Raw genomic sequence first — 72089 nt, forward strand, 5'->3', positions numbered from 1 at the left:
CACGGTTAATTTCCATGGTTTCAAATCCCCAATGTACCTGTTTTTCAAGTATTCGGCGTCCTAAGCAAGGCAAGACGCTCTCAATGTTCAACTTGCGATGGTTAGGATTCTGAAGGGACCACATTTTCGACAATCGATTAGAACCTTGGTTGTATTCTGATGTCCAATTTAGCATATGGAGAGAATTCCTCAAAGATGGCCACAGACCAGCATACCAACCAACCAACGGAATATAAGTCAGCAACTTGGTTAAGATCTCGCCATTTTCAAAGAAAAGGATCTTTTTTTGTCAGTCTCAAGGTGCTGAAGGCAATGTTAATATCTCGCACCCTAAGCTGATGGCTTCATGGATATATCAATAAAAGGGTACCACTCATCGGGCTTATGATGTCGGAGGTAATTTATTCTCTCGCACCGTAAGTCGATTGCTTTATGAATATATCAATCAAAGGATGCCGCATGTCAGTCTTAAGATGTCAAAGGTAATATTATTCTCCCGCAAATTAAGCTGATCTCTCATGAACATTTTGTGTTGGACCTACATAAAAAAAGAAGAAAAAAGAAAAAAGAAAAAAAAACAATGCAATAAAAGGAAACGCTGAAAAAAATATTACCTGTCAGACGATGCAATTGAAGCAGAATAAATGGAGACCATACCTCTATTTATAGAGGTCACAGAGGCGGCTACACGTTCCCTAATCCCATGCAAATTTGGTGAGAAAAATTCATAAGAATTTTAGTAGAATAAGGAGAGGCCACCGCCTCAAAGAATGTCGCGACACGGAACGGAGCAGTTGGCTCCTCCTTCAACTCAAAGTGTGACTTCAATTCACTTTGGGGATCATTATGTTAATCCATGTGGAAGATGAATCTGCCTATCACTAGGACTATATTTAAATCAAGAAAGGAGGAAGTTTGCTAGATATCCATATCATGACAAAAATATCAAGAGCAATAAATTAATGTTTCTCCTACTTGTTGCCATAAATACTTCAATCCTTGTTGAAGTTTTAACAATTACATCCTCACAAGTCTTGAAGTAGGAGGCTTTTGTGGATAAAGAAATTTGGATTATAGTAAATTCAAGATATTAGTCCAAATAAATATTGTGGATTAATATCATTTTGAATTAATTAATTAAGCCCAATAAATATGGATTTAATTAATGGCTTGATTTTAGGAAAAATTACGTGTTATAGCTACTTTTAGTACATAATTAGTGATATTAACTACATTTTGTTTTAATTACTAATAATAACTAAATACTTTTTGAATTTAACTAATATAGCTACACAAAGAACTTTCGCCATCGGTGCACAAATACACCTAAAATTTAGCACCCCCAATCCCATATCCCCTTTTAATGGTAACAATATTAATCACTTAATATACATTACCATTCTCTCTCCTTTTTCATAAATTTTTGACTTTCTCTATTCTCACTCACTACCCATTTCAGATTTTTCATTTCTCAAATCCCTAAAAAATTCTCTCTCCTTCTATCAACCACCACCACCACCGGTGGCGGCCACCCCTCTCTCAATTTTTTTTTGGTTTCCATGATTTCAAGCTTTGCGGACAAATTAAACATAAAAAGGCAATTAACCTTTACATTTTCTTTTTTATGTGAATGATGTTCCAACTAGAATGATCATTCATTATGGCTGTGTGCTTATCTCCCATTGTGGGTAAGTTGTAGCTGTAAATGCCAAGACTTTTTGGGCTATGGACCAATGCCCATAAATTTGGACCGAGTTGCATTTGATCTGTGGCTGGGATTTTTTTGGTGGTCTAGGGTTTTTTAGGGTTTTGAGAAGATGAAAAATATATGTATTTGTGTATGTTCTATGATATAGCTACCAATTGTTGTGGTTGGTGGTGTATTTATGTAACTTTTTCTATATTTTTGTGTATTCTGTTCAAATTAATTCCATCAGTTCATCTAGTTTCAAATACATGAGTGATGAAAATACATTGTAAGTTTTCTATATATTTGTGTATTTTTTTCAAATTAATCCATCAAATACATGTGTGATGCAAATTGTTACTCACACAAATACATGAGATTTAATATAAAAATACATGGGGTTTGATTGGTAACTTCAAATTCATTGGTTATGCTATCAAATACATGTGTAAATCAAAAGGAAATCAATATTGAAAACTTCAAATACATTACTGCTAAAACACATGGGTGATGCAAATTGTTACTCACACAAATACATGAGATTTAATATAAAATACACAGGGTTTGATTATAAACTTCAAATACATTGGTTATGCTATCAAATACATGGGTAAATCAAGAACGAAATCAATATTGAAAACTTCAAATATATTGGCTATTGAATGTTTTCAAATTTTGAATTTTTGATTTTTTATGTTTGAATGTTGAAGATTGGATGGAGGAATAGAAAATGGTTATGGAAAGGTAATCTAAAATCTGATTTTGTGGAAGGGTATGGTAAAAAATACCAATTAATAGCTAATTAATCGATCTCACCGTTATGGCCTTAAATCAAGGGATATATTTTATTTTTTACTGTGTTACTATGTATTTATAAGCATCAAATACATCCGAAAAATACCTTAATTTGGGAAAACATAGCTACAAATGGTAATTTTTAAAAGGTAGCTATAAATGATAGGAAACTACCAAAAGGTAGTCATTTTGTTAATTTTACCTTGATTTTATTGGGCTAGTCCATAAGTTTGAGCCACAAATGATGAGCCCACTTTGCTAAGCCCAAGGAGGCCCAAATTGGTGCCACGCGGCAAATGACGTGGCACACCAAGTCAAACGAAGGAGCCTATAGGGTCATGACACGTGTCAAAATGATGCAACATGCCTAATCAAATCAAAGGCCAATCAAATATCGCCATGTCAGCTTAAATCTGATTGACTGAAAGGAGTCTGTCCTTATCACAACTCCTCCATCCTACAATTATAAATAGGGGTCTCATAGTTCAAAAAAGGGGACAAAAATTCTAACAAGAAGCCAGAGAGAGCTCTTGGACAAAACGCCACAGATTTCTCTACAAGCTAAAAGCATTCAAGTATTTCTCTAGAAGTTCTAGAGATCCCGACAAAGATTGAAGATCAAGCTTCAAGCCCCTAAATCCAAGTAATGGTTCAAGATCAAGACCACCAGATTCAAGATTATGCTCAAAAGCTTTTGAATTCAAGTACAAGTCAAGATCAAATCCATCAAGTTCAAGATCAAGCTCAAACGCCCTTGAATTTATTATTGGAAAGGCAAATCAGAGGATTCATAGAGATTGTAACACTCATATTCTGAAATCAAATAATATGATTGTTGCGATATTTTCCTGTGTTGATTATTATTTTCTCGACGCGAATTTTATTGTCTACACCTCCGAAAAAAATCAGCTAAGCATCATTGCCTTGATCAGTCTTTTGGTTTCATTTTTTTTATTCGTCTTTTTAAAATAAAAATACATTTCAATTTATATTTTTTAAGTATATCATTAAGGACCGCATTTCAGATCTTTTAAAAGAAAGTATGTTTGGCATCATATTTCGTCAAATACGCCAATTGTTTATTAACTTTAATAATTTTATCCACACATTAAATTAGCTGCATCACTTAAAACTATTTTTGTGCACTACAGTCAAACCTCTCTATAATTGCCATTCGTTATAACAACATTTCGCTATAACGGCCTGATTTTCTCCGGAATTGATTTTTCATGTTATATTTTACTTCTCTATAACAGCATTCTGCCTATAACAAAGAATGACATCTATTATAGCGGTACACTCTTTGTAAAATTACCTCTCTATAACAACCATACTCAAATAGCGTGTAATAATATTTTGTAAGAAATATATTATGTGACAACAAAAGTGTCGATGAAGATCCTCAACCTACTGCAACTTGGAGATAGAAGAGTCAACCGTTAAAAGACTTAGATAGCCTTCAAGGGAAAGCTATTGAATTTCCTTTTCTTGTCTGTAAAGTTTGGACAAAATTCTTCGTCAGTTCAAGCGTTATATTATCACTAAGAGACTAGAATTTACGAAACAACCTACAATTATAGAGTTCTTACGTCAAAGTTGAATATTTAAATTCTCAATTAATTTATAATGCATATGTTCCATAGATTTTAATTCTTTATCTGTGTGGTACAACTAGTTATGGATTTAGTACTAATTTATTAGTCTTTTTAATTTTTGATTTATGAGATATGAAAATCAATTGAGATTTTAAAATTTACAAGTATATTGTTTTCGTTTATAAAATAAAAAGTATAAAAAGTTAATTGTTTGCGTATTTTGTTTATAACAATTTAAATGAGATCTAACTATCAATGCCGGTATATATATAATAGACCTCACTATTTGGCTGAAAATGAAATTTCCGGATAAACGGAAATACTATTTTATTCATATATTTATGTCGTACTTTTTTATCAACTAATCGAAACATACTCTACATACATATTAACGAGACCCCAATATCCCTTATCATGTTATTTAAGAGAATTCTAAAAAGAGATGATATTGTTGTTCCACCATTATGCTATTTAACATTGTTAGACCTATGTTGATTAAAATGGAATACATAATAATCAGAGGCGGAGCCAAAATTTGAGATTTGTGGGTACAGAATTTTAAGACAGGACAACGACCTCAAGCTAATACATAATAACAACCAAACTAATGAAAGAGTACCGATACCCAATATGTATTTAAAAAAGAAACGAACCACTTAAACACTCGAACGTGAGTTTTACATTTTCTAGTTTTCAATTCTCTGTTTTGTGTTTTAAAAATAAATTAGGAAAAAAAAATCTATATATGTATATCGCTGGGCCGAACGTACAGAAAGAAAAGAAACAAAACTGTTAAAATTTTAAAATAGAAATCTGCACTTATATGCAGCATTATTGTTTTCTTAGCAAGAATAAATGAGAAACTGTTGAAAGTGTGCTTCGAACCCATAACTCAGTGACACAAAGGCCTCATCTACCCAACTCGTCTGTGTATATGGGTTCGACTACTAATATCGGAAATGGCTTATTTATGTAACGTATCAATAGTTTGGCTTATTTATGCCATCGTCGTTACCAAAATGACTCATTCATGCCATGTTCATTAACGCCGATTTTATAATACCAGATATGACACGTGGCCTCCAATGAGAGGTCTACGTCGTTTAATTAAATCAGCCCAATTTTAAATCCCAAATTAATAAAAAAAATCCGACCCATCCACTACTGTCTAATTGGAGGTCACGTATCAAGTTTGGTATTGTAAAACCGGCGTTAATGAAAAATGGCATGGATGAGTCATTTTGGTAACAGCGATGGCATAAATGAGCCAAACTATTGATGAGTCAGATAGTTCGATGGCATAAATAAGCCAAACTATTGACGAGTGGCATAAATGAGTCATTTTCGATAATTCGATGGCATATTTGAGCCTTTTCCGTACTAATATTTATATATATTTACTGAAATTTCTAATGCAAATACCGAGTCTACGCCAAAGCTACTGGATTCGTCCGAACCCCCGTGTTACATTGTAGCTCTACCCTGATAATAATCCAAGAGTAATTAGTTGATCAGAATGCAAATCAAATAAGTTATATAGTCATAATCTAACGCCATTAGTTATAGCTGGAAATCCATTATGAATGTTCGATTTAGTTTCTTGGAAAAACTGATTAATTCAAGCCGTCCATATGCATGGACAATTTTTTTCCAAAATATGTGATATGGCGGTCTGTATACGTACGTTAGAAAAGATAGTACTCTTTCAGAGTCTTTATGAAAAATCTCCACAAAAATAAATATGGCAGATGCATTATTCAAATGGACAAGAAAGAGAGTATAAATTTCTTTCACATATATTCATTCTCTCTAGAAGGGAGTATTTGTCTATTGAAATTCAATGTATTGAAGACTTAAAATGTGTGTGAAAACAGTGGCAACTAAATAAAAAATACCCAAGTGAAGGGGAATGCATATGTTAGAATGCAAGAATTTGCATGCTTTGATTTTCTTTTTTAAAAGAAAATTCATTGCATGTCCTGTCCTAGCTACATGGTTCAAAGGGATTATATTAAATCCTTTTAATCAAAAATTGTATGAAGAATCTAGTAGGAGCAATTTCCCCTGTAGAAATAGGTGGTTATTGGTTATTTTTCGGCTATCTTTTTTAGAATTAATTATCGTCAGGATTTTCAAATTTCATAGGAGAAATTTCATGATAATGCCTTGGAATTATATTTCACTTCTAGAACTCTGTCAGATTGATTATTTTTCAAACTGTATAGTGGTTATTTGCGAATTTTAACCTTCCTCTAACCGAAAGGGTTTGAGCAATGTGAATGGAAAAATCTTCGTATGAAGCATTTCGTCTCAGTTGTGGCACTCCATGCCAATCCACAGTTCAATTGTTATAATTAGGTTCAAGTGAAATAGTTAAGCTGTATTTGAGAGATTCAAGTGGACTGAGTTGATAAATGGACGGGTCATGATGAACCTGCACATAGATTACTTGGGGCAATTTGCACGATTGCTCTTATTCGGGGGTGGTCTTTAATTTTCTCCCCTCAAATTGCTGGTCTTTAATTTTTGCCCTTCGCCGAAAAATTCATGGCTTCCAGGATCGAACTCCAGCAATCAAATTTTTTTTTTTAAAAAAAATTGCAAGGCAGAATTTGCCTGCAAAACTCTTCCTTACGCGTAGTTGCCACCTTATAACGCAGAGTTTGCCTTAAGGTAGCAAACTCTCCCTTAAGGCAGAGTTTGCATTCAGGCATAAGGCAGAGTTTGAATCTAAAACTCTGCCTTGCGATTTTTTTTGTTTTTGACTAAGCGGGCCAGGGTTCAAACCCGAAACCCATGAATTTTTAGGGGAAGGGCTTAAATTAAAGACCACCAATTTGAGGGGTAAAAATTAAAGACCAGTGCCTTTGAAGGCCAATCTGGACAAAAAAATGGGTTACTTGAGCTGAAATGGACTGAATCAAAATGGGCTAAAAATGAATTATAACTAAACCGGCCCAATTTTTAATTTGTTTGTTTGTTTCTTACAATTTGTTTAATTGCCTAACAAAACTATTTTTTTGTTATTGAAATTTATAAAATATCAAATACAAAAAGTATTTTTTAAAGAAGATTGACAAGATTACTCATGTATGAATTTGGGCTACATAGCTGCCCAACTCTTAGATAGGTTAAATTGATCGGATCAAAATGGATTGAGTTGACCCGTCCAAAATTTGAATGGATTGGACGTATCATATTTTAATGAGCTAATTTTACCGCCCCTAATTGTTATCCATCAAACTAAATATTCTCAATTTTTGTGTTGATTATAATTAAAAAATATAAAAAATAATTTTTAAAAATTAAAAAATTGATTAGAGTTGGACGGTTGGAGCTAGACCAATGATTATGTTGGGTCGAGTATCGCCGATATTAGTGAGAATATAATGCTCCGAAAACCTAAGGGTTCCTTTGCATGGTTGGCCCACCGAGAGTGGGTCAGGGCCAAAGATCAGTCCAAAAAATTGTAGTCGATGGACAATAGATATCCATATTGATTCATTTCATCTCAACCCAAGTAATCTTTGAACTGGTTAATGACCCATTCATTCATTGACTCATCTCATTTTGTCGTCCAAATTCAACTCAATTTATCTATATGACACCAATAGATCTTTTAATATTTGGTCATTTTTTAACCTCAATTTTGTAGGTCTAAAGTTAATTATGAAGCGATGAAACTTATAAAAAATTATAAAGTTTAGTTATGGCTTAAATAGTGATCCTTGAAGTAATTGCATGGTTTGTCCTTCAAATGGACTGGTTTTTAATTAATTTTTGTCCTTCAAAATGGAACTTATGCCGTGCGGGACATAAATTCTTTTAGGACGCGGGCATAACTTGTGAATATTATGATGCGTAACTTATGTCTCTCTCGGCATAAGTTCAATTTTAAAGGGAAAAAATTAAAAAACCATCCCTTTTGAAGGGCAAAAATTAAAGACCAGCAGAAAATAGGGACAAAAGGGGCAAATGACCCATAAATATACAGCCCTTTAACCATTCTGGTTTTTTCTTCTTCTTTTGTTTTGGTCTAATCTTATTATATTCTTCATGTCAAGTTAAACGGTATAGTTCTTCACCTATATATATTTCAGAGTATTTAGAGTTTAATAATAGATTGCACAAAAAAAAAAAAAAAAAAAAAAGAGTTTAATAATAGAGAGTTTTTGAAAGTCATACATTAATCTTTAAGGAGGTAAAGCGCTCAGCATCATGAAGATTTTTAGTCCATATTCAAATATGAGACCTCTAATATAAAGGGTGAAGGAATCACAACCATTTATAGAATACAATCCTTAGTACTCCAATTATTATACAGACACTTGGGGGTGTGTTTGATATGGAAAAAAAATACTTTCCAATTATTTCATGTTTGGATGGTCAAAATATCTTGAAAACTTTTTTATCTAGTAAATAATTTCCTTAAAATCAGGAAAAATAACTTTCCTAGTTGGAGTAGGGAACTCAAGTTCCATAAATGTCATTCCAATGTGTTTGTCTCTGATCCCTATACCACACCTCGCTACACCCTACCCCTCCTCACCGCCCCTCGACCCTAACACATCATAGTGTTTGCCTGAATTATATATAATATTTTTGAAATAAGTTTTTTGACTTATTTATCAAATATTTAAAATAAATAAAAAAATCACTTAGTTCAGGAAAACATTTTCATTCTAATATTTTACTTCGTACGAAATACAACCTTAGTGGAGAAGTTTGAAGTCCTGCCTACCAAGGATGGAGGTAGCCTTCAGGATACGGTTCGACATAACCTAGTAGCTTTGACAAAAAATATATATATGTTAAGAAATTTATTAAATACATACAAAATTAAATATAGAACCTAGTTACTAGCACTTGAGGTTGTCATCCCTAGAGTCGAAATCCCTAGGTTGTCACCTTTGTAGTGCATACACGCACATTCCAAGACTTTGAGGCGTGAAAAAAAATTGACTTTTCTTAAAACAATATTGCTCGTTTACAGATTGGGGAAAAACAAACAATTCTCTTCAGGATACAACAAAGTCTAATTTTGTAACTGCAGATTTTTTTTAACTGCTTCATGAATGAAGGCCTAAATTGGAGAGTTTTAGAGCGATGACTATTCTAAAGAGTCATCCTATTCCATGAACAAACATGTCCATTCAGAACTTTTTTTTATATATAAAGCCTTCAAACTAATTTTGTCTTCCCGTTATAGGACAATTTCACTTTATATATAACAAACTATGTAACAATTTGCTGATCAGTTCATCATCTAAAGAAGGAAAGCAAGTGAAATTTCGACATGTAAACCAAAATGCTGAAGCATGCATGACAAGTACAAAGAGTAGGGGATGGGAACCTAACTATTACGTGTGGTATTAAAACTTCAAAAGTATACGTATATTATATTACACTGAAAAAACAGTCGATTAGATATAATAGCGTGGAACACGTTGTAATTTTGAAAGATGTCAGCTAGTAGTTTGTTGATCGTTATGTAGGCTCGACCTAGCAATTATTGGTGTTTAGTTGGTCACACTATTAAAAAAAATATAGAAATTAGCGACGGATAAATTTTATAGCTACATAGAGAAATAATCTGTCGCTAATTCTGTTTAGCGACATCATCAAAAATTTATTTTACCCACGAAATGATTTAGCGATAGATTGGTGATGAAATTTGTGGCTTATTTCAGTTTTTTTTTTTTTTAATAGTGTCAAACTGGCTTATAAATACCTTTTGTCGCGCCAACAATAAACGCTAACAGTATTTTTTATATTAGAATTAGCCAAAAATCTTCTATTTATAGTATTTCAATTTATAAGTAATTTTGGTTTGACCAAATTTTTTTTTATTTTGTACCTACTATACTTTGTAGTTCCTAAAATACATTAACAAAATTCCTAGCTCTTTCCGCATTTCATTTTCATCATTCGTCTTTTTTAACATAAAATACTTTTATATTTATATTCTTTTAGAAATATCTCTAAGGAAATCCAAACATTTTAACAGAAAAATTGTTTATCATCATTTTTTTTTTACCAAATAGATTAATTGTTTATTGGTTTCAGCAATTCTAAATTTCTAACTTAACACAATTAAATCAGCTGCATCTCTTCTTAAACTGTTTTTCAGCACTTGATTCTTATACTTTTAATCCACTAATCTGAACATACCCTAAACTTTCCCATTAGTATGTTTTCTCCTTCAACTTTAAAGTATAGCTGCAAATCCATGATAAATTTTATTAACAATTAGTTTCTTGAAGAAATTGATTAATTCAAGCCTTCCAGATGGGCAAAAAAAAAAAAAAAAAAAAATATGTGATATGACGGTCTGTATACGTACGTTGGAAAGGCACTCTTTTAAAGTCTTTCAAACAAAAGATCTCCACAAAATAGGCTGATATATATTCAAATGGACAAGAAAGCTTCAATCTCTCTAGAAATGAATATTTGTCTATCGAAATTCAATGAGTTAAAGACTTAGAATGTGTCAAACTTGTGGTAATTAAATCAAAAATACGTAAGTCAAGGGGAAGGTATATGTCTGAATGCAATTGAACTTGCATGCTTTTTTGGTTTTAAAAGAAGTTCATTGAATAGTTTGAAAGGGATTTAATTAATCAATATTATTTTTCGAAAATTACACCGCATATTCTCATAAATATATTAAGGAAATCCTATGTATATACATAGATTGTTAAATCACCCAAGTACAAATGAAAAATTTCTAGTATTGTGGTAAATTAAATTGCTAAATAAGTTTTTCGGTTGTAGTGGCACAGACATGATCCCTTCACTCTTAGTGAAAGGTCTCAGTTTTGAACCTTGTGATAAAAAAATCTTAGGAGAGAGCGCTTCCCTCTTTAATGGATCTTACACACACGTGTCAAAATTAGTCAGGTAATACCGAATTGGAAATTAAAGAAAAATCTCAGTTGTTGCACTCAGATCACATTTTTGAATTGTCAAGTAAAATTTCTGATTTCGCCACTGCTTATACAGATCCCGTGCTAAGTTGCCATTGCATTTGACCATACATAGAACAACACGTACGTGAGAGTTTTTTGAGAACTCAAATGTGCTTCGTGCGAGATCATCCATTTTTTCTCTCAATGATAAGATGGGCACAATAAAAAGTTTGAGGTAATTAATTATGAACTTTCCTTAACAATTATTCAAACTACTCATTCAATGTTATTTAGTCTAAAAATGAAACAGACGGTGTTTATCATCTCAACAAAAGATAGAAACAAAGAAAAAAAATACAAACTTAGTTTGAAGGATGCGTCATTTTCCCACTTGTAAATAGTAATAAAGCAACTTTAACTTTTCTAAATTTCCTTCAAACTAAATATTCTCAAATTTCTGTGTTGAACTCATTTCTTATAGTTAAAACAAATTATTTAAGAAAACAAATAAAAAAAACAAAAAAGTCATTAAAGTTGGCGTGGACGGTTGAGCTAGACCACTGTTTAATGTCGGCCGCTTGAGTAACGCAAACCTGTGTGAGAATGTGATACCCCGAAAACTAAAGGGTTCCTCCGCATGGTTTGTCCATCGAAAGTGATCAGCTAGGGCCTAAAATCAGGTCGAAAAGCGTAGTCGATCGATGCACAATAGGTGTCCATCTTCATCTAAACACATGCAAGTACTCAAGCTCTTGAGGTTGGTTAACGACCTGTTAATTAGTTTATTGGCTCATCTCATTTTGACTCATCCAAATTCAGCTCCATTCATATATACGACACCAATAGGTTTGTTACTAATTGATCAATTTTGATGATCTCCTTCGACGATGGTATCTCTTATTGGAAGTCATAGAGGTTAGGTATCTACAAAGTTCAATTAATTCGGATCTATTTCACATTCTTTCTCATCATTACCAGGAATTTCTCCATTCCTCCAATTTCATCCTTTTACTTTGCTCATATAATTTGACTTTCGTCCCTACAAACTATTCAATCATATTTGACTTGAATCATATAGCCTCATTGGCCCATATATTAACGAGTAATGAAGTAAAAGATGAGGTGAACATAATTAAGTGGAATTTGGTAGGTATCTCTCCATGTCAACTTTCTTAGTTAACCATTTTAAAATGGACTAAGAAGATAATTTTGATCCATTAAAAATACTTGACTAATGTTCCATAGAAATAAGTAAATTATCCGTTACCTTTTACTTTCCCTTCATGAAACCAATTAACATAGTATCAATACACTTCACATTTCCTTTTTATCACTTCCCCAAACGTGTCATATCCTTATCTATACTAATCTTCTAATTATATAATTAATTATGTAAAAGAACATGGTATTTTCCGAAATTAAATAAGGAAAGGGATGCCTATTTCTTTTGTAATTTTAAATTTTTCTTCGTCATGTAATTATTGTGCTGTGCCGAAAGATATTGTTTAATAATTTGAATGGAACAAAATGGGTCTTCCGCAACTTGATCATTAAAGTCAAATAAAGTGTATAAGATAAATAGTGCTAACAACAATTTTTAAAAACAAAAGTTACACAAGAAAAAAAATCAGAGAATATAGTGCTACTAATATTAAAATATTATACATAAATGAGGTTAACGAATATACATCGATAAAAAGAAATTCTACATCATCAAAAATCACATTTTGCTATATTATACAGAATATGTAATTTGCTCTATTTTCAAAAACTATGAATTTCACTTTTTATAGTGACTGATCTGTAAGTATCTTTCAGTGACCTGATATTAGTACGTAAAAGAAGTAAATTCTACATAATATTATACATAGATGAGGTTAGCTTATATAGACTGATAGTGCAAGAATTTTTATAATATCTGATACTTTACATATTTTACAGAGTAGGTAATTTATTTTCTTTTCAAAATTACAAATTTCATTTTCTATAGAGAGTGATATATAGGTATTTTTAATGACCTGATATATTACGTATAGAAGTTAAATTTTGCATAAATATATAGAACTTTGTTTATATTTGATTTTTAAGAAGCCTATTAACAAACGAAACCTCTCATGAGGTTGCAATTAAACATGTTGTGAGACACATGGTACAATCCCCAATAGCCCAAAAAAGAATGTACAATCCTCAAAAGCACAAAAAACAATAGTAGTAAGTCTTTTAACTATTTCATGGAAGTTGGATTCAACCCCACCACCACGGCCTCCCAAAAATAAATTAAAAACAATAGGAGTAGGGAATGTATTACCTATTAATCTTGACGGTAAAGTGAACTCCTTTATTCTTAAATAAAAATTCTTAAATAAAAAATTTTTGGGGTAAAAGTCAAATCTACCATTAGTCGGTTAGTAATTAATTGTTTGATCATATCGCTAAGCTACAAAGGCCCCATTTGGACATGATTTGAAATCATGATATGAAATTAGTAATTTGAATAGTTGATTTGAACTTGAAATTTTGTTTGGACATGCAATTTGAATTTCTTAAGTTGTATTTTTTCTCATAAACCTAAAAGCCTCACAAGTTATAAAAACTATTCAAACTTCCGCAACTCTTATACAATCTTACCAAATTAATTAATACGCAACCAAAAGGTCTTTCTATAAAATACAACATATATTAATCGAACTTCAATTCAATAAAAATGAATATTGAATATGATTTGTAGTGTAACCACTCTTTAATATAATCTTCCTACATGGTATGGGCAATCATTTCACGTAGAGCATGCATGTCCAATCAAATTACTGAGAAAACGAACCAACATTGTTACTTTGAGTCAAGTTTTACATTTAAAAAATATATCTACCAACTTATGAATCTTTTTATTTTATTTACAAAATATAAATTTATGGGTTAAGTTTTACATTTAAAAAATTGAAATCATGATTTGGAATCAGAAAACCTACTTTTTGGAGAATTTGGGTTGAAATCATGATATGAAATTGAAGTTGAAGTTGAAGTTGGAATTTTGTGTAAATTTTATAAACGAACACTGATTTGAAATCACAATATGAAATCATGATTTCAAATCGCATGGCCAGACGACTACTAGGAATCAATAGAAATTAAATTTATAGAACTAATTTACATTCCTAACTTATGGCTAATATGAATTCTCAAAGCTTCCTTGGTAACTCTCAAACTGTCTGCAATAGCTCTTGTGCATGTGTCATTTGAGAGCTAACCTCAAAAGTAACAGTTTACTATATTTTGTTCATACCCCAATTTCATCCCTTTAATAAATCACCAATTGATGGTTTTGGAAACATGAGCCGTAAAGGGAACTCTAAATAAAGTTGCAATCAGAGAGATGTTCTAATCATCAATCACGGCTCTACAATTGACAATTGTTTCTTTTCTATCTTTTTTTATTTCTTTTTTATTAGATATATCAAAAGTTCAAAATCCGGCAATGACAAATTTTGATCCTAACCACAGTCCACAGGAATAGAAGGGATCAAAAATTCGTTCTTTCATATACCTTAGCTCAAAATTAGAAATAATTTATTTGTTTTTATACGCAATTCAAGATCTCATTTGTACTCATGTTATCGATTTTTTATGTGAATTCGGCGGATATTCTCCTACCTACGAATTTTACATCGATTCAGTGATATACCAAGTTACCAACCATGCCTCTATCATTAACATGAATCGTTTCTAGTCTAGTTTTTTTTAAATTTATTTTCTATATATGGAAAGTTCATAAAATATTGCCTATAAACAAATTAGGATTAATTTCTATCATCAGTACAATCTAACATGTTCTGAGATACTTTAAAAAAAAAAAAAAAAATTATTACATAGGGGTAGGGGAAGGGGAAATGCGGAAGGGGATTACAATGTGGGGATTCGAACCCTCACCAACAAAGTGAAAGTTTAGGTAGTCAACCAACTGAGCCACCAGTCATCCTTTCAACCCCACCAGGCCACCACCATATCTTCCAAGAACAAAACAATAAATTAAAAACAATTGTGTTGTGTTATAAATATACCGTATTGTGGATGTTCATTCAATATACATTCAACTGGATAAGCTTACAATTAAGCGATAAGAAGTAGCTCAAGCAGATAAATAGAAGAAAGTAGCTCAAGTAGGCGTACTGTCAAAGAATCTCAAAAGCCGAAAAGCTCAGTTATGCCTCGTTAAATCAACCAAGCAAATTAATAAAGTAGCTCATAGAAGGCTTGCAAGCAAATTTTCTCGAAAGCCTCATGAACCTTCCCCGAAAACCTCGCAGACTTCTTTTCCTCTATAAATAGAAAGTTAATTCAGTTCAGTTACATATCAGTTCAAAGTTGAATGGAAAAATGACAGTTTTAGTCCCTGTTCTTGTTTTGATCCTTGTGTTAATGGGCTAAGCACATTTAATCTCTAATTAAATAGAGTATGCTATTTTAATCCTTTAACCTAACTTGAAGTTAACACCGTTAACTTTTTAATTCTTTTCTTAACCACTTCAGTGGGAACATATTTTACAGTATTCTAATTAGAGTTTATCCCCCATTTGCAATCCCATCTCTCTCTTTCATTGAAGAAATAATATTATGGCGAACAAAACTGTTAAGCAGACTTAATTAAGAGTATCCTCAAAGCCAATCCAATTAGTAGCTGTGTTTCTCAATAGTAATAACCAGTAATTGATGATTGTAAGTTGTAACAGTTATATTTTAGATGATGCACCTAGTAGTACTAAATTAAAGAAAATCAACGTTGGATATTGTAAATAAAATCACATAAGATGCACTGCTAGTAAACTAGTCTAGTTTTAAGAGTGTTGTTATTAGTTAAGTTAATGTCCAGTGGAACTTGGCACAAAAAGTTATTCGGACATTACGATTCTTTCTTATTCTTTGACTTGACTGATTATATTGCCATAACCAAGTTAACAAGAAGGAATTTATGAAGCGTAAACTCTGAGATTTTTAAACTAGTACACTGCATCTTTTTCACAACTATGTAAGTTGTTTCCACTGAAGGGGATAACCACAGAATAAAAACTTAACAATGTTAACTTTAAATTAGGTTAAAGGACTAAAATTACACACTTTCTTTAATTAAAGGTTAAATGTGCTTAGTTCATTAACACAAGGATCAAAACTAGAATTAGGCAATAATTTAGGGACTAAAATTGTCATTTTTCCAAGTTGAATAATATATCAGTCTCTTTCTATATACTTGCTTCTGGTGTATTTACTTTATCGTCTTTATTTTATAACATGTTGTATATATTCTAGTTTTTGTCTTTTTTGTACCTTTTCTTCAACCAAAGTTAAGATGACAAAAAAGAAATCGTTTCCGTATTTCCACTTTCCACTTTCCATTGCAATTTATTTGGTGTTCTTTCATTTATCATGAATAATTTAATCAAAGTTTTAAAGTGTAATTAAAATATATCATTTTATCGTTTAGATAAGATTAGATTAGGTAGTACTTAATTCAGAAGAAGAGATGGAGATCCTATTAGTTCGGATTTTCGAAAAGGTTCACTTATTAGTTTAACTTTTCAAAAGCGAAAAGCGTTAAATATTTTGAAATAACATTTTTAGCTGAATTTGCCGAGGAAAGTGGACGAGTCAAAGGCTTACATATTTTAGACAAAAAATATTTTATATATGGGTTAGTGATGGATTAGAGAGTTACCTAACAGATAATTAAAGTAAATACAGGAAAAAAAGAGCTAAGCTAATATTTAGCTCATTAATTAAGAATTAAGATAAGATTTTTATTTGATTTTCGAATTCCTTTTAGTTATATTAATTTTCACAATAAAAAGAAGTTCAAGTGTTGATTGTTTAGGAATATTATATGTATTATACAAACACAATTTTTTTTAAAAAAAATTATCTTTATTCTCATCAATATGGTGAACTCAATTTAAAAACGTATTATAATATGAAGCATCTTAGTGGGCTATCAATGGCTTATGTGTTTGCATTAGCTAAATATTTTCAAAGCTGTATTCCTTTTCTTCTTCCTTTTTTTTTTTTTTTTTTTTTTTTGTGATGTGGATTTAAGCTATATATATATTTTTTGATAATATAAACATTGTAAACTAATATATAGTAGAAGATTATTTGTCCTTTTTTTCTATTATACTATCGTGGACGGTTGCTCTTTTGTTTTTGTTCTTTCAAAAACTGAGTTTTAAGTAATCTGATAGTACAAGGTATACTTATATTATTATTGTATTTCAAAAAAGCTTTTCGATTTGCACATTTGGTTGGCACATTAAGTATGTTTTATCAATCACTTAGGTTCGATAGTGACCAAATTTGACATATTTGTTGCTAGAAATTAGGATCAAGCATTTACCACGGTGTCAAAAGTTATAGTTATTATTAGCAAGAACATAAGTGCGCATGATAATTTATTTCTCTGCCAAGCTCATCAAACAAGTGACATGTTCGATGTCTCCGATTAGGGCCATCTCGGTTCCTAGGCCTTGGTATAGCATGATGTTGGCGTTACTACTCACACTTTCCCTCCCAACACCTACCTCACGTAGCATGTTCTTTCTGGAAATCGAACCATGATATTGGCTATGATACTATTTGTTAGGATCAAACTCTTTCTATCATGTCAAAAACTAGCAAAGATGCAAATTTATTTCTTTACCAAGTCCAAAAAGCAAGCCTCGTGTTCAACCTCCAACCTGAACTATTTGGCATTATCTAATAACCCCCTCCCTCCTAGCACCCGTCACGCATAGCATGTCGTTTCTAGAAATCGAATTATGACCTTTTGCTCTAACACCACTTGTTAGAATTAAGCGCTTCATCGTAGAAAACATTATACTCCTTCTGTCTCAATTTAAATGATACACTTTCCTTTTTAATCTTTTTTTTCAAAAAAATGATACATTTCTATATTTAGAAATAATTTAACTTGCAATTTCCCCTTTTATCCTTAATGAAATGTTTACAACTACACAAATATCTATGACTTATTTTAAACCAAAGTTTCAAAAGTCTTCATTTTTTTCTTAAACTCTGTGTCTAATCAAACTATATCATGTAAATTGGAACAAAGGGAGTAGCTAACAGCGAGGATTCAACTTTAATTCTTTACCAAATCCATCAAGCAAGCATCATGTTCGATCATGATTCTGACTCAGGCCATTAGCGCACATAGCCTCGTCATACGTAGGATGTTACTAAGTTTATGCAACAAAAAAAAAAAAAAAAAAAAAAAAAAAAGTGTTTCAAATTTTGAAGCAAAGGCAAACCCACCACAAAACGAGTTGAACTAAATCTAGTAATTTGAATCGTTCAACTAGCCACTAGCTAGTACTGCTCAACGAGTGTCCACCACTAGTAAAATAAAACAAATATAGCCATAAAATGATCTGTTAGGTAGTAAGTGGCAATATTCACACGTTAACTTACTGAAAAAGCAAGTTTTATGGTGTCTCTTCATGCGGCATTTTTCAAATTTCGAGAGTAAATTTTTTAATTAATTTGGATCATAAATTTGAACATGAAATTTTTAAGTTTTTTAAAATAAAATTTACATATTTAAAACTATAAAAAAGTATTATAAATCACCATAAATAACAATTAAAAATATATAAAAAGATCGCGATAAAAAAAAATTTATTTGACTCTCGAAATGCTTAGAATGGATGGAGTAATATAGAGATAAGAAGAACATGTCGTTGGGATGAATCAGGCTTGAAATTGAAATGACTTTCACATTCAAATCCATTAGAGAATTTTCATCTAATTAATCCACTAAATAACCGCCCAACATTTTTTATTCATCTAATAGATCCACTTTAATTTGGCCATTTACCGCAAGTAACGTTATCCATGCTTCAATAATGCAAAAATAGCTAGAAATCTAAAGTCTAAACGTCATTTATGCCTCGAGATAAATGATAAACTAATTAGTTAACATGCACTAGGAGATTTTAAAACAATAACACCCACTAGAATCTCAAGGGCAAACGTTCAGATTCTTCTCTTCTTGAATTGACGTTTTCTTCGGGTTTCAGTCAAGAGTGGATTTAGGATTTTAATTTGATCGGTTCGACCTTTAAAAATTTATAGTAAAATTTATTACACTTTTGAAATTATGAAATCGATATTTAGCAATTGGTGACAGTTTAGTAAATTTTACATAAATATACATACTCCGAGTAAAAAAATGCTAGGTTTGACTGAACATTTGAGCCCATAACAAATACCACTTTTCGATTTAAAAAGAGTGATCACTTAGCCATTTGTACACCCCTTAAGAAAAAAATCCTAATTTCTATGCAAAAATAGCTAATTTGATTAAAATATCTCTAATTAAATAGATATTGAGATTTGGTCACTTAACACTTAATAAGGACAAATCTGAAAAGATAAGACTAATTCTTTCGTGATTTGGTAAGTAAATACTCTTTTTGAACCAAAAAAATAAAAGATAAATAAACACTCTTTTTAAACCGGAGGAAATACGTTGTATCTGTGTCTTATTCGATTGAACCCGTAGCAAGCATGCTACATCTGCCTTTAATTCAACTGTGGGGCATTAATTGCATAAGTGTCGCTTAGGTAAACTCTATATAAGAGAACATAAGGATTGAATTCTACTCCGTTCGTTTATTTTTATTTGTCCACTATATTAAAAATAAATTTTTATTTTTACTTGTCCACTTTAGCATATCAAGTAAAGACAAACTTTTTTTTCTTGTTTTACCCTTAATATTAATTACTCATTTTCAAATCATTCTCCAAGTTCAATGAGACTATATACCAATAAATATGGGTATTATAGTAAAATACATATACTTCATTTATTAATTTTTAAGAGGCGTGCAAAATCAAAAGTGGACAAGTAAAAGTTAAAAAGCTAAGAGTGTCCACTTACCTTTTTTTTTCGGTTGAAAAAGAGTGTTCACTTACCAAATCAAGAAACAATTAACCTTATTCTTTCAAAATTGCCCTTATTATGTGTTAAGTGATCAAATCTCAATACTTATTTAATTAGGGATAGTTTAGTCAAATTACCTATTTTTGCCTGGAAGTTATTATTTTATTAAGGGGTATGTAAATGGCTAAGTGAACACTCTTTTTTATCCGGAGCGAGTAGAACAGCTAGCTAGCATAGTGATTAGTCCGTTGAATGTGGATAACTATACTGAAGATGAGGATCATATAGTTTGAAAGTTGGATAAAATATTCGACCGTAATTATATCAGAATGGATTGTGCCCTATCCCATCAAGGAGAAGAATATGTCAAGTAAGAAACTTAGGTCTAAACTAAGCCAGTTTAGTTAGAACAATAATTTCAAATTAACGGAAAACCCAACATGTATGATGTCATATACTCCAACGCCCTTTTGTATATTTCTAACGCTCGACGTTCTTAATCATATGTCTCGGTTTGAATTTTGGATATTGAGTCACCTTTAGTAGAGAATACTTTATCCCTTAAAGTAGAACTTTTCTGCTTTAATCCGAATCGATCGAACGCTAAACGAGTATCGGACACCTGGTAAAAGATTAAAAAAAAAAAAAAAAAAACTACTCATCATCTTTATCTTTCCAAAGTTTTGCTCTTTGTGCGAGTCATATTAATACTGGCCAAATAATGACCTATAGATGGTCGGTTATGAAAACGACATTTTATAGGGAAAGCACCAAAACAGAAAAACTTTTAAATTTCCAAGCTAGTATGTTGCAACCAGTCAACCATACACCATTAATACTTTTTCTTTTTAATTCTCAACCGTTATTTGATATTTACTTTGATTATAAAGAAATTATGTTTCGATTAATTTGAATTTATGCCGCATAACCATTAATGGAGAATGCGGTTTTACCATAATTTTTTTATTACTCTGCCTTCGAACCCAAGATTACCAAAGACAAAACTAGAATTTGATTATGATTTCTGAAACCTACAACGACTTCAAGTATTAATAACTGGATTTTAGATTTAAACTTTGTACATATTTAGTGAATTCAAAGCACAAATACAGAATTTAAGACAAACCTACTCAGAGGCGGATGCAGAGTATGGGTACCGAGTACGTCTAAACCTTGTACATTCGATGCAAATTAAGCATAAATTTATTTGTAAAAATTCATAAAAATGGAAGAAAAAAGAAATAGTAGATATAACCCATAACTTTAAAAATTCAACGGTTTGACGCTAAGAACCTTAAAATTGAGCCAATAAAAATGAAATTCTTGATCCGCCTCTTTCCCTAACTTGGTTTCTAGCTCCGCCTTGGAGACAACTGATTAAGGATGAAGGGATCTACATAACAAATCAAAAAACAAAAATCACTATATGACAAATAAAAAGAAAAGAAAAAAACAAAGAAGACCTATATAACAAACCAAAAAACAATAACTCTTGGTGGTCACTGTTAATATTTATTATCAAAAAAGAAGACCTATATAACAAACCAAAAAAAACAAAACTTCACTATATGACAAATAAAAAGAAAAGAAAAAAACAAAATTCACCAAATTTTTTCAATATTCCCCGCGCTTATAAAACCCATACCAAACGGTTACTCCTAAAACGCTCTCTCCTTCTCTTGCCCACAACTTTCTGTTACAACATTCTTATTTTCTTCAAACATTCATGACATACTAAAACACACAAAATTTCCTTAACCAAAATTCAAATACAGCAAACAAAAATCGAATATGTTGAATCCATTAGTATCTGAAATTCCAATATTAGAAACTCAAAATGAACAGAGCAAAACAGAGCAAAATCCCCTGTTTTTAGCCATTCAAGAAGCAAAATCTATAGCAAACATAGCATTTCCAATGATTTTTACTGGTCTACTTCTATACTCTCGATCCATGATATCGATGTTATTTCTTGGTCGTCTTGGTGAACTTTCTTTAGCTGGTGGCTCTTTGGCTATTGGTTTTGCAAATATAACCGGTTATTCGATTCTTTCTGGTTTATCTATGGGAATGGAACCAATTTGTGGACAAGCATTTGGTGCTAAAAGATTCAAGATTCTTGGACTTAGTTTACAAAGAACAATTCTTCTTCTTCTTATGGTATCGATTCCGATTTCATTTTTATGGTTAAATATGCAAAAAATCTTGATTTTTTGTGGACAAGATCATGATATAGCCAATGAGGCACAACGTTACATACTTTTTTCATTGCCTGACCTTTTCGCCCTCGCGTTTCTTCATCCGTTAAGGATTTATCTTCGTTCTCAATCGATAATTATGCCATTAACTTATTGTGCTGCCCTTGCTAGTCTGGTTCATATTCCTATTAATTATTTTCTTGTTATAGTCCTTAATCTTGGGATTAAAGGTGTTGCTTTAAGTGGGGTTTGGACAAATTTTAATCTTGTAGGGTCTTTAATTGCTTACATTATAGTCTCTAAGGTATACAAGAAAACTTGGAATCCAATTTCTTTAGATTGTTTCAAAGGTTGGAAATCACTATTGGATTTGGCAATTCCAAGTTGTGTTAGTGTTTGTTTGGAATGGTGGTGGTATGAGATCATGATTTTGTTATGTGGATTGTTGTTAAATCCTAGAGCAACCGTTGCATCGATGGGGATTTTGATCCAAACGACGTCTTTGATCTACATTTTCCCCTCTTCATTCAGCTTTGGCGTGTCAACACGAGTTGGAAATGAACTAGGTGCCAATAGGCCAAAAGTAGCAAGACTAGCAGCAATCGTCGGGCTATCATCTAGCTTCATGCTAGGGTTATGTGCACTAACATTCGCGACATTGGTAAGGAAGGTTTGGGCAACTATGTTCACTCAGGATGAAGAAATCATCGCGCTAACGTCCATTATTTTGCCCATAATCGGTCTCTGTGAGCTTGGGAATTGCCCACAGACGACCGGTTGTGGGGTACTAAGAGGAACAGCTAGGCCAAAATTGGGTGCCAACATCAACTTAGGATGTTTTTATCTTGTTGGAATGCCAGTGGCTGTATATTTAGGGTTTTTTCGGGGCTACGATTTTGTGGGACTATGGATTGGATTGTTAGCTGCACAAGCATCATGTGCAGTAACAATGTTGTTGGTGATTTTATCAAGAACAAATTGGGAAGATCAAGCTAAAAGAGCGAAAGAACTTACTGCAGCTGTTGAAAATGAAGATGAAGAGAAGTATATAATTATTGATGAAGAAATTCCTCAAAGTTCTTTTGATTATTCATCAGATTATTATTATCAAAAGATTGATGGAAGTTCAAATGTTTGATTTTGTATAATTTGATGATCAATTCTTGGATGATTCTTTCTTCTTCTTCTTTTTTTTTTTTTTTTTTTTTTTTTATAAATAAAATAAAAATTGGTTATTGTTCTTGAAACAGGCACACACACAGACACTGAGAGAGCTAGTAGAATTTTTTTTCCTTTTTTTTTTTTTTCTTTCATCATGTAATTACACTTTTTGTTTTTTTAATGTAAATCAAGATTTTTATTGATTCTGTTGTATTTTTGTGATATATTTAATTAATGGAGGCAGGCATGTTTTATGCAAAAATCTTGATGTTTATGTTTTTAATGACTTGATTAGCATGCTTACTAATGTTCCCTCCCTCTCAAACAGAAATGAAATGTTTGACTTCTGAAGTCAAACCTTTTTGATCTTTCAATTTATGGTCCCTTGACTTGTAATCCATATCCTAATTTTTAAAGTATAATACTAAATATTTAGAATCTTTTTTTTCTTGTTGGGGTAATGTTGGCTACTTGATTGTGTTGTCTTTTTCACTAAATGAGCTTAATTTTTCAGTTTATATATTTTTTTGGTTTAACCAGCGGGATGCCAAGCCGGGACGGGTAAAGCACTCTCTACATAAATGTTCTTCATTTCTAGTGTCCGAACTCAAGATCTCTAATTAAAAATGAAGTAATCACAACCATATATAGAGGGAGGCATATAGAAAGGTTCCATCTCATACAATCATACTCAAACTCGAGAACTTTAATTAAGAATGAAGTGATCGCAGCCATATCACCGCACCCTTCAGTGTTAGATCTATTCATTACTAACATAGTTTGTGAGCAATTTAGAGTACAACCTACGGGTTCATGAAACCTAGTAACATCTACGAATACCTTATAATAAAATTCACTAAATATGTATAAATATTTGATTGTGAACACAATTATTATTTTATATTAAATCTATTTCATTATAAAAACCCATAAATTTCAAATTCTAGATCCGCCTCTAATCATAAGAGTTTAGCTTTTTCATAAAATTTGTTTGACTTTTGAAAAGTCAATTGTCTAGTTTATGACTATACTAAAACAAAGGCGGAAACCACTTAATCACATTAGATTTAGTCATTACAATGACTTACTAAGCTGATGGTTTTTGAAGTTTATTTTATATGTGTATATATATTATAAAATTTATTAACCAATTAAGATCTTTCTTTTAGAAAAAAAAAATGAGACGTATGAGAATTGGAATTTAGGAAAAAGATTATTCAACCTTTGCAACTGCCGGCTACGTAACCAAGTAAACGACCATGTTGTTCTGTTCTTTTTAAATTGTCTATATTAAAAGTATTTAAAGTATTTCTTCTTTTTGAATAGTCAAAGTTATGGCTCCTTGCTCTAAGCTTAGTTGGATTTTTTGGCATCTTTATTTTACCTGAATTTGTCATTTTATACAACTCCCACAAATGGTCCCTCATCAAACCAACACCACCATATATATGAATTAATAAGTAAAAATAAACAAAAAAAAGAGAGATAAAACAAGTGCTTATAGAGGCGGATGTAACATGTTTGCTATAGGTTCAATATCGAACGTAACTCGGCATTCTCGACGATACGGAGTGTGTATATATATATATATAGTCAGACCGCACTCGCATATAACAACACCTCTCTATAACAGCCAAGTTTTTTCGAAACCGATTTTTTATGTTATATTTTACTTCTCTGTAACAACATTTCACCTATAAATGTAACAACCAATTTTATAACTGTACGCTTGCTCTTTGTAAAATTACCCCACATATAACAACTATCTTCTTTTTTTGGTAATATAATAATTAACCATCTTTATAAAAATAGAATATTTATGATTATCAATAATATGTGTAGAGATTTTGACCAAATATTTGATCATTTAATACACTATTTATGACAAAAAATATCATATGAATATATATATATTTTCATCATTAAATGATTTTTCTTTGTTATACAAAGTATGATTAAGCTTAGAATTTGACAATTAAAAATGAAAATTAGATTTTATGCTTCTTTTTTTGCCTATAATAAGTATTATTCAAATGTCAATACTGTTATAGGTGTATAACAACCATTCTTTATAATAGTTGAAAAATTCCGGACTCAACGATGTTGTTATAGAGAGGTTTGATTTTGTGTGTGTGTGTCTATATATATATATATACACAAAAACTTGGGACTATTCGACCAAAATTAAGCGAAAACAACGGTAGAAGAAAACTTAATTAAAAATAAGATTAGTGGAGCAATTGGGGGCACGAGAGCCGACAAATTTGTGCCCTTTTCGCAGAAAAAACTAAAAAGTGAAGCCCTAATTTTGAAGAAAATCAAATGAAAACGTAGTTGTTGTTGAGGAATTCTTCTAATTTAATATCATTTAGCATAATTTCTTGCTAATACTTCTTTGGGTTAAGTTCTGTATGATAATGGGTTTTGAGTTTTCCATTGGAATTCAGCGCCTCGTGAATGCATGTGAATTTTTTTTGTTCAGGGTGCTATAGTTTTGAAACTCCTGTTTTTCCATTTCATTTTTGTTGGATAAAGTTAGACGAGGCGGTGTAAAATTTCACCATACTCACCATCCTCCTCACTCTCACGAAAAAGCTCCGGCTTGAAGCCAGGGGCGGATCCACACCATTGTGTGTGGGTTCGCAGGAATCCACAATTTTTATTCGAATCTAGTATTTATAATGTGAAACCCTTCAAATATATAAGAAATTTGAGCTGAGAACCCAGTAACAACACACATTGCTAGCTGGACACTTATAAGCTTCAAATTCTGGATTTGCCTCTACTTGAAGCATTCATGGATGCCAAGAGAATTACAAAGGATATTCAAAGGTGTTGACAATTATCTAAATGAAACATCTCCTTGACATTGCAACGAAAAATTATTGGTTACTAGCCAGTTCAAATGAAAATATGGGCATGACTTTGAGCTTTGCTAATCAATTGGAGAAAGAGGAAAAAACAAAAAATTCAACGATGGCTAAGGTAACATCACACATGGCGGATGAAAAGTAAAAAAGATAGAAAAGAAAAAACTATTAATGAGTTCTCATTTTGTTATATATACATGCCACGTCACCTCTAAGGATGGCAATAATTTCACTTTAATAAAACTTAAGGGGTAATAGGACCGTCGTAAAGTATGAGTATGTTACTGCTAATTCGATCATAGTTTAGGTGTCATTTTAGCTATTTTCCCTAGATAGTTCATTGCACTTTTGATTCTTCGGTTATTGATAAATTTTAATTTTGGTTCTTGTAATATCTAACTTATAAGCACATTTAATCTTAAATTACTTGAAATGTGCACTTCTGATCCCGTTGCTTATGAATGTTTACAACTTTTCAGAAACATTAACCATTCCGCCATTTAATTTTTCATGTTTTATGATAAACTCATACTACTACTCTATATTTGAGGATAATTACTTCTAAAGATAGTTCAAATAACATCGTGCCTACATAAAGGATATAAAAGCACATAATCTAATTACTCGAAGGTTAAATGTGTTGACTCATATATCACAATGATCAAAATCAGAATTTATCAATAACTGAGGAACCAAAAGTGTTATTCTCCCAATAATATATTAGAATTATTAAAATTTTAAAAATATTTTGAACTCTTAATTTTAAAAATACAATAAATTTAACGATAAAAATTTAAAGATCAATTCATTGAACTTAAATTCTGAATATGCTTCGTACATCTTCTACAATGTGCTTTAGTCATCCAATCTTGAAATTGGTCACACACCACATGTGAATTTTTGTCCATTTGTCCTAGCAAATATTCCACACTTGTGTAGAGATTGTGAAAGCTTTTTGGACATCTAGAATTTTAAGTTAGTAGATCAGAGTATGACTTTATTATATGCTCTTTTGTAACTGTGGATGTTTAGTAAGTTATATAATTAATTATATTTCTATATTTGGCTTTATTACAATAAAAGTCGTAGATATAGCGCCTTAAATATGGAAATAGATTACTAGACATGGAATTGGAATATTTGGTAAAATTAATTACAATTAGTACTGTATCATTATAGTGAAAGACAAAATCAATCAATATTTAAGTACGATAGTTATAAAGATGTGACTTACGTAGAATGCACTAGTATAATGATGGTCGTTACTTTTATAAAGAGGTAAAATATAACATAAAAATCGATCTCAAAGAAAACTTGACTATTATAGTGAAATAATGTTATAAATATAATTGTTATAGAAAGATCTGACTTTCGTATGGTTTGTTACCTTTTGTATCAGTAGCAATCTACATTCTGACTTCTTTATAGCAGTCATCCTCTAATTGTAATAACATTTGACTATAACGACCAAGTTTCTATACTTTAGTATGGTTTGTTCCCTTTCATATCAGTAGTAATCTACATTCTGACTTCTTTATAGCAGTCATCCTCTAGTTGTAACAAACGCCCAAGTTTTTTTTAGAACCAATTTTTCATGTTATGTTATATGTTCTTGATATCAACATTTAGTTATAACAACCAACAAATACCGAATAAATAATACAATTATAAATAGGTTTCACCGTATAATATTATCCTTCACAGCAAAAACAAAAAGCCAAAAAAAAAAAAAAAAAAAAAAAAAAAACTTTTAGTGAAAACTTGGGTTGGTGTTCGTTCTCTTGAAGTAGCACATAAAAATTATACTTGGTATTTTTTCTTCTAAGAACAAAAAATAAAATATAATCGAATGACTGATGCTAACGAATCATAGCTAGCGTCAGTATCAAAATCGAATGAAATCTATTTAATTTTTTCTCAAAATAAAAGAAATGGTAAAAAGGAAAGACATGGACATGTTCATAAGTTCAACCAGAAATTAAGTGATATGCACATCGTTTAGAATTGGTAAACAAAAATTATTTGAAATTGGTTTTGAGAAAGCACATAAACATACAGTATGAGAATTAGTAAAAGTAAAAATGTATAACAAGGATAGCCAACTAATCAAGTTGTTTTAGTCAGCAATAATTTACCTGTAACTTTTATAACTATTTTATAAATGATTTGATTGTGTAAATATTTTTTTCATACCTTCACTTCATTGCATTTAAACTCTTTTCTATAAAGTTAAACATGTTCTTGATGTATATAAAATGATATATACACTTGGACAATATAAAGATTTTTTTATGCTATTTATATAGATTAACTTATAATAACATGTTAGTTATATTTTTTATTAAGTTATCAATTGACTCTTATCATAAAATTTTGCTTGAAGTTACCTTATACATGACCTAATTGTATTTATATTTTTTACGCAATCAACACATATATAACTTAAAATTTCTAGACGAAAAAATATAGCTTCATGTATAATTAAAACAAAGTCGATCATCGGATAATTAACACAATATACATGTTGTGCAATATGTAAAATTATGGCAGCCATGTTGCACGTTGTTCTTTTATTATATATTTTTTGCATGAAAAATTATCTAATTAATTAGTGAATGTGGATACCTTAACACGTATGGAAGGCATGGAAAAGGACAACACTTTTCAGAATCTATGTCATAAACACATAGGTGCATATGCATAAATTTCCTAATTATAATGGTGCGCATTAGTGTTAATGACTTGTAATCTTGATCTAATAAGGGATTAATAATAATTAACTGAGTTGACAAGAAGAATATATACTTAATTGTCAAATGTCAAAAGTCTTAACTTTGTGCTTCCACATATATCTTTGATGTCCTGGTATTTGACAACTTCAGAATAACTTTTTAAAATGTGGATATATAGTACTTACTTCTTTTAGACTAAAACTAAAGATGGCTTATGAGGAAATTCGAATGATGGAACATTGACCAAGTGATTGAATTCAATACTGTTTAATAAGAATTTAGATCTATACACTGAATTGAACGTGTATACAATATTTATATAATTAAGTTACTTATTAAATAATTGTATATAAATCTTTCGATATGCATTACTTCGTAATTTTGTAAGAATAGATAAGTAACCTGCTATTACATATATCACTACTAAAAATCAGTCTTCGTCGGAAATCTTGACCGATGGAAAGTTTGTCAGAATTTGTCGCGGTGAGTAAATTTCCGACTAATTTCTGACTAAAAATCCATCAAAAATCTTGATTTTTTTCTCAAAGCAGTGAATAAAAATTCGATGATATTGTTTTTTTTTTTTTTTTTTTTTTTTTTTACATTGTCCGTATAGATGTAAAAATCAGAAAATGGTGAGGACTAGGGAAAAAAAGCGTGTTGCATGCAGCCCTTCTGTTTTTGGTCAAATAAGATAAGCCTCCCTCAGTCAAGTAAAGTTCACTTACCTAAAACCTAAAGAAAACAAAAATTAATTAACCTTAGCAATTAGCATCATGAACTCTAGTGTACTGTTTAGTTATATATAATAAAATCTCCCCTTCAATTAAAAAAAAAAGGAATAAGTGATACTGTGAGAGATTGAAGCGGGATCACTAATATTAACCATGGTTAGAGATAAAAGTGATCATGAAAGCAATGGTAAAAATAGCGAATGTTAGTCACTTTTGAGGTCTGTAATTGAAAAATGATCAACATTTGCAAAGTAGTTGAAAATATGGAAATAAAACCTGGAAAAAAAAAATACTCTTAGTTAAACTACAAAAAACAAAAACAAAAAAAAATTAAAATACCACAATGTGTGTTGGAATTCGTAACTATTACTTGTAAAACATCAACACAATGTGTTTGATTTTGAAACTCGACGTCGTCGTATATGAAACTCTAGCACGATATTGGTGTTTAAACTCTTACAAGTGAAACCCTACTATGCTGGAGCTCCAACCCAATTTTTTTAAAAACTCCTAGCTATCATCATCAAAACAAATTCATATGAAAACTTAAGCGTTTAGGTAAAATAATTACACAAATGGTATCAAGGTAAAAATTTTGTGAGCTCGTTTGCACAACCTCCCTTTCTCTCTTCGTGTTCCATCACTTTAGGCTCCTATCTCTATTTCTCTAAATTCAGTTCATTGAGTGACATTACTCCAAGCCCACTCAGTAACCTATTGATCCTAATTTGTCTCTCTTCTCAAGATCCTTTCTCAACTTAGCCCAAGATACTACTCAATTTCTTTAAATTCAGTTCATCTAGCCACTGACATTACTCCAAGTTCACTCATTAATCTATTGAGCCTAATTTGTCTCTCTTCTCGAGATCCCCTCTCAATTTAGCCCATGAAACTACTCTATTTCTCTAAATTCAGTTCATCGAGCCATTAACATTACTCCAAGCCCACTCAATAACCTATTGAGCCTAATTTGTCTCTCTTCTCAATTTATCCCATGAAACTACTTTTGGTTTCTTTCTATTTCTTTAAATTCGACCCATCAAACCATTAACTTTACTTCAAGCTCATTCATAAGGTTGTTGAGCCTAATCTATCTCTACCTTCTCAAGGCTCATTCTGGTTGAGCCTTTTTTCTATACTTCCACAAAAGATAATCAGACAAAAAAAATAATTAAATCTACATATAAACTCTAAAATATGTGTCGGGGGGCATTAAAAAATGCTACATTATTTATCCTTTATCAATTGTGTAACGGTCCATACTGGCCGGGATCCACAAGTTCTTACATCTAGCCATAGTAGATAAAAAACTTTCAAAACCTAGCTAGCTAATACCTCGTAGTTTAGCTCCATTACCTAATTACGATAAATATATGACTAATTTTTGTTTTGTCCTTTTTTGTTTAGATAAGTTTAAAAACAGAATAATAATAATGTAGAGTATTCAGTGTGTGCAGTTTATAACATGTATATATTGATATAATAATGTGTGCAGTATTAAGAGTAACGCAGACAAGAATCATGCTTCTATTTTAGGCAGAAGGAATCTTACTAAATTATAAATTATAGTACCAGCTAGTAACTAAATATTGAATTTCCCAAAAAGATGAGGAACCAAATTGGGATAGATTCAGTGTTCTTTTATGATTAAACATTCAGAAAGATTCTTCTAGGTGAGAGTTGAATTAAAGAAAAGAAGTAGCCGAGTAGGTATATTTTACTTTTAAAATAATTATCCGATATTTAAAATTTACTGACTCAACTAATTCAAACGCGTAACGTGTAGGATTTTTTTTAAGGAAAAATCGCTCAAAACTCACTTAAAGTCTTAAGCTCTGGTTAAGAGTGAATAAATTTCATATAGTATCTGAAATACACCCTTGATAATGCAGTACAAGTCTAATTCTTTCAACTTAATTTTCGTTACACCAATGAACTTTGTTATAATAATTTCCCGTTTTATGTAGCCTCAGTATTGTTATCTTGTTTGCAGCCCAATTATTGAAGCCTCCCTAGATATATTAACTTTTTCAAATAGTATTTCCACGTGTGTTACCTGACATAAGAAATATATTAGACTTATTATGAATATTGACATTTCAAATTGTAGTTTTACCCCTATAATTTTATGCTATAAATGGTCTTAAACTTTTCTTTAAGTTAAATTATCAAGATAATTACCTAAAAAAAATCCCTTATATCTTATAGAAATAGAAGGGTGACAAGAAGCATTATAAGGGATCGTTTGGTTCTATTATTCGAGCAATTAATCACAATATAAATCTCACATAAGACGATACAGCGTTTGGCGCAAATGCGACATTTGGTTTGTTGAATAATACATGCAATAAGTTATACAAAATATAATGTGAAATATGTATATTAACATAGCATGAATTAAATATTTTAGAGAGAAAACTGTCATTTTACTTAAGTACTTCATTTATTACAATCCTGATTAATCACCCCATAAACAATGTTTGTATTATAATCACCGCATAAGTAGTAGGTGAATGAAAAGAACTTAACAATGTCTCATTTGAAGTACATTACTTACAGCCGATGCATATAATATGATAGCAAATAAATCCTTAAAACCAAGCAAATGGAAGCCAAAACTGAAGAGAAAGGTTGATTCATTCACTTGGAATCCTCAGAGCTGTAGGTGCTATACACACTTATTTAACTAAAAACTCAAGAAGAGAAAGGTTATTCATTTTTTTTATTTTCTATAATGGTGGTTTTAAGATCAGTTTACGTGCGCCTGAACCATCCATTAAATACCTGCTACCTCTACCTTCCACTGACATAGATATTGGAAAGCTATGTTCATCAAATCTTAAACAGGTGGGAAGAAATCACCTAACTTTTAAGGTTAATCATTTTTTTCATAACGATAGAGCAGGGATCAGCTCCCGTGTACCTCTACTATTCCACTGGATACGTGTTATCTTCCACTGACACTAATTCTATCCACCAAAACTTAGACATACAGAAAGAAATTACCTAAAGGTTTTTTTTTTTTTTAATCAGTAAACAACTTTGACTTAACTATTAACCCAAGCTAGATGTAAAAGCAAAACACTAAAAAAGAACTTTTTTCCAAGATGCAAGCAGAAATAATACTGTTGCCTACATGACTTTTGGCAGCCAGTTAATTGGGAATGAGACAATGCTAAAGGCCCTATTTGTGTGCTCAAAACAAATTTGCTTTGTTTTATGTCTCTAAAACACATTTTAATTTCTAGAGACAAAACAAAATAGAAGAAGCAAAGCTCTAGTTTTTTCACCCTCTCGAGAAGCACGGTATGACTCACTCTTCTTTCCTAGCTTTAGATCTTGCAGGACTTGCTGGCTTAAATCACTTTACCGAGCAGCATTAGTACAACCGGTATAATGGTTCCTATATAATACACACTTCCATAAGAAGTGAGCATTGTCCTCGAGCAAAGTGCGCACATATATATCACTACTAAAAAGACAGGAACAAGCGACATACAAATTCTGTAGCTAAACAGCAAAACCCTTCGCTAATTCTATTTAGCGATGGATTTTGTTTGCTACGAGCAATCTAACGATGGATTAGCGATGAAGTCCGTAGCTAATTCCAGTTTTTCTTTATAGTAAAGTATGTTTCGGCAAATAGACTACTAACCATGAAGCCAACGGTGGAGTAGTTTAGAACCATTTGTAGCTTGCTGCCATCCGTAAATGATTGTGGATAGAAAAGACATGATTAGACGAAAAGTAAATCAAAGCTAACCTATATGGCCAAACTTCTAAATCAGCTTAGTTTGAAAGGTATTTTTTTCAAAAGTGTTTTCAAAAAGGTACTTTTGACCTTAGAGAAGCTTGGCCAAACAAACTATATAAATTAGCCTGTTCTATCTGGAATTGCCAGACATGTACCTCTTGATCCCAGCAATCATCAAAGTGGAGTGAACAAAGAATATAATGTATCCCGGATATAGTCCCTGTGATGTTCAGAGAATGTGTAGTTACGATTAGTTCAACTAACATGTTACTGCAACTACAAGTAATGGATAATAAGCTAAGGTTGAACGGAAGATGGTAAACTTCAAGAAAGCATCAAGTATAAGAGAAATAGGAACCACAGCTTACTTTTCGGATTTCTAAGTGTAAAAGCAGGCCTTTTAGATCTATTTGATAAAGTACGTTGTGATTTGTTTAGACAGTAAAGAAGTTCAGACGAGGAGGATATACTGCACCTTTGAGATCAATGTTTTTCATGTAATACAAGCTGAAATGGTAGGTTCATAAATGAAAAGATAAAAAATGCGACACACAGATTTCTATAATTACACAATATCTATGGAAAAGGTCGAAAAGGTTTTTCATTTTTTTCCCTAACACATGCAAGTCATGGTTTTTGAAATGTAGCAACAAGGATACATTGTAAGTATCAAAGAGGGTGGACTTAATGACCCAAATTCTATATCGAATATATTTCTTATTGTAGTCACAACACTTGGAGGAGAAAATATAAGGAGAGAAGAATAGAATGTCCTCTCATACTTCGCAAAATATGAGCAAACAAAACATATTGTTAAGCAATTCATTGCAATGCCATTTCCCAGAAAGCTAAATATTAGATACTTTGAAAATTTCGATTAGGTTTTAAATAACGTAACCATCCTTCAAGACTTAAAACTCGAAACCCATGTTTATCAGTAGCAAATAAAACGTGAAAAAAGAAAATTCTACTAGGACACACACAAGTAACTCAGATGTGGCTGCCATTGACACGAATGATCTGTCCGTTCACCCATTCAGAAGCGTCGCTGGCCAAAAACCCAACCACCGGCACAACATCCTCCAACTGACCAAGTCTACCATGTGGCCACTCATCAATCACCTTCTTTACCATCTCCTCCGTTTTCCCATCGAAAAACATATCTGTCGCGATAGGTCCCCTAGCAGGGGCGAATTTAGAATGTGATGAGGGTGTTCACCTCGGAAAAAAATTACAGTATATCTATAGGATAGATTTTCTGTGCTTATATATGTACCTATATATACTTTTGAATACTCTGAACAAATGCAAAAGATTAGTTCAAGTGGTCCAGGGTGTTCAAAATTGTCTCTAACGTCCTAGGTTCAATTCCCAGGAACAACATTACTTTTTATATTTAGCTTTTGTTCCTTTTTTTCGAACCCCCTGAGTGAAAATCCTGAATCCGTTACTGTCCCCGAGCCACACAATTCACCATTATTCCCGTCCCTTTTAGTTCCTTGGCCATTATCTTCACCATTGGTTCCTTTGACGCCGTGTATGCCCCGTTCCCACACCGCTGCAGACAACGTTACGCAAATAATCTTTCCGCCGGGCTTTTTGATCATCCTTTTTGCAGCTTCCTTACAGCATATGAAAGCCCCACTAGTGTTCACGCTAAAAGTCCTGTCGAAATCTTACTAACGTGAGATTAATAACATGTATAGTAAATTTATCACCACTCTAATAGTACTAGGAAATATCGCTAGAAATAGCTATAAATCTCCAATTCTGATCAAACATCCCCCAAAAATCTGTTCTCCTTAGAGTGTTTTAATGCTAGAATTTAAAGATATCACAAATGCAAGACCGAGAAGTGGAGGAAAGAGATCATTGTAATCATATAGGAACATTGCTCACTGCACTGTCGAGTACATATTATATTTCTGCTCAAAATTTCGAAAAGTCATAACAGTAACTTTGATTAAACTCTCCTATGCACCATCAGACACCAGATGAGTACACGAATAAGACATGCACAAGCAGTCAATCACAGGATTACCACAAATAAAGGAACAGAGAATGAATTTTACTATGGAAAATGTCCAGCGAACATCAGTACACAAGACAAAAGTCAAAACGTCTGAACTGGAAAAACTATGTAAAGCTCATCTCTACCAAAATTTGACACGCCTATCAATAACAAATCATGAGACCATGTGTACAACAACAACAACATACCCAGTGTGATTCCACAAGTAGGGTTTGGGGAGGGTGCAGTCTACGCAGACCTTACCCCTATCCAGACTCGGATCTAGGATTTGAAGGTGGCGGGTGGCACAATTTTCTTCAATGTACATTTTGTTAGGAACGTGTATTTGGGTCGGGTCTATCTCTTTTTAGTTTATTCGGGTCAACTTAATAGGCTTTTTTTTTTATTTGCAAATATGAAATTACATCTCAAAAATGAAAAAACGAACATAATTAGCATCTTAAACAAGAAATCACACCCATTAACAACAGAAGTAAACTTAGCATTTTCACCAAAAGACTTGCATCTCTTATGTATATTAAAAAATGAATTTGCACAAGTAAACTAACATCTTCAATAAGGGAATTACACCAATCAAAATAAGAAAAATAATAGAAAAACTCTTCAATAGGTAAATACCCCATAAGTAAATGTAGAATTAGATAAACTACAAGTTCTCAAAAATAAATCATAAATTTCATGTTTTTTCTAAGCAAGCGGCTTACGAAATTTCCACCACTATTTAAGTACGTAGTAAAGTGATTTAAATTGAATTTAACAATTATAGAATAGCATAATTTTTTATAATACACTCCCTCCGTCCATTTTTATTTGTCCATTATACTAAAAATATATGTCAACTTTTACTTGTAAGTTATATAGTTTGAAAAATCAAAGCATAATTTACCATTTTATACCTATTTTACCCTTATTATTAAGTACTCCAATTCATTTCTCATTTTATTTATGGCTTATTAAGAGTGTCCCAAGTCAAATATAGACAAATAAACATGGGCGGAAGGAGTAATAAACAAAATAAATTACATAAAAAAAATGAATTTTGATCTCAATCCAAAATTCCCATTGAGACTCAATTTTTCGATTTAAATACTCACAGATTTGAGATTAAGAGAAATGCCTAATTTAAGGAATTTTGAAGTTTTTATTTGTGTGTTCTCACTAGAGATCACAGATAAAATAATAGAAAAGAGGAAAGGCAATATAAATAATAAAAAGATAAATAGAAAATTGGGAGAGCCGAAAAGGGAATTACTGGTACAAAGGAAGTAAAAAGCACAAAGAAAAACGGGAGTCGAAAAATGTTCAAGATAGATTCAAACTTGTGTCTACCAGCCGTGGCACCTTTGTCTAATTTAAGACTGGGGATGGCAGGATCAAATATTAAACCTAATTTAAGCAAATTACAACATAAATATATAAAAAAATTATTAATCTAGAAGTGCCATACCCCATCTTAAAGGGTGGATCCGCCCCTGCCCCTACCTTTAGGGCGATAGAGAGGTTGTTTCTGATGAGACCTATGTACGCGTGTCAAATATAGTTCATGTAAATATGTTTATAGAAGTTACATATTATGTATCGATGTTCCAGAAGTTATAAATGAACTTGCATAAGCATGGTGCTAAACAATCCACTCACAAGCCAGCCTTCTTCCCTTTTGTACGAGCCCTCTCATGTACATCTACAGATAAAAAATATAAAGAGAAAATAAATTATCAATGATATTAAATTACGTATTTAATAACACAATATTTCTTGAAAATATAATAACTAATAATCATATATTTGTACCTAATATTTTAAAAAATAATTGATATATATATATTTCTAATTAATAATATTTTATTTTTAATTAATTAAAAATTAAAAGCAGATTTTTTTGAGAGAATATCATGGATAGGACGTTGACAAAAAATTTAATATTTACAAACATAATGCCATAACATTATTCAAATGTTTGACAAAAAAAAAATCTATTAACTATATATATATATAAGTGAAAATAAGCAACATGCAATGTGAAATTACAAGTCAATAGTACTAAAGAAAATAAATTAAAATCGAAAATATAACCTAAATTCAATATAAAAATAAAAAAAAGTTTAACATAATACTTCTATGTCAAATTCCAACATCACATAAGTAATTTCCAACATAACTTAAGTAATTATAATTTAAAAGAAAGGGAAAATATATGTCTATATCCTCATTCACAACGACATTCTACTTTAATAGCATAACTCATTACATGCCATGTTTGTTAATAACTCTCTATCTAATACTAAGAGATGTAGTTTCAAAAATTAGAATATAACACAGTTATGCTAAATGAATAAAAGAAAAAATTAAAACAATACAAGCAATTACATAGAATCATAAGAAGTAAAGGTTGAGAATGAGAAAAAAAGGAAATGAAAGATAATTAATATAAAAAGAAAAATAATTAAAAGTGAAAAATAAAAAACAAGTTAAAATAATGGAAATAAAAATATATTAGAGAAGAAAAGAAATTAAAATAAAACAAAAAATAAAGAAACTAAAAAGTGACCCTATAATTACAAAGTGTAATTACACCCAATTCTCAACCCCACCCCACCCCCCACACCCACCCCAACTGAGAATTAGAGAGTGTAACTAAACCCTCTCAATTACACCCAATTCCCACCTAACCAAATAATTACTTGGTCAAACGAACAAGCCAAACTACCCAATTATACCCAATTCCAATTACCTGGGTGGCTTTCCAAACAGGTCCTTGGTCTATTTTAAATGGGCAATTTGCACGATTGCCCTTATTCGGAGGTAGTCTTTAATTTTTGCCCCTTAAATTGTTGGTCTTTAATTTTTGCTCTTCGCATAAAACTCCTGGGTTTCGGGTTCAAACTCCTGCTCGGTCAAAAATTTAAAAAAATTCGCAAGCAGAGTTTGGGATTCTCAAGGCAGAGTTTCAAACTTTACCTTACGGCAGAATTTTGCCTTCAAACATATATAAGGCAAACCGGTTCATATTGATCAGGCAAAAAATAAATTCCTTTTTTTTTTTTTTTACTCAGTTGGAGTTTTACAAAACCCTAAAGCCTAACTCGTTTGGTTGGGGAACAAGTTATCCCGGGATTAGTTATCCTGGGATTGTTATTCCACCCTCTATGTGGGATAAAATAACACTCTAATACGTGGATAACTAATCCCGGGATTAGTTATCCCGTGGTTTTATCCCTACCAAACGTGGGATAAGATAGTAGTAAATTCTTATCCCAAGACTATTTTTGCTTATCCATCGTACCAAACGACCCCTAAAGCTTTTGCCCGAATAGGCCTAATTTTGCTACAAAACTCTGCCTGGCGATTTATTTTTATTTTTTTACTGAGCCGGAGTATTAGGCGAAGGACAAAAATTAAAGACCAACAATTTGAGGGGTAAAAATTAAAGACCAGTGCCTTTGAAGGACAATCCACGCAAAAAAATTATTTTAAATGAAATCCCGACGGGGCAAAACCCAACCAGCTTTGACTGTTTCTCCCGTTGTTTTCTTAAAACACAAACACGAACGGTTCCATATTTGTCAGACGCAAAGTCTCAAACAAAATTTCACCAAGAATCTCTCAAGAACACCGTGTGTCATCTAATCTCAGTTGAACAACAGGTAACATAAGCAACTCCTTTCTCCTATCTTTGTATCTCCTCTCCCTTCTTGGGTTTTTGACAACTTGCTTGTAATACGAAATTGCTGATATGAGAGTCAAATTTTGTTATATTGGGGGTAGTTATGAGAGTAAGTTTTAAGTTTTTTTTCTAAGTAGGAACAACTTCAATTCAATCAAGATGGTACATTGACCCAGACACGTTTCGTTGGTCTGGGAGATGTTCGATTTAATCGATGAAGAAATACTTATAATAGAAAGGCAAATCGTTATTCAATTGCGTATTGAAAAGATGGATGCATTAAAAGAAATCGACGAATTGTATTGGCTGCGCAAAAGGTATCCCGGGTATACAATCAACCAATTAAGGCAAAAAATAAAAAAAAATAAAAACTTGGACATTGTAAAAGAGTGATTATCTTGAAAGTTGTAAAATTGTCGCAAGGACAAGACTGTCCACCGCACAAGAGAGTAAAGCTCTTTGATTAACTTAGGTATCACCAAATGATTAGATTCGTTCGATCAATGGCAGTTACCTCGAAAAGAAGTTCACTTTGAAACTTGTCTTACACAACACATCAGAACAAGAGGGAAAAAAGAGCTATATAAAACGGGATGTGAAAATCAACTACTACTAAGGTGATGTTAAGTAAAAATTCAAAAGGGATAAAATCGTGGGTCCCAAAAATTGGGGTAGAGCGGACAATTGACTATTACAACACAAGGTATTGGCTTTGCTTCTTATATATACAAAGATGAAGCATTAGTCTATTATAGTATTATTTCCGACATTTATATTTGATCTATGACATTAGATTGGTTTGTATAATAGTATAAGTATACATATGTTATGGCATATAATATTTTAAAATCAGAAATATTAAAGACCATCTGAATGGATGGACATTTATATTTAATCGGACAAAAATTCTAGCCTCTTTGTCTAATAACACTAATAAACCAGAAATTAAGTGAATTGGGTTATAATGTTCCGTCTGTTTTTAAAATAAAGTCTTAATTTCGATATCAAAGTTCCTTACAAATTTTATAAGATGATACATTTTTATTTGCTATCCACATGATACTAGTTTGAAGCTGTTACGGTGCATGATTATTATCTGTGTTTAATAAAATAAGGCATGCAGGAGTTCTAATTCTATTGCATTAGCGTGTAGTGTGAATCTACCACTAAACCTACAAAATATTCCAATCCCATATAATGAAATTATTACGAAAGAAAGTAATATAGGGAATTTTAAAGCTTTTATTAATCTTCAGAATATCTCCAAATTTGTCATAAAACATAATATAGAGAACTTGAAAGCTTTTATTAATCTTCAGAATATCTCCAAATTTGTCAAAAATTCTTTTTTTTTTCTTCTGCAGTTTGCAGACAGGAGCGGAGGATCAAGGAGGGTCAATTGATACCCCTCTGTCAAGAAATTATACTGTCTAGACAGATAATTTTATACAGATATTATGTGTTGAATTCTCTTGATTTCTTTGCATAATTAGTTTTTTTATATTTTAAACTTCCTAAGTAAAATTCCAAAATTCTGCCACTGTTTCCGGACTACTAGTTAAGTAATATTTATGTTGTGAACTTGTGATATAGACATTTTAGTACCTAGAAAACATCGATTGGGCCATGCTGTTGGGAATTACTCACAGGTTGGGAAATCATTAGTCTGGAATGGGACATCTTTAAAAGTTCCTAGTAGGTAATGTTTTTTTCTTAAATGGACCATATATCGCATGAATTTGAATTAATCTGACTTTTTGTATTAAATAGATGAGTACAGGACTAACAGGAGGCATAAATATAGATATTCTCAATCCTTTTATTTATAATTTAAAGTTTTGGCACCCTCATTAGACAACTATATACTAATGTTAGTGTTAATTATAAAGGGTATTTGACTAAATTACTATATATAATAGGGTTCAGTAAAGGGAACAATGTTAATTAATGATAATATGTTCGTTGATTCGGAAGACAAATTATTAATATCATCCTAGTTTTCTAAAGCGACAAATAAAAAGGAATGTGGGAGTACAAATAAAGATCTCAAGTTCCAATACCAGCAACGATGCTCAATGCCTTTTCATGTGTTTTTTGCCTTATTGAAAATAGCTTTGGCCGACACCTGTGCTTGTAGATCATAGCAAGTTACTTGATTAATTAGTTGAAATACGTGCAAACTCAATACTATATCATCAACCCCCTCCCCTTAAAAAAAAAAGTTGCATCAATTCACGAGATTTCGCAATTAAACCCTTTATTTTCTTTGTGTGTTTTGTGTTTGTAGCACTTCCCTTTCTATTACGACCTGATGTAGTCATGCTTCCTGTTAGTATCAGAACTAAGCATGAAAATGTAGCCATGCTAACTAGATGCAAAGTAACAATTTGTATACAAGAATAATTTAAATTATATACACTGACAGTTAAAAATTCTTCACGATCAATATATTTTAACATGTGATAACAAGTTAGTTACTATTTTTAAACATACTACCAATTAATGATTATCATAAGATGTACCTGTCTGTACTTGCCTAATAAGTGATTTTTTTATCGTCGGTGCGTAGAACTTAAACTCACGCTAAAAAAAGTCCGCCATATATACACACATTGCTTGCTTTATATACATAATTGTCACTCACTCACTAACAACACCATTCCATCAACTATGTATGGTGCTACCTCTAAAGACTCTTACTAACAACATCCTAAACAGAGTTTCATCAGCAACTAAAAACGCTTCGACCTCTGCATAAACTCGCGCGGGCATATCAGTACAGAATCTACACAGAGTCCACCTTTCGTGTGTGTACAATCAATTTGTGTCATCGAAAATATAACTTTCATCGACACTTCCGATCCCGAGCTTACAAAATCACCTACATGGTGATACATCCATTTTCCAGGTTCTTTCAAGTAACACTGTTTTGTAGCTTGTTGACCGTCTGATGTCGAAAGCTGGAACCTGACTGGGTTTTTATCCCATCCATGAACGTGCTCGCAGTTGCAGATTCTGCGACCGAATTTCTTAGAAGAACGCCCGACTTGTAGCCTGAAGAAAACACTGTAGGACCCTACTGGGAATGGGAAATCGACCTCTCCATCGACTTCAAACCACCAGATCTGTTGGAGGTACGCAACGGACTTGAATCTACATGGAAGGAAAAATCTTTATTATTCCGTCCAATGGGTAGTAATAACTTCTTGTTTGTTCAAAATATGTGGCAGTTAAAATAAAATTAAATGTGCATTGCATGCCAAGCTCAGAAGACAGCAGCAACAAAAGGAGTATATCAAGAAATGACAGACATTTGGTCAGAGACAGATCCAAGATTTTGAGTTGATGAACTTTGAAGTTGTTACGAGAATTTTTGAGTTCAAAATTTAATATTTGTTGATATTTTAGAAGTTTTTCACATGTATATCGATACTCCGTCACGAAAATGTCGGTTCAACTGAATTTGGTATCTATCTTTCTCTTTAGCTCAAGAACAAGCAACAAAGGTTTTCTTAAAACAGTTAGCATGATATTACGATATATCGAAAAGGTTTGCTTTCTTAGTGCTTATTCTGATAAAATGAAGTCCATTTTGACTACACAAAAACACCCTTACTCTTTTTTTTTCCCGGTCAGGGTTCTTTTTTTTTTTTTTTTTTTTTTTTTTTTTTTTGGGTTAGTATTAGCCATAGTATTAGGGCCAGGTGCGTGTAGGGATCTATTAGCTCAGTTGGTTGGCCACCTGAACTCTCACCTTGTTGGTGAGAGTTCGAATCCCTACGTTGTAATCCCCTTTCCCTACCCCCTATGTACGTAATATATATTTAAAAAAAAAAAAGGAGCCAAGTTACGCGCACCTCGACTAATTTCGTGGGATACCTACTACCTCCCACCAGTACAGGTACTACGTAACTCTGTAACAAAACTTGTTGGACAAATACAGAAATATTAGACAATCAAAATTGGGATTTGAACCTATATTAAAAAATTATGGAAGATGGGGAATTATCATTTCAATTTCAGAATTTCGAGAAACAAGTTGGTTCGATAAGATATCGCCAGCAGCTAATAACATAAACAGTACACGAGAGGGTTGTTTGGTTTACAGTATTAAAACCAAACACGTTTTAAATAATACACCATTTTCAGTCCAATAAACCAAGCATCTAACAATAAATGTATATCCACTAAATAATCTCGTCATAATTGAATTCCGGTATTATAATCCCGAGAAAACTAGTACCCAACTAAACGACCCCTTAGTTGTTGCCCCCTTTGGCTTATGTGATTCTAACCCTCACAGAGTCACAGGCCTTCTGATTCCAAATAGCCTTGTATCTGCACTCTCAAAGCATGGAACAAAGTATTAAGAAAGTGAAAGCCAAGATATTGGCGGCTCCTGATTTTATTGATTTCTTTTACCTGATAATTGATAAGTTGTAACTCTGTCTATGTGAGTCCAGCAAACCGTAGCCGGTTCCAAACCCAAATAAAGAAGTGTCCCTTGTCAAAAATTTGGAAAAAGCTTGCAGTAGGTTGACAGCCAATATTAAAACATCCCAATTTCGAAGAATCAATTGAATACGTCTGAATGAGTATGATACAAACTATTCGATATAAGATGATTTCAACTAGTTTGATTCAATAGGTGGAAGGAGAGCATTTTTCAGCCATTTCTAATATGTTAGGGGCGTTTTTATCCAATAGGTGGAAGGAGGGGAAAATTTGATCCAATAGGTGGAAGGAGGCATTTTTTGAGTCATTTCTAGTACGTTAAGGGCATTTTTGACCCTTTTTCCGTTATATACATACACAAATACATATGTGGGTGTCTAAAAGCTGAGGGACTTATTAAACGTTTCTGGAAAATTTGAGCCCTGAATTCTCAAATAGAGTTTCTAATTGGAACTCCAAGGTCAATCGTGTAAAAACCCACGTTAACGGACAGTGGAATTTGAACATTTCTGTTCTCAAGAAAAGTACACTGCCCTTCACCCCCCAAGTATTTAACAGAATCAGAAAGTAAGTTGCCGTTAAGCAATCCTAAACGGCTAAACCAAATCGACTAAGTGAAAGGCTATCGGCAAACTCCTCAAGAAATTGCAGTATCAAGCACTACAATTGCACGTGGAACTAGATTACAACACTAATATTTTTAATTTTCCAGCACAAGCATCAAACAGAAAGACAAGACCAAAACAAAGAACCTCAATTCATGCATTTTCACATAAGCATATCAAACAAGATATCACAAGCTAGACAAATTGTTACAGAAGCTATGGTGCTCATTCAAAAATGCCAACGGGTGTGTGTCGGGTCCTTCTAAAGTAGTGCAGTTTTTGAGGATCCGACATGCGTGCCGCAACATTTTTGGAGATTCCGAGAAACATAGAACATAAGAACCATTTCTTGGGAGGGATATCATCAAAGAAATGTACTGAACAGTTGATTTGATCAGCCAATCTAAAAGCACATGTCAATAATACAACAGATACAAACATCCAAACACTGATATATAAACATCAGAAGCAAAAGAAATCGTGTTCCTTACCTTGATTCAGCTGTTTCAATACGACTCCAATATCTCCTATCATCAACGCCTGTTATGGCCAAGCCTTTAGAAGATATTGACAGACAAACTCTACCCGTACGCTTATCTAACCAAACCTTCTGCAGACAGCCCAAAATCAACATAAACCATCAGCATTCATCTAACACCAGAAACTATGAAAGCCTCTGCTTTGCTAGCTCAAAAAAATAATGCAGAAATAAATTCTTTTTTTCTCTATGTCTGGGGAGGGGGTTGAGTTAGCATACTCCTTTGCCCTAGCACCCAAAGGAGTGGCTAGTGGTTAATGAAGTGGCGGAAAACCATGAGGTCTCACGTTCAAATTCCAGCCGAGACAAAAATCACTAAGTGATTTCTTTCCATCTGGCCAAACCTTGATGGGCAAATTTACCCGATACCTGAGCTGGTGAGAGGTAGCAGGTGGGGGTGGGCGCGGGGGGAGGGGGCAAACTCGACATATTTCCTGAAAACTGGTTTCTCCTATCAATGGAAGATTCAAATTCCAACAGAGACAAAAAATACTAGGTAATTTCCTGTGTAGATGCGAGGTAACAAATACCCATTAAATTAATCGAGGTGTGCACAAGCTGGCCCGAACACCACCGTCATTAAAAAAAAAAAAAAAAAAAAAATTGGTTTCCCCTATTCATTCAAATAATTCTCCATATACTGTTGAAGATTCTATCACAAAAATGTTATCTTTGAAAAAGAATTGATCGTCTCCTATATATCCCCTGCTCTATTAAGACCCCCACAATGAATTCAATGTTAAAGGATTTATCATATTACGAATATCTATGGCAGTCAATCTATAGCAATCCTCCTTTATTCGAACCTAAAATCCGTTATGTAAATTCCTATGTTGCTCGGACTCTCCAAAAATGTTGCCACACCCGTGTCGGATTCTTCAAAAATACACTACTTTTGGAGTATCCGACACGTACCCACGCTATTTTTGAAGAGTCCGGGCAACATAGGTAAATTCTGAGTTCCCAATGAACCGAAAAAAGAAAAAAAAATTAAATATGACGACGATAAACCCACATACATATTGCAGAATACATACTGGAGACACATCCGGTTCTTTTGTCAATGGAGAAAAAACGAACCCTTCAAAAAACAACAAGAAGAATGATAATTTTACAATATATTGAGCTCCTAGAACGAACAAAAGAGGAAAAAGATTTAAATTTTTCAATATACCCACAAAAATATATGCAGAACAAACAAAGAAATGATTAATTTACAAATAAACCGAGCTCCCAGGATGAACAAAAACAGGAAAAAGTTTAAATTTTACACACACACACATATGTATATATATGCAAAATAAATAGTGGATACATATCCAATTATTTTGTCAATGAAAAAAAAAAAAAAATGAACCCTTAGAATAAAAATAGAGGGGTAAAAAATTGGACCTTTGAGCCACCATCAAGCAAAATGGATCGACAAAGCAAGGCAAAAGCATCTCTTTTACACAAATTTTCTTCAAAATTTTCATAATCACCATATCGGAAATTTGTGAAATTCCAATTATAACCCTATATTTTGTACGGAATTATAGAGGCAGTAACAAATTTTGAACCGGAGTAAAGCCAAATTTTAATAAGAGGTCTCAAGCCAAGGTGTTAAAGTATATTACCTTTGAGCCACCATCAAGCAAAATGGATCGACAAAGCAAGGCAAAAGCATCTCTTTTACACAAATTTTCTTCAAAATTTTCATAATCACCATATCAGAAATTTGTGAAATTCCAATTATAACCCTATATTTTGTACGGAATTTACAGGCAGTAACAAATTTTGAACCGGAGTAAAGCTAAATTTTAATAAGAGGTCTAAAGCCAAATTTTAATAAACGGTCTTAAAGCCAATTTTTAATAAGAGATCTCAAAGCCAAATTTTAATCAAAGGTCTTAAAGCCAATTTTTAATAAACGGTCTTAAAGCCAATTTTTAATAAGAGGTTTCAAAGCTAAATTTTAATAAGAGATCTCAAGGTTGTTAAAGTATATTACCTTTGAGCCCCCATCTAGCAAAATGGGTCGACAAAGCAAGGCAAAAATATCTCTTTTACACAAATTCTCATCAAAATTTTCAAATAATCTCTCAATAATTAACTCATAATTTGTAGGCAATTTTGATTCCCATATACAATCAGCATAACCAGCTATCCGAAAATTTCGATTTAACATCGAAAGTTTACATATCTCCGGTGGATCTAAATATGTCATAATTGATGCCACGCAATTTTCCGGCAAGTCAACGATGCCGGGACACGGCGGTGGAGTGGCGGAGATAGGTGGAATAAGGAGGGAAAATGAAACACCCATATCGGGAAATAGTGAATTACAGTTATAACCCTATAGTTTGTACAATATTACAGGAGATTAAAGGAAGATACATAGATTATTGATAAAGGAGGTAATGGAGTAGTTTGGATAATTACACCCAAAATGAAAGGATGGTGTTTGGATATATAAAAGGGGAGAAAAAGAGTTACTTGATGAATGAAATGGATATTTATTTGAATAATAGTACTCCAATAAATAAATATTACTCCCTCCGGTCCAAAATAACTGAGGTTTTAAGGTTAAGCACACGAATTAGGCTTATGATTTCTTTTTATGTTGACATCATTATTATGTGGATTTGGAAATGTGCCGAGGGCAAATTTTGGAAAGGAAAACTAAGTAGGCGTTTGGCCATATAAACCAAAAAAAATCACTTTTTTGGGAATTTTAAAGTTGGAGTTGTGTTTCGTCATAATTTTTGCAAATAATAATTTTTGTTGAAATGTACTTTTTCAACTAAGGAATTGATTGTGAAAAAAGTGAAAACAAGATTTTGCTTGTTTTTCAAATTCCAAATAAAATTTTCATGGCCAAATCTTGATTTTTGAAAAAAGTGGAAAAAAAGTGAATAATTCTTATGGCCAAACGGATCCTAAATGCTTTCTTGATTTTGTGAAACATCAATTATATTGGATCAACTTTTAGAGGCTAAAACTTCAATTATTTTGGATTAACTTTTAGAGGCTAAAACCTCAATTATTTTGAACCAGAGGAGTAATTAGGAGAGATTTTGACTATTTTTTCTCTATTGATATCCTAAGATATAAACTTTCTTTAATATGTATTCTATCTATATGTCATCTCTGTTAGGATTTAAAATCCCAAATCCGACTTTTGTAAAAAGCGATTCCCGGGAAAGATTGGAGGGTCGCAAATTTGACCACTTAAATACCAATCTCCTTAGACGAACCTACTTACGCCGTGATGTAAGCGAAGAATAAATAACACACACAGATTTATAGTGGTTCACCCTCAATGTGAGAGCTACGTCCACGTTCTTTGCTGCATCTTATTAAAGAAGAAATATTACAAGTGTTTACAACACTCAACCTCACAACCCCAATCCCAATGACACTCAAGAATTTTACCACACAAAATTCTCTCAAAGACCTTCTCTTACTTAGGCCTTTCACTAAGAGTATTTCTCTTAGATTTTTCTCTCTTTGGGATGTGTTGTCTTCTTCAATTTGGTGTGTTTAGCAAATGAGAAAGCTTCCCTATTTATAGGTGTGAGATGAACCTATTGATGTCATTGGTGACTCAAGCAAGCACTCGACAATTTGCGAAATACAAGGAAGATGTTTTCTTCCTTAAAACAAGGGAAGTGTTTTCTTCTCAAAACAAGGGAAGTGTTTTCTTCCCTAAAATAAGGGATGGACCCAACAAATCTCCCACTTGAAGACTAATTTTAATTTGTCTTCACACTTTGATCGACGCAGCAGCTCTTTCCTAGTTTCATACTTCGTGTGCCAAATCAAGCCGAACACGGCCTTCCGCTTGTCAACATCACCACCGTTGTCGCATTAACATAACCTTGCAATCCACGTTTCGATTTTCTAAATACGGGCCGAACTCGAGCTACCTTTCGTATATCCGAATATCCACTTCCACGACCTCCCGGTGTTGCTTTTCCGATTGCTCATAAATCGGTCGACAACTCCCACCGCATGCAATGTCCGGTATCTTGTCCATCCGCTTCTTCTCATCCTCGGTTGTCGACGACCGATCCTTTGACAACCGAAAGTCTCCGCCAAAGAGAGTGCCGACCGGCTTGGCATCATGCATGTTGAACTTTTTGATAACTTTCCTCACATATTCTTCGTGAGCGTTTGATGCCCTCTTTCGTTGAAATCCCTTTGCAACCACCCTTGCTTTATAATGCCTTCTTCCATTGGGTTCTTCCTTTATCCGATAAACCCATTTGTTTTGCAATGCCCTCTTATCCTTTGGCAATTCGGCTAATTCCCATGTATGATTTGCCGATAGGAGTCCATCTCATCTTTCATTGCCGGCTCCCACTTAGTCGATTCATCGACTTGCATTGCTTTCTTCATAACATTCCGCTCACCCCTATCGTTGAGTAGAATGTAGTTGAGGGATGGAGAGTACGTGAATCGCTTCGATCCCGGATGATCTACGCAGCTTCGTGATTGGCGTCCGTTGATTTGTTTCGAAATCAAGCACTTTCATCGAGTACCTTCTCGGATTATTTGTTCCTCCGCCTCGCCGTACTCGGTCCGCGCTCGTGTGTCGGAAAAGTCCCTCAAATCGACTATTTCCGATTCCTTGTCCCGACATTCCGAATTTTTTTTTTTGCAACTTGTCTTTGTACGGTACTCTTCATTGAAGACAACATTCTCCGCTTCGGATGATCTTCCGATTTTGTTCATCCCAAAATCGATAACCAAGCTCGGTGTCACCATAGCCAATAAAGTAACACTTCTTTGATTTTGGATCAAGCTTGCTTCTAGCCGTATCATCATTATGAACATATGATAAGCACCGAACACTTTCGAAATGAAAGATTTACCTTCTTGCCACCCGCACTTCTTCTCGGAATTCTCGAAATCCAAGGAACCGACGGTCCCTCGGTTAATTAAGAAGGCCGCGGTATTGGATCCGCATCCGCCTGGAATGTCTTGGGCAGTCCAGAGTGTATTCTCATACTCCGAGCACGCTCGTTCAACGTTCGGTTCATTCTTTCGGCTATTCCATTTTGTTGCGGCGTTCCAGGAATAGTCTTCATCATCTTGATTCCATTATCGGCACAATACCGTTTGAAATCACCATCGGTGTATTCTCCGCCGTTGTCGGACCTCAAACACTTCAACTTGAGGTTTGTTTCATTCTCGACCATGGCTTTCCATCTTTTGAATACACTAAACACATCGGATTTATTTTTCATAAAATAAACCCATACCTTCCTGTTGAATCATCAATGAAGGTCACGTAGTAGTGTGATCCTCCAAGAGAGGGGACAAGGTAGGTCCCCACACGTCCGTGTGCACCAATTCCAGCTTTCTCGACCTTCAACTCCCCGCCTGCATTTGAGAAGCTTACTCGCTTTTGTTTTCCGAGAATGCAGCTCTCACACGTATGAAGGTCCACCGTCTTCGACTCCGAATTAAGCCATTTGTCACCAACAACCTTCATCCCTTTCTCGTCGATATGTCCCACCGACAATGCCACAATGTCATCTTTGTGTTGTCAACCACAAAGAATATCACGACTAGTCGTCATGTAGAGAGTGCCAATCTTCTTTCCTCGGCCAACTACCATAGCACCTTTCGCCACCTTCCAAGACCCATTACCAAAATTGAGATCATATCCCTCATCATCAAGCTGACCTACTGAGATCAAAAAGTTTCGCATCGCTTTGGAACATGTCTAACTTTTGTAATCTTCCACGAGGATCCATTTGACATCTTCAAATTAATGTCTCCGTGCCAACAACGTCTAGCGGCTCTCCATCGGCTAAATAAACTTTGCCGAGATTCCCGCCACGTAGTTTGTCATTATATCATGATGTGGGGTGGTATGAAAGGACGCTCCCGAGTCAAGCACCCAAGAGTCTATCGGTCGTCAACCGATAGCAACAACGCATCGCCAATGTCTTCCGTAGCAGCCGTTGATTCCCCCCCCCGTTGTCCTCCTTCTTTGGCGCCCGCAGCTTTTTCTTGAAGTGACCGGTTTTCCACAGCGCCCAACACTCATGTGTTCGTCCCGGTCCGGATTGACCCCCGCCATTCCTTGACTTCGATCCGCCCCTATTTCGGTTGTAGTTTCGTCAAAATTTCTTCGCTTCGTTTTCAACATTAAAAGCGAACTCGTCGATGCCTCTCCAGAATCTGTCCCCGCGCACCTCCTCGCAAGGATACGATCCCTAACATCGTTGAACTTTAGTTTGTTACTGCCATTAATTACTAACCGTCGCTCTCATTGGCTCCCGCTATTTGGTAGGGATGCCAACAAAATTAGAGCTTGCACTTCATCATCAAAATCAATTTTTACCGATGACAATTGATTTACAATGGTATTGAATTCATTTACGTGTGCGTAACATGAGCATTTTCCATCATCTTTAGATGAAATAGTTTCTTCATGAGAAATACCTTATTATTTGCCGAAGGTTTCTCATACATATCGTACAATACCTTCATCATATCTGTGGTGGTCTTTTCCTTTGCCACGTTGTGAGCAACGTTCTTTGACAAATATACACCGAATGACCTCCAACTTGTCTGTCGAGGAGATCCCAATCTGCTTGCTTCATCTCCTCTGGTTTTGGACTCAGAGGTTCATGAAGTTTTCTGCCATATAAATAATCTTCAATTTGCATTCTCCAGAATGCAAAATCTGTACCATCGAATTTACCGATGCCGTGCGTCGTACCATCTTCGCCTCCCATCGTTTCTAAATCACAACACAACCTGTTGCTCTGATACCAGTTGTTAGGATTTAAAATCCCAAATCCGACTTTTGTAAGCAGATTCCCAGGAAAGATTGGAGGGTCACAAATGACCACTTAAATACCAATCTCCTTAGACAGAAACCTACTTACGCCGTGATGTAAGCGAAGAATAAATAACACACACATTTATAGTGGTTCACCCTCAATGTGAGAGCTACGTCCACGTTGCTGCTGCATCTTATTAAAGAAGAAATATTACAAGTGTTTACAACACTCAACCTCACAACCCCAATCCCAATGACACTCAAGAATTTTACCACACAAAATTCTCTCAAAGACCTTCTCTTACTTAGGCCTTTCACTAAGAGTATTTCTCTTAGATTTTTCTCTTTGGGATGTGTTGTCTTCTTCAATTTGGTGTGTTTAGCAAATGAGAAAGCTTCCCTATTTATAGGTGTGAGATGAACCTATTGATGTCATTGGTGACTCAAGCAAGCACTTGACAATTTGCCAAATACAAGGAAGATGTTTTCTTCCTTAAAACAAGGGAAGTGTTTTCTTCCTCAAAACAAGGGAAGTGTTTTCTTCCCTAAAATAAGGGATGGACCCAACAATCTCACCTTTATTAAGGTGTTTGTAATCTTCAAGAATATTTCTACTAAGAGCAAAATTAAAAAAATAATAATAAATTTTATCTTAAACTTCTAAAATGATAAATAATTCAAGATAATTATTTTTAGAAAGCACGACAGATAATTTAAGAAGTATTAGATAACAAAGTGTCAGGATATTGTATTTTATTTTCAGGGAAATAATAATGGTCTAACTAGTCAACATAGCACCCATATCGGAAATTTGTGGAAATTCCAATTATAATCCTTTATTCTGTACGGAATAACAGGATATTAATGAAATGGATATTCATTTGACTCTTACTCCAGTAATAAATGGCCACTAACAAAATGTACGGATTAATGTTTTTTTCTTTATTACGAAATAATATTGATCAAAAGTCAAAATTCTAATATGAGTAAATATTACTTCGCATTCGAAATTTGCATCAAACCTCTAACATGATTGAATAAACAATTATATCAAACGCACGATTAATAGTACATATCCAAATAAATTCAAGTTATTCAATATTAAAATAGAATACTGAATGTTCGTCTCAATATTAAAACATACTTTGAGATGATTTTCAATTTTCTATGAATAAATATAGTGATTGGAGAAAAGAAAATTGTTACATCAAATCAGTAGCGGATCCAGGATTTAAGGGTTGTGGGTGCCAATGCAAGACTAAAAAATAATTGCAATTAATATTATGATTACTAAAATTGAAACGCTAAGCAGGGGTTTGAACACAGGACGTCCTAGCCGTCTAAACCTTTAAAGTTCTACCTGAAAATCAGAGCACCCAATTATCTTATTAGTTTCCAAGGTGCATTTTTAATGTTCATACCCAAATTTTATATATTTCTTAGATAATTATATCTAGTCTATGTAGGGTTTAACGGGTGTTAGAGCACCACGAATTTATACATGGGTCCGCCCCTGCATCAAATACTAACATGACTCTTCAATCTGTAATAACCAAAGGGGAAAAAAAATACGAATAAATCAAGAGAAAATATAAATAAATTTACTGTTAACTTTGATCACTAAAGATTATAGTGGAATAGTAAGTTTTTCTATATTCTTATTATATATGTCTCAAATGCGAGTGCTGCATAAGAAGTGTTTTATCTTCCGAAGTAAAAAATTTCGACACGAATTCAAATTAATTATATCGTAAAGCGAATATCGAATACCAACCTGAAAAAAAACAATTTTGCCGGATTCTCTAGAGGTACGCGACCCATATAAAACTATGTGCTATATTATAAACTTGTGAATACGACTTCCACATTGATGACAGCTTTTTAATTAAAATATTGAAACTCAATGTTCCAACTTTATAAAAGAAAGATCTACAATGTACTAGATACATCGGACTGCAAGTCCCTTTCACATTTTTTTAATAAAATTAGTGGGGTTAAAATTAAAAGTGTCAAAGCACTAATGAGCCAAGTGTCTAATTAGCTCAATGCGTGTTGAATCAGCACAAATTGTCAAGAACATGCCTTACTCAAAGTAAGAAATATATATACTTCTGTCTTGTTAATTACTCATTTCCTTTCTTTTCATACCATAGTTGGAAATTGGAGTTTCGATTAAAATTTTTAGTTGAGCCTGTTGGGTGATTGTTGCAAGTTAAAGACCTGATACTGCTAGTTGATTTTTGTGTAATTACTAAGTGGTGTATCAAGCTAACACTAACTTAAGTGGGCATATTTAAGAAAAAAAGAAGGAACCCTTGTATATTAAAGCTAAAAGTATAGTCAGAACTTGTAAATTTTGAACCATGACATGACAATTATATGCCTATAAAAGTATTTTACTAGGGATATGTTCGGGACGGAACATGACTTTTAGGGAAATATTAATTTCATGAAGAAGTCATATTTGGAGCCCGTTTGGATTAGCCGGAAAAAAGCGATTTTTAAGCATAAGTGCTTAAAGTACTTTTTAAGTGCTGAAAATTATTTTATAAATAACCAGTTACGTGTTTACATAAAAATGCTTAAAGAGTTTCTAGAAGTAAGGGTAATCTTGAAATTAACAGAAAATATAACGGATAAAAGGATAAAGTTGTTGGTCAAACCAAAATGGCTATTAAGCTAAAAAAAAATAAGTTGGGTTGAGCAACTCTTGGTTTTGGCTTATTTTAAGCACTTTTTAACTTAATTTAAGTTGTTTTCTATTTTACCAAACACCCAAATAAGTTAAATAATGGCTTATAAGCTGGTTTGACCAACTTATAAGCCAATCCAAACGGGCTCTTGGTATATGGATGATAGACGTCATTTTTCATGAAAAACATTTTCATCAGAAGAAGGAAGATGACTTCTCTCATTTATGGGTGGAAGTCATTTTTCTTACAACTATCTTAATTTTTAAATTCTAAGTAAACCGCTTCAACTAATTCTTAATTACACGTAATTATTAATTTCTGGCAGTCAAATTAAGTTTCATCAAAACGCTTTTCAATTTGCTGATATTATTACCAATCTTTATAAATTCTTTTGACTAACCAACCGAACACCAAAAAATATTTTTTAGAAAAATATTATTGATGAAAAGCATTTTTCATGAAAAATGTCTTTCATCATACCAAAAACACCCGCAAAGCAAAATGAGAACGACCCAATAGTGCGACTTAACTGTCAATGAAATAAGTGAAAACTTATGGTAGATCAAACTTCAAATCTGAACAGAAATAAAAATTAGATGTAGGTGACTATATTCTTCTTATCTGTCTAAATCTTGGGGGGGAAATTCTCCGTTATTTTTGCAGGTAGGTTGTAGCAAATACGCTCTAACTGATTCACATTAATTAATAAAAAAAGGAGTAAATCGAGAAACTTAAAATTAGGGTGTTTTTATTTTTTAAGGTAAACAAAAGTATCAACAATGTTTTTGAGATAGACTAATAAAAACGATATCCTATAAAATAAAGGGAAAATTACATATATATATATATATATATATATATATATATATATATACATGTTAAGGAGAAATATTTACTAAACGTGATGATAGTTTTCTTGATTTACAAAACATAACGATATATTACGAAATATGACGGATTTTCATATATTTTTATTTTTTTCTTTTTTTTTCCGTAAAATATATATTTTTTTTAAAAAAATTAAAAAAAAATATTTTAAAAAAAATATATTTTATATTTTTTTTTATTTTTTTGCTCAAAGGCTTAAAAAATTACCTCAAATTTTTGTGTATGAAAGCTGTATGAAATGTGTATGTATGAGCGAAATTTTTAATATAATTTTCATACACAAAATTGTGAGCGAAAACTTTAAGCCTTGAATATTGTATGAAAGTTATTACAATGTTGTTATAGTTGTATTAATTTTCCAGAAACCTAATATGAACATTATATACGAAAAATGTGAATGAAATTCTAAGTCTTGAGCGAGATATACACATTTCATACCATTCTCATGCATAAAATTTTGAGTGTAATGTTTAAGCCTTGATCGAGATATACACACTTCATACATTCTTCATACATAAAATTTGAGCGAACTTTTTAAGCCTTGAGTAAGATATACACATTTCATATACAAAAATTTGAGCGATTATTTTAAGTCTTGAATGTTGTATCAAAGTTGTATACAATATTATTGTAGTTGTATTAATTTTACAGAATTCTAACATGAACTTTATACACAAAAGTGTGAGCGAAATTTTAAGACTTGAGCAAGATAAAAATTTAATATTGTTTTCATACACACAATTTTGAGCGGATTTTTAAAGCCTTGAATGAGATATACACATTTCATACATTTTTCATACACTAAATTTTGAGAGAACTTTTTAAGCCTTGAGCAAGATATACACATTTTATACAACTTTCATACATAAAATTTTGAGAGAAAAAATATAAAAAAAATATTTTTAAAAAAAAACTATTTTTTTAAATAAAAAAATAATTTTTAATTTTTTTTTTTGAAAGCATGTTTTGTATAGGGTTTGTAATGTTATCTTTTGTAAATATAAAACTATCGTCATGTTTCGTAAATATTTCTCCTTAAGATGTATATATACGTAGTTGTCCCTAAGATAAAATCGAGGAAGCATATATATAGTTACAAAGACAATAGGGAAGGTCAACTAGATAACAACATGGACTAATTAATGCAGTTTTGAAGCACCGTGTTCATTTAAATCGAGTACTTGTGATATACAATATAAATTTATGTATAAAAAAATTACTATGTTATAACAAATAGTAAATTTGAACCTATTTAAAAATACAATATATTCAATACTAAAAACCTTAAAAGTTAAATCTGCATAACCCAAGTTCTACCTCTAAGTAACAGTAGTAACACTATGATATAAATCTTAAACCAAATCACTAGCAAGTTAGCTTTGAATAATATACTTTTTTTAGCTGGTTTGATTTAAAATATGCAAGAATCTTGTCGTTGATGTTTGACATCATGGATAATCTGGAAAATCTGACGGGAATTTCAAACCTAACTCCAATCACTAGGAGAAAGTTAATTATTCCTTACTCAACCATCAAGGTCATTGTCAGAAAGTGTTTCATTGGGACATATTGTCTGATCAAATTTGCTTATATAAAAAATATATTTTATGAAACTATTCAAAAAATACTTTTGAAGGATAGTAATTTTGTGTTAATTGGTTAATCAGTTTGAAAAACACTTATATTAATATCAGATGACAATTTAATTATGCTTAGGCAAAATTTCAGTAAATGGTTTGAGGGAAAAGCTATTTTTTTCAATATATGAAAAACAGCTTCGATTACTACACAAAATTATTTAGAGCCCGTTTGGATTGGCTTATAAGTTGCTTACAAGCTGTTTTTAGTTTTTTTGAGTGTTTTGGTTTTCACGCCAAAAAAGCCATTTTGTGCATAAAATAAGCCCCAAAAAAATAATTGAGTTGACCTAAATTTTTATCTAAAGAAATTATATGCCCCAAAAAAAAATAAGTTAGTCTCACCCAACTTTTTTTTTTTTTGACTTAGAAGTCAAGCTCAAATTTATTCGCTTATTTTAAGCTCATCCAAACAGGCTCTTAAATACTTTTTACTTCCAAAAAGCTTAACAAAACGGGTTAAACTCATGAGACTTAACTCCTAAGACATACGAGTTGTCTATCGTACTTATAACTATGACAAAATTAAACATCAGCGTCAAGTAATCTTAGGAGTCATCGAACATTAATTTACACTTAGAAACCTTAGAAATAATGGACATTATTTAATTCTTTATGTATCTATAAAGGTAGTTTAAGAAGAAAAAAACTATATATAAAACGTTGTTGTGCATCTGCAAACACAATTGAGTAGGGGGTGCCATAGTTGAACTTGACCTCATACCTATTATATTTAGAAAATAATTAATTAAACAAATCTGATCAAGTTGTTAATTTTTCTTTATCCGTAAACAATTTATGAAGGGTAGAATTAGAACATAAAGTAAAAAGGCTAAAATCAGCTACGACACATTACGAAATTGCTAAAAGTGGGACTTATTATATTGGTACTTGTCCGCCTCCTTTTTTTTTAAATCATCGGTAATTTTCCATGACCTAATTTTTCAGGTAAAAAGTTACATTTTGACAGATATAATCAGATTTTTTATATATATAGTGGCGTTGTTTGTCCGGACTTTATTTATAATATAGCGTCACCACCACATGGAACTATTGTAGCCGTTCAAATATTAGGTACCTTTGTAATATCATAAGATCACAAAGACGTGGAAAAGGAAGATAAACATAAAGTACATTCGATTATTAGTAAAACTCTGCTCTTACATAACAACATTTTACAAAGAGGGTTCTTTTATAGGTGTCGACATAATCTTCTAGACGTGCACTTTAAATGCATTATTCATACACAAACTATGAACTTAGCCACAATGATAACTTAAAAACACACACTTATATATAGCAAAAGACTATGCAGACTATGCACATCCAAAGGCGCAAGATCTACGGTTACACTTATTGATTCAAGAATTTAGTAACTTTTGTTCATCTCCTGTATATTTATTAAGAAATATTTGGATGCAAATCCAATTATTATATATTATAACTTGAAGTTGCTGCAAAAACTTGTAAACTTCAAATTCTGGATTCGCCTCTATACGTACCTTATTTATCTTTTTCGGAGATTTTAATGTGGTAACCATTTGGAAATTGTAAACCTGGGGTTCGTACCATATCTCCTCCTTTGTTTTCCACCTGACAATTTTTTAACATCCAAATTTGGTCAGTTTTATAGCTTTTTCTCAAGCATAAATTTAATTCAAGTAATGTTCTTACTGTTATATAATTTGTAATACTTGAGTAAAATAAATTTCCTTAAATAATTAATTTAAATAAATTTCCTTAAAGTATTATTATTGCGGTATCATGACTGAGATACTTACTGAAGAAATTTATTTAAAGTTTATTTATTGAAATACCATAAGTGAAATATTATAAAGATACTACAACTGAAAATACATTATTTCTGCCTGAACTTCAGGCAAAAATTACTGATTGACTGAACCTCGACTATATGTGTCTGAAGTTCAGGCATTCATTCAAAAATGTTTGAACTTCAGACATTTTCGTCTGAAATATTTTGCCAAGACTGACTTCATATACCCCATGTCTGAAGTTGCTCTAAAGTGGGTAAATATATAAAAGGCAAAGTACATAAACAGACACTCAAACTTCGCTCCAACTATCAGTTTGACACTTAAATTTACTCAATGACCATCTAGACACTTCAACTTGACACAGATGCCCTTCACCCCTCTTTTGAGACAATAATCATATCATGCCTCAAACCGTTTCTTTCAAATTTTACTTCAATCAATTTGTAACACTTACTTGTACTTTGTCACAAAGCAGTGCAGAAAAACAGCCATCTGCACCTTAGCAAAGTCTGTTCCAATACATAATCTCATGCCACGTCCAAAAGCCATAAAATTTCGAGATGCTCCATTTAGCTTTATTCCCTGTTAGCAATTCTAACATTTCATTATATGATCCTGGGAAAAAATTCACTAAGAAGATATATATGGTACTATCAATATCTTTTGTTAGAGCACCGAACACCACTAGAGAAAGATGTTTTTCGCAGTGACATTCAATGGGAAATTTGTGCTATAAGACATGATTTTCCCACCTCATTCCCACCGAACCAGATCACTAGGAAAACGCATGGTGGGAAACAGGTTCCCACTGAAACGCTGGGAAACTTCCTACTTTTTTCTGTGTGAAAACACTACAATTTAATTTTTTTTTTCCCACTGACATTCAGTGGGAAATAGTGAACATTTTTCAGTGGGAAATCAGTGAAAAAATAGAGATTTTTTAGTAGTGAAAAGATAGAGCGAAGAGTTTATAGGGAGAGGAGTCAAGCTTTATCGTAGATAAGAGTTGTATACGGTTATTTTGAGTCTTATATCATATTTACGAAAACTTCTTCTCTCCGCCTTGTCTTCTCATTAAGTGGTCAAGCTCCCCCCCTGTATAGTGCGGATTCGATTTGATCATGGGTTCCAACCCATATCAAATTAAAAAATATAAAGAGAATGGTTATACTTGTGGGTTCCCAAATCGTATTTGATATATATTTACTGAATTTTTCAATACAAATACATGGGGGTTCCTGGAAATCCCCATATACTAAGCTACATCTGCCCCTGCTGTCAGCGTGTTGGTGTCGTCCATGAAGGTTTTAAGCCTCTTTCTTTGTTAACGAAAAAGATAGTAATTCTAGGTGTCTTCTTGAGCTAGTAAAGTAGCCACTGATGTGGAGCACAAACGCGCTTAGTAGTGAACCATAGTGACAGAGCTAAGAATTCTAACAAGGAAATTAAAAGGAAACATAAAAATGCCACATTTGGAATTCAACATGCGGTCTACCGCAAATTTTGAGTCACTTTTTCCACTTCATTAGAAACTTTTCTTGTGTTAGCGAAATTTAACAATTTATATATTTATATATATATATATATATATATATATATATATATATATATATATATATTTGTTTTTGCCCTTCTTTGATATATAGTAAGCTTTTGGAGATGAACTTTGTGATATTTGAAAAAGAAAATAGTGTTTGAAGTCAAGTTGAAAAGGAGTTTGAATGTTGAAACACTACCACATAAGGCATATATAGCTACGAAGTCTTAGCTATGAATTTATAAATCGTGGCTAACACCTAGTAATAGCCACAAAAATTTGAATTCCATGGCTATCTACAAATTCGTAAAATTTCTTAGCCACAAAAATTTAATTGACAAAGCTAATTTCTCATTTTTGCTATAATTGCTAACCATCGGGGTAATAATTACCTAAATAGCTACAACTTTATTGCTACAATAAAATTTTGTAGCTGATCATAAGTTTTTGCCACGCAATAAAAGTCACTGTAGCAATAGTAACCTTTTAGCCACAATAAATTATTTGAGACAAAATGTTGTAGCTAAATAGATATTTTTGCTTCAGGTGATAAAAGTTTGTGGCAATAGTTAGATGATATAGCCACAGATCTTTTACTATAATAAAATTTCGTAGCTAATCATTAATTTTTGCCACAAATTGAAACTTGCTGTAACAATAACAACCTTTTAGCCATAATATGTTATTTGAAACTAAATATTGTAGCTAAATAGATTCAGAAAGTTAGATGATGTGAGTTTTGAGTTGAGAGAGCAGAGTCTGAAATGTATATATAACTCTATCTATACTTATTTACTTCTCAAATGAGTGTTTGCATATAGGTTAGACCCAAATTCTAAGTTTTGAACCCGTGAACGGTGAACCTGTGGTTGGGTTCACCAATGGACATGAGTTTACAAGGATCAAGAATTGGTTGTTGGAAATTCACGGAAATTTTCATAATATGAGGCGTGTCAAAGGTCCAGGGGCGGAGCTATGGGCCTGACTGCGGGGGTTGCAGGGGGCGGCAGGCCCCTGTGATGGATGAAGCAAGGGCTGGAAAATACCTTGACGACACCCTAAGAAACTCAAGGGTTAGGGGTTTTGATGTACTTGGTTTTTTCACTTTATTTTGTAATCATCTTTCATTGAGAAATAATAAGAGTTGGTGATGACTGGCCGTGGGTTTTCTTTCCCTTGAGAATTTTCCACGTAAAATTGTGTGTTGTTTCTTTTCGTTGTTATTGTTTTCATATATTGTTGGCCGACGTACGGATTTGGCCGAACCCAATAGCTTTAGTTCAAATTCTATATTATTTGTATTAAGAATTCACTTTATATGTGTAGAAATTAAATTTAGAACCTAATTTCTAACATCTTCTATCCTAAAAGTTAAACTCATAAAGTTCAAATTCTAGCTCCGCCTCTGTGGAGGACATTGTCCTTAAGGATATGGATTTATGATTAATTCAATTGCGAATCCTGACATTTTTTGGTCACACGTATATCTTGCGCGCAAGGGAAGGGTGCAAATCCACCAGTTTTGGCTTTCAAAACATTTCTCATGCGTGCGTCCAATCCCTCTATTAGTTCTTTACAAGCTCAATAAGGTATAACTCTTTATAAAGTGAAAAAACAGGTTAAAATAATGAGGGATTTTTCACTTTTGAGATACCATACCCAACATTTCTAACAATGATGACAGCAGTAATGTTAACTTGCATTATCATTAATCATTTAGTAAAAATTTACCCGCATCGAGTGTTTACATCAGATTAATAGATGCATGATATGTGTTTATATATAGATTTCTGTCACTTAATTGTTGTAAGTTGAACCGATTTGGTGTAAACACGCATTACATGTAAATTTCTAGTAATCATAGTTGGAATGCAGTCACTTCAAATTAAATGAATTAATTACCTCTGCACCCTCTCCTTCACAAAAGGAGAAATATAAAAAGATGTATTTGGTGGAAGGAATTGAAAAGTTTCACCAAGTAATGGCCAACCCATTGAACCTGGTGGGAGTTGTCCATTGAATTTAGGGTTCCTCCAGTAATGAATCCCATGTATAATGGCTATAACAAGTAAAGCTCCAATAATTACATACCAAGTGACAACATCTTCTTGAAAATTGTGTGTAAATTAAAAAGAAGAAAATGTGGTGGTTTATAATCAGAGGAAATGGGAGACTATAAATAGGCAGTGGAATGATGTACTACTTAAAACGAATTACAACTAATTAGAATAAAGATTTTTTGTAATTAGGTCCACCCTCTCTCTTTGTCCAATTTTGTTCTTCGTCGTGAAAATACCAAAGATTTGCACATATAGGGTTCGAAATTGTTTAATTTTACACTCCGCTGAACTTTTGGTCTATCCATGCACTTGTTGTTAGCAAATCGTCTTCTATTTGGACTTATTATTAACAAAGTTTTAGCATGAAACTGATTGGCTGCTCCGCCTGACCTAATTGTTTTTCTAAAAAAAAGTCCATAATTACCCCCCCGTTCCCCCTCCCCCCACCAAAATTCATGCATATATGACTTATATTCAGTCATTTTTGCTTGAACTTCAGGCAGAAATGTCTCAGCTTCAACCATATGTAACTTTAGACATTTTTGGCTGAATTTACATTCAGGGACGGCTCAGTGGATCTCGTGGCCTAAGGCGAAACAATATTGTGAGGCCCTTAAATATATTTTATAAAATTTGTATACTAACCAAAAAAAAAAATGGTTTCTAAACAAAGAAATTAATCATTTAAGACAAAAAAATAGCGATTTAAAAAAAAAAAAAACTAGGAAGAAGAGCAAAAAGAATAAAGTGGTGAATTATCGGATGTTGCAGTTCGGAACTCAAAGTGAAAATTTTGATTTGGCTATCATCACAAACAAGAAAAAGAAATGAACGTACATAACGTAATAGTTTAAGTTTTAAGCATTGACAGTGTCAAAAATATTTACACCTTCTTATCAATATAAACAATAATTGTAGTTCATTTTTTTAATTATTAATAATAAGTAGCACTCGTTGGTGAATATCTAAAATCAATTGTAAATAACCTAATATAATATTGAATTACACTAAAAGGAAACAGGTGCATGAATGCTTAGGTGTTCATGCAATTTCGGAGAAGTTTGTAAAAGAAATTCATTATGTTGTTGATGTATATAATTTATCCTATATAAAAAGGATAAATTCAAATTGAAGAGTGAAGTAAATATACTAATTAACGAGTGAAGAAAAGTGTCATAATTTATGAACTTACTGGTATAAAATTACATCAATCAAATAACAAAAATAAATATAATGTAACACTTTTTATTTATAATTATTATTTTATAAATTATATAGTATATTATAATAATAATAATAATAATAATAATAATAATAATAATAATAATAATAATAATAATAATAATAATAATAATAATAGGAGTTCAAAGTAAATTTGGGGCCTTTCAAATTTTGGGGGCCTAAGGCAATGGCCTAAATGGCCCAGCCTTAGAGCCGCCCCTGTTTACACTTGACAAAGCCTAACACATGTCTGCAGTTGTTTCAAAGTGGATAGACGTGCAATTTTTTTTAAAGTGAGTATATATTAATAACGGTGTCTAAATTAGATACTCCGTAAAAATTACGTTAATAAATAGGTTGGTCATTAACTAGCCCAACGATTACTTGAGCTCAGATGGATTGGCTCAAGTTGGGATAATCATAGCCCAACACATGCAGCTCTTATCAATTAGTTGTAATTGTTTTGTTTTCTTCTAATTTGGTTAATTACCAAATAAAACTAACAAAAAAATTATTCATTATATAACATACCCAAAAAAAAGAATATTGATAATGTTTCTCATGGATAAACTGGGCTACATATTTAGCCCCTAAATCAATCCAACTTCTAGGTGAGGCAAAATTGAGTGGATCAAGCTGAATTAATAATGGGCGGGTCATTAATTAACTTGAGTACGTTGGGCGGATTATAATTTAATCGGCTAATTTTTTCACCCTGTACAAGACTACACATGTAGGGGTGACAAATAGGTGATTTAGTCTGGACAGGTTAAAATGAGTTGAATCAATAGATGAATGATTGTTTGACCTTGCCCAAAAGTTACATGGGTTGAGATGACTGGGTCAAGCCGAGTTAAATGATATAAGTCATAACCCAACCTGCCTCATTTTTACCAAGTTTTAATTTCTTTCTTTGTTTGTATATAATTTGTTTAATTATCAAAAACACTAATAAAACTTTTTTTTTTCTTTATTATGATCATTTATAACATAAAAGAGACAGCCCGGTGCATAAAGTATCCCGCGTTAGCAAGGTCCTGGGAAGGGCCGCACCCCAAAGTGTGTGATGTAGACAGCCTATCCTGATGCAAGCATTAGTGGTTGCTTCCACGACTCGAAACCCTGACCTATAGGTCACACTGAGACGATTTTATCGTAGTTCCAAAGCTTCCCTTTGACTATATATAACATTTGAAACAAAAATTAAAAATATTTTAACAAAATTTCTCATGGTTTAGCCTAAATCAGCCCAGCTTTTAGATGAACTGAATTGGGTGGGTCAAAATGAACTGAATTAATAAATGAATGGGTCAATTAGACAAAATAGACGAATCATATTTTCATGGATTAATTTTGCTACCCCTAGCTACTGAGTAAGTTCAAACATGTAACTCATTGGGCAATTAGCAGTAATGCCCTTATTACGGGGTGGTCTTTAAGTTTTGCCCTTCAAAATGGTGGTTTTTAAAGTTTGCCCTTCGCTAGGGACCACTTGGTCACGGGTTCAAATCCCCACTTAGACGAAAATAAAATAAAAAATTCGTAGGGCATAAGTTCAGAAAAAAGGCAGAGTTATAACTACGCCGCAGTGCACTTGCGTAAATGGGCGAATTGCAGCTCGCCTTAAGCGTAAATTTCGCCTTTCTTTACAACTTCTGCCTTGCGAAAAAAAAAAAAAAATTTTCATTGCGTGGGGATTCGAACCCGTGACCAAGGGGTCCCTAGTGAAGGGCAAACCTTAAAGACCACCAATTTGAAGGGCAAAACTTAAAGACCATTCCAAATGAAGGGCAATCCAAAAAAAAAAAAAAAAAAAGGCTTAAGTAACTAAAACGCCCCTGAACTTGGCACGTTTTGCAACTTTAGTCCCCAAATTATTGATGGACTTCAAGACACCCCTAAACTCAGCTAAATGGGTTTTATTACACCCGAGCTCATGACCGGAGTGAGTGTAGTCACTCGCGGGTCCAGCTGTAAAATAAGGCTTATGTGGCCTCCATGTGTAAAATATTAATGCCACATGGCATTTTCATCCTATGTGTCCTCCACATTGATAAATTGTTTTGAAAAAAATGTAAAACTAATTTTTTTTTATAAAAAATTTGGAACAATGAAATATTTATTTTTAATGTCGAATATTTGATTTAAAAAAAAAAAAAGCGAAAAACTACGCTTTAATTAAAATATCTGTAAAAAATGGATTTTTTTTTTTTAAATAACGGGTCTCTCAGTTTTCAAGATTTAAGAAGTTCCAGATTTTTTAATAAAAAATTCAGTCCATATTTATTTTTTTTTAAAAAATTGGTTTTCCACATTTTTTAAAAAAAAAATAGTTTTTTCTGATTTTAAAAATTTATACTTTTTTTATGAATTTTCCAAAATTGATTTTTCTTTTTAAAAAAAAAAAAAAAACCTGACGTGGCACTGCCACGCGCACATCGTTGGCGTGTGACTACACTTGCCGTGCCACGTGGCGGCTCGGGATGAATTAAAACTCATTTTGCCAAGTTTAGGGGTGTCTTGAAGTGCGAATAGTTTGGGGACTAAAGTTGCACCGTGCAAGTTCTGGGCGTTTTAGTTACTTAAGCCAAAAAAAAAGCAACTCATTTAAGTGGCGTAGTAGCTTAAGTTTGATCTGCTCATTTCCGTCCAATTATTCAAATATTTCCACCTACCTACTCATTAATCACAAAAAGAAAATTCAAAAGTTGTAGATTGCCGACACCTAATTTTGGTCTAATCATTTTATTTATTTTTGAGGCTTAAGTAACTAAAAACGCCCAACTTGGCACGATTGCAACTTTAGTCCCCAAACTATTGTCGCACTTCAAGACACCCTAAACTTGGCAAAATGAGTTTTAATTCATCCCGAGTGCGCCACGTGGCACGAAGTAAGTGTAGTCACACGCCAACAAAGCGCGTGACGTGTGCCACGTCGGTTTTTTTTTTTAAAAAGAAAAATCAATTTTGGAAAATTCATAAAAAAAGTATAAATTTTTAAAATCAGAAAAAACTATTTTTTTTTAAAAAAAATGTGGAAAACCAATTTTTTAAAAAAAAATAAATATGGACTGAATTTTTTATTAAAAAATCTGGAACTTCTTAAATCTTGAAAACTGAGAGACCCGTTATTTAAAAAAAAAAATCCATTTTTTACAGATATTTTAATTAAAACTGTAGTTTTTCAGTTTTTTTTTTTTTAAATCAAATATTCCAGATTAAAAATAAATATTTCATTGTTCCAAATTTTTTATAAAAAAAAATTAGTTTTACATTTTTTTCAAAACAATTTATCAATGTGGAGGACACATAGGATGAAAATGCCATGTGGCATTAATATTTTACACATGGAGGCCACATAAGCCTTATTTTATACCGGACCCGCGAGTGACTACACTCACTCCGGTCATGAGCTCGGGGTGTAATAAAACCCATTTAGCTGAGTTTAGGGGTGTCTTGAAGTCCATCAATAGTTTGGGGACTAAAGTTGCAAAACGTGCCAAGTTCAGGGGCGTTTTAGTTACTTAAGCCTTTATTTTACGTTGTATTAATATTGTAGTCGTCGTTATCATGTATGTCTATTAATAAATTCAAAAAGATAATACGCTCATTTAAGTGGTATAGAAGCTTAATATTGATCCATCAACAAGTGACCTCATGGCCACTTTGATTCAAATTCATGCAATCGTAAGAATCATAACCTTACTTTTTGCAACCAAAGTGTAATGCCGAAATAATAACATCATAGTTTATAGTTGAGATAATGGCAAAAAACATCTCCGAAGTATCATCTTTTTGCCCATTTTCTATCTAAATTATCAAGTGTTTGCGTTTCTTATCTGAACTATCACCAAATATTTATCAAAACACACATCGACTAGTATATGATGGTGTGTGGTGTATACTCTCTTTTTTGTTTCAAAATGGTGTCAAATGGCACTCCGCGCGAATGATTAAAGGAATTAATTAAAAAAAAAATAAGATAATGGTCAAAAACACATCTGAGTATCACTTTTGTTTGCAAATTTCCTACCTGAACTATCAGGTGTTTGCGTTTCCTACCTGAACTATCACCAACTATTTATCGAAATACACCTCGAAATTAATGAGTCCGCTGCCATGTAGACGAAATTTATGAGCAATTGAAGTTGTCACACGCCTTTTGGCAATTGTATTCAAATACTTGGCCTAGTCAGCTTTGAGTTGTATTTTGATAAATAGTTAGTGATAGTTCAGGTAAGAAATGCAAACGCTAAACATATGACAGTTGTAGAAAACTCACAAAAAAGTGATACTTCAAATGTGTTTTGACCATTATCTCTTTGAAGATTTTATTGTATGCTTTCAACAAGAACTTTGTTTACAACTTCGAAAAATTATACAGGTTAAATTAACGAGGGTCCTATCGAGTAGAATGAGATAGATAGACCACCGTCATGATTCAAGAATCATTTATATTTTCCATGTCATTAGCATAAGCTATATAGGTTAGGTTAAAAATAAATGACTACAAGCTAGATATATTAGCAATATCATACCCTAATCTACTCGATGAACAAGAAGCTTAGATGTCCACAGTACTGTTGGTACGTGAATCACACAGATTTTGAAAAAATGATCGAGCACAAAAGTGGTGTGTAAAAGATACACTTCAAAAAAAGTTTTGTTTGCAAAGTGATTCTCGTGGTCAGGGGCGGATCCAGGATTTTCATCTAGGGTGTTCGGAAAAAAAAGAAAGCTGAATATACACTGTAATTTTTTGCCGAGGGTGTTCGAAAGTTAATATATGCACATAAATACAGAAAATTTACCTTATATATACACTGTAATTTTTTGCCGAGGGTGTTCGGGTGAACACCCTCGGTTGGCTGTGCATCCGCCCCTGCTCGTGGTTAAGGGGTGTAATAAGGGGTTGGTTACAAGCTCGGAGGTAAACTACGTATTAAGCCTATTTACAAGCAAAATATATAGATACACTTCAAAAAAAGTTTTGTTTGTAAAGTGATTCTCGTGGTTAAGGGGTGTAATAAGGGGTTGGTTACAAGCTCGGAGGTAAACTACGTATTAAGCCTATTTACAAGCAAAATATATATATATATATTGTTGTCACTAACCGGTAGAGATTGAATCTAAAACTTATAATCAGTGAATTTGGAATCAATCTAATCCATACATTATAAAAGTTTTCAAGCTAAATTGGATAAATATCTAAACTTAATTAAGTTGCATTTTTGTGATATGTAATTTCCTTTCTTGTAGCTTGATTTTTTTTTTCTTTTATCTCGTAACTCTCTATTTTTATGGTTATACACTCTTCTAATAACTGAAGAGTGTAAGATTTCAATAAAAGTAAAAATTTGAAAACTTTTCCAAATGCGCCATTTGATAAATGAAGAATCTAATATTTAGGTAACGTGAGTTCTGACATGAAAATATAATATTTTAAAAATATATCTAATTTTTTTGTACATGATTTTTATATGTATATACTTTTTTTATTTTGGGTTTCCTGTCCGGTGTCCGGCACCCCCATTGTATCACGCTTAAATTCGAATTCGTACCGCGTAGAGCCCATTCGGAAAAAGGCTCCATACTAAGGATTTTTCCACAAACACAGAGATATATATACATATTTCTACTGAATCTGCGAATCCACCACTGAATTTGATCCTTTCTTTTTTTGTTATTGTAATCCATTTAGATCTTGACTTTGTGATACATCTAAGTTGTAAACAATTATATATATGGTTGAACGCCAGCAACATAAACACTAACATCTAATTTCATTTTTTAATAATCAAAATATCCAGAAAAAAAAAAAAGAAGAAGAAGGAGAAGAAGGGCATAAATGGAAAAAGGGAAATAGCTTACAACAAGTTTAAAGACTTTTTCCACCAATCAAATATTTATTTTTTAGACGAATGAAAGAACTTATATTTGCTTATTTCCAATTCTATCCTTAACTTGACTTATAATTATCATTAATATCCACCACAACACCAATTAACAGCTGATAACTTAACAATATGATCACCCGTCAAGCTGTCACCCAAATAATATTCAACTAGCATAATAGCATTGAATCACCAATGTAAAATTTTACTACAATCACTCGATAATGCTCAATTATAATCAAAACAATGAGCTTATGTTTAATAATTCGTCGAATTACTATATTAATCTTTAATTATTATTAAATAGCTAACTTAATATTTTACTCTGTGTAGAATAGCTCGGTGATGTTCAACTATTATCAAAAAATGAGTTTATGTTCAAGTATTAGTTGAACCACTCTATTGATCTTCAATTACTATTAAACCATTGAATAACTAACTTAATATTTTACTACGCTTAAAATCACCATGTTGAATTATAATTATCATCCTTCTTTATCTACCAATCAAACATAAAAGGTAAATATACCCCTGTATTTTGTTTTATTATCCAATTTTATCTCCCGTTTCAAATTGCGGCTAATTATGAGCTCGTTTGTCCTAGTTGATTTAAAATAGTTGATAATCATTTTTAAGTGTTGCAGCTGATTTAATAGATAAGCAGTTACGTGTTAGGATAAAAGTGCTGAACCTTATAATAAGCAGCTGAAGTGTTCGGCAGAAAAAGTGCTGATAAGCAGGATTTCTGTTAAAATGACTTAACTGTCCTTAAAGTTGTGTTTTTTTTTTTTTTTTTTTTTTTTTTTTTTGGTAACTAACCTTTTGTATTAATCACCAAGCGAAATATTTACAAATCCATAGCATACCAACACAATATAGCTATCTAAAATATGGAAACTCAAAATCTAGCAGCAGCACCTAGTTACAACATCAAAACAAAAGTTGCTGTAGCTTAGATCTAATGCCCAGAGGCCGGAGGGGCGCTTATATTACTCACATAGGCTATTTCTCTAGCTAATACTACCCATTGTTTCGACCTACTTTCAAAAGCTCTTTGGTTCCTTTCAAGCCATACTGCATGTACAAATTCTGTGTATACCAGCTTCAATATCTGAGCAACCTGTGATTTACCCTTTATATTTGCTATGATCTAGTTTTCCTGTTGCCCCCATGAGCTAGCATTGAACCAAGTTCTGTTTAACCATATCAGTAATCTTTGCTATAAGGCCTGAGTGTAGTGACAGTGCACAAACAGATGATCTCTGGATTCAAGATGTCCTTGATTTGGACTTGGCATAGTGAAGAACTGTTGGTTCTAGATATAGTAATTATGGATCCATCTGATCTATAGTTTGTCAGATTTATGAGCTAAATCCTAACAAGTTCTAGCAATTGCAGCTTGGTTCTAGATCTGAATATTAATCAAGTTAAAGCCACCAGCTGATTTGGGTAGGCACATGTTATCCTATGCCACAAGTGCCTTTTTAGTAATTGTTTTTGTTCCTGACCAACTATAACTCCTACAGTATCCATCAATTACTTTCAACACAGCTGCAAGTATGACAAACAACTGGGCCCAATAAGATTAGATTCCAAATAGTACAGATTGCACCAAGTGTACCCTTCCCCCATAAGAGAGTTTCTTAGAAGTTTAAGAGGAAATCCTTGCTACTATTTTCTCTATTAGTGGAGTCCATTAAAGTACAGTTAATTTTTTGGTGGACAAGGGTATCCCCAGATATTTGAAAGGCAGTGTGCCAAACCCAAATCCAAATTGTTAAAGGAGAGGAATCTGAATAGCATTATGATACCCCTAAAATAGAATGAACTTTTACCAACATTTGCTTGTAGTCCAGATGCTTGAGAGAACCGTTGGAAACATTGGTATAGGGCAGCAACAGATGCTTGATCACCTCTAGCAAACAATAATAGGTCATCGAAACACAGATGGGTGATACAAAGTCCGGCACATTTAGGGTGAAATTTAAACTCTTTGTTCTCCTTGAGTATGTGTAAGAATTTGCTAAGGTACTCCATGGCAATAACAAATAAATAAGGGGATATTGGATCCCCTTGTCTAAGTTCTTTTGCAGCATCAAAAGCTTCAGTGTTCACCATTGATCAATACTGAGTAATGTATGCACACACTCCATAATTCAGTGAATGAATTTAGTAGGAAAACATAATGCTTCAAGTACTTGTTCTAGGAATATCCATTCTACAGAGTCATAGGCCTTCTGTAGATAATCTTTATCATACACCTAGGTGATATATGTTTCCTGGAGTATGCTCTGACTAATTCATTAACAAGGATTATGTTATCTGCTATTTTCCTCCCTGGGATAAATCCAGACTGAGACTTATATATGATAGAAGCAATAACCTATTGAATTCTAGCTGATAATACCTTGGCGATGAGTTTGTATAGAATTGAGCAGCAAACAATTGGTCTATACTCTTTGATATTAATTGGGGCAGCAGTCGTGGGTACCAATATGATAACAGTGCAGTTGATGAGTCTATACATTTTACCAGTGTGGAAAAATTCTTTAACAACAGCAATGACATCTAATCTGATAGTTGGCCAAGCTTTTTTTTTTTTATTTTTTTTAATTTTTTTTATATAGAAATAAGCATTATAGCCTTCTACCCCTGGGGCCTTATCATCTCCAATGGATTTTAAAGCTTCATCTATTTCTACCTCAGTAACCTCTTTACACAGTTCCATCCCCTGAGCATGAGTTCAAACTGATCCCTTTTTCATAATCACATTATTCACTACAGGTAGAGATTGACCAGCAGATCCCATAAGCCCTTTGTAAAAATTTATCACCTCTTCTTGTATGTCATGTGGTTCTGTCAATCTTATACCGGTAAGGGAAGTGAGTTCCACGCACTAGTTAGTTCTGTCTTTAATCATGACTGAGAAATATTTGTTGTTTGCATCAC

The 72089-nt window shown here is 32.6% G+C and overlaps 2 protein-coding genes and 1 pseudogene across 3 annotated transcripts; 1 reads left to right on the forward strand and 2 right to left on the reverse strand.

Annotated features, from left to right (window-relative positions):
• Positions 1-21559: 21559 nt before the first annotated feature.
• On the forward strand, positions 21560-23313 carry LOC132059706 (protein DETOXIFICATION 49-like). Its single transcript, XM_059452425.1, has one exon. The coding sequence runs from the start codon at positions 21703-21705 to the stop codon at positions 23245-23247; it is 1545 nt and encodes a 514-aa protein (XP_059308408.1). The 5' UTR covers positions 21560-21702; the 3' UTR covers positions 23248-23313.
• An 11037-nt stretch (positions 23314-34350) lies between these two features.
• LOC132067508 (NADPH-dependent aldehyde reductase-like protein, chloroplastic) lies at positions 34351-37067 on the reverse strand (annotated as a pseudogene).
• A 4555-nt stretch (positions 37068-41622) lies between these two features.
• On the reverse strand, positions 41623-47081 carry LOC132059708 (F-box protein PP2-A12-like). Of its 2 annotated transcripts, XM_059452448.1 has the most exons (4): positions 46645-47081; positions 44608-44726; positions 43479-43559; positions 43100-43394 (listed from the first exon to the last, which is right to left on the reverse strand). In XM_059452448.1, the coding sequence occupies exons 1-4, from the start codon at positions 46957-46959 to the stop codon at positions 43337-43339; spliced, it is 573 nt and encodes a 190-aa protein (XP_059308431.1). In that variant the 5' UTR covers positions 46960-47081; the 3' UTR covers positions 43100-43336. The 2 variants fall into 2 exon arrangements, with proteins under 2 accessions (XP_059308422.1, XP_059308431.1); XM_059452439.1 differs by lacking the exons at positions 43100-43394; positions 43479-43559 and adding an exon at positions 41623-42209 and having other exon boundaries at positions 46645-47079.
• Between the last annotated feature and the right edge of the window lie 25008 nt (positions 47082-72089).

This window comes from Lycium ferocissimum, chromosome 1, assembly GCF_029784015.1.
Source record: "Lycium ferocissimum isolate CSIRO_LF1 chromosome 1, AGI_CSIRO_Lferr_CH_V1, whole genome shotgun sequence".
Lineage (NCBI taxonomy): Eukaryota > Viridiplantae > Streptophyta > Magnoliopsida > Solanales > Solanaceae > Lycium > Lycium ferocissimum.

What these genes read in the sequence shown, in the direction of transcription:
- LOC132059706 (XM_059452425.1), top strand. Translation starts at nt 21,703, where the DNA reads ATGTTGAATCCATTAGTATCTGAAATTCCAATATTAGAAACTCAAAAT.
- LOC132059708 (XM_059452439.1), bottom strand. Translation starts at nt 46,959, where the DNA reads ATGGGTGTTTCATTTTCCCTCCTTATTCCACCTATCTCCGCCACTCCA. An exon ending in TGCTAGATGGGGGCTCAAAG is followed by an intron (nt 44,727 to 46,644) that starts GTAATATACTTT and finishes GGCTGTCTGCAG; the next exon opens with AAGGTTTGGTTAGATAAGCG. An exon ending in ATTGAAACAGCTGAATCAAG is followed by an intron (nt 42,210 to 44,607) that starts GTAAGGAACACG and finishes CCTTCCATGTAG; the next exon opens with ATTCAAGTCCGTTGCGTACC.